Consider the following 72,089-nt stretch of genomic DNA (forward strand, 5'->3'; position numbering starts at 1 on the left):
TCGTGTGTTACCAGGCTATATCAGAGCTAGGGGTACATCTCGTTATTTTTCTCTTCACATATCTGTCTCGGCCTACCGGCCTCGACGATATGTGCAGAGAAAAATACCCTCGATGTACCCCTAGCTCTGATATATCCTGGTAACACACTCTCACACATACTATAACTATTACGTATTTTTGTACGTACAGGTATAAAATTTTAGATGAGTTTTATACTTCCTAAAGACAGTTTCCCTGTATTAAATTAGGGTTCTAATTTAATTTTCGACCCTTCCGTTTACAGTGCTGCACTCATTATCGCAACATTATATTATGTCTTTTTAAAACACGTCTAACAGAAAACAGTTTTTTGACATAATAATATTTCTAAGGTAAAAATACTGTCATGACGTCACTCCTTTGTACTTACAGTACTGTAATTTCAAAATTAGTCTGCTTTCAATGGGGCTCAGTATTGTATTTGTTTAATATTGGACTATTATTTCAATATCAGACTGCACGAGGAAAATTCCACATGGAAAATACATTACTTTAATCCACTGAAAGAAGTCCAATATTAAGAACACATTATTGAAAGTGCAAAAGAAGTCCAATATTAAGAACACATTATTGAAAGTACAAAAGAAGTCCAATATTAAGAACACATTATTGAAAGTGCAAAAGAAGTCCAATATTAAGAACACATTATTGAAAGTGCAAAAGAAGTCCAATATTAAGAACACATTATTGAAAGTGCAAAAGAAGTCCAATATTAAGAACACATTATTGAAAGTACAAAAGAAGTCCAATATTAAGAACACATTATGGAAAGTGCAAAAGAAGTCCAATATTAAGAACACATTATTGAAAGTGCAAAAGAAGTCCAATATTAAGAACACATTATTGAAAGTGCAAAAGAAGTCCAATATTAAGAACACATTATTGAAAGTGCAAAAGAAGTCCAATATTAAGAACACATTATTGAAAGTGCAAAAGAAGTCCAATATTAAGAACACATTATGGAAAGTACAAAAGAAGTCCAATATTAAGAACACATTATTGAAAGTACAAAAGAGTGATCATTATCAGCAGTTTTACTGTTAATCGGTACTAAAGTAATCACCGAAAAGAAGATTTACTTGAAATTTTACATTTTTTTAACAAACGTCGACGCAGCCTAATACTCTAATCGATACCTTCCAAGAATGGAGGGCCTACTGGGCATACATTCCCAATCCCATGTCCCATTTTGAACGAACCAATTACCTACTGCTTACATTGCCTTTGAAACACGGTGAGGATGCGTACACCGGATATTGCCATTAAGTGATAAGGTATTTTCCGAAAACGTGATTATTTTTCGTCAACAAGGTAAGTAAAACCCCGATTTACTATTGTATTATACTACTACAGAAGAAAAGAGCATTACTTTTCATAACTAGATACTGTGTATATACTCTTACAAGCGTAAAATGAATCAATCATAAGTAGAAATGCTAAAATTTGTGATTAAATGACAAGTTTATCATTTGAAAAATGCATGCCGTAAACACATTTGTCCCGATACCATAACCTATTTGCACTGTGGGTAAAATCTGAATCGTACGATTTATTTAGTTACATACAAAGAAAAAATGTGCAAAATTTCAGCTTTGTACATGTTCAAATCACGGAAAATTCGGTGATAAATGATCGTCGATGGTGTACTGTGTATTGAGTTTTCAAAGTAATATTTGTACTGTGTATTGCAGTTTGGTGTACTGAGTATTGATATTGAAAAACGTGCATATTTTCAGCATTTATGGTCAGGAGATAGCCAAAGCATGTAATTCCATTGGCCCAAATGATGGAATTTCTTTTTCTGTTTCTTTTTCTGTTTGCAGATGGGATTAGACTTCACAGCGAAAATAACAAGCACCAGTTTGAACATTGATATTACAACTTACAATTACAGCGGCATGCCAATAGTCACTCCGAGAAACTGTCTAAAGACTAGCCATTGCCGATAAAAGGCCCAGCCACAAGTTCAGCGGTGAAGTTTTATAATAATGTAACACAGGATATGATGACGATAAGAGTGGAAAAGGTCTCTCCTTATAAGAAGAGCAAACATGAAAATATGTTATCCTTTTGCCTTCATACTACAAAGAGACAAAAGCCTTGGTCAATAGAGGACCTTTATCGATTATGGTGTCAATAGTTCAAAGGTCAAGGTCGTAGGGGCTTTGAACTTTTAAAGTGGTTTCTTCTCAATAACCTTAGACTCATTTGACGTAGAACCCTCGAACTAGTTTCACTTGAAATTTTCTTAAAAAAATATAGTCAGAGATATTTTTATTGCTTTAAATGCATTGTTGTGAAAGGTAATTAGCTCACCACTTGCTTCATACGACACAAAATGGGTGCCATATGCACTGAGCAATTTGTTTTAGAAGTAGGAGGAAACAGTGCCATGTGTTATTCTTGCACACTTCATTTGCAAGATATATGTCATTTCTATGTAAACAGTTCGTTATCATTGTTATGTGATCAACTTCCCTGTTAACCAAAATAGTATATTTGTTGTCAAGGTCAACTTCGAACTATAACAAACGATCGGGAACTGACTTGAAGATCATTCCGATTTTTAGCTCGACTATTCATAGAATAGTGAGCTATTGCACTCGCCCATGCGTCGGCGTCGGCGTCGGCGTCCGCGTCCGCGTCCCGATTTTGGTTAAGGTTTTGTATGTAAGCTGGTATCTCAGTAACCACTTGTGGGAATGGATTGAAACTTCACACACTTATTCACTGTGACAAACTGACTTACATTGCACAGGTTCCATAACTCTATTTTGCTTTTTTACAAAATTATGCCCCTTTTTCGACTTAGAAATTTTTGGTTAAGGTTTTGTATGTAAGCTGGTAACTCAGTAACCACTTGTGGGAATGGATTGAAACTTCACACACTTATTCACTGTGATGAACTGATTTACACTGCACAGGTTCCATAACTCTATTTTGCTTTTTTACAAAATTATGCCCCTTTTTCGACTTAGAAATTTTTGGTTAAGGTTTTGTATGTAAGCTGGTATCTCAGTACTTACTAATGGGAATGGATTGAAACTTCACATACTTGTTCACTATCATGATCTGACATGCACTAAGCAAGTCCCATAACTCTACTCTCTTTTTTTTCAAAATTATGCCCCTTTTTCGACTTAGCAGTTTTTGGTTAAATTTTTGTACTTAATCTGATATCTCAGTATCCACTAATTAGAATGGATTGAAACTTCACACACTTGTTCACTGTCATGATCTAACACGCACTGTGAAGGTCCCATAACTCTACTTGACATTTTTACAAAATTATGCCCCTTTGACTTAGCAGTTTTTTGTTAAGTTTTTGTATGTAAGCTGGTATCTCAGTATCCACAGATTGGAAAGAATTGAAACTTCACACTCTTGTTCACTGTCATGATATGACATGCAGTACAGAGGTTCAATACCTCTACTTTGCATTTTACAAAATTATGCCCCTTTTTCAACTTTTGTATTCATTCAATTGGCAAGGCTGTTGAATAGTCGAGCGTTGCTGTCCTCCGACAGCTCTTGTTTTTCATGTATTCATACTGTTGAATGTAAAATGTTTATGATCTTTGGTTTAATCATATTTATTCCCAACAATATACATAACTATATTTATATACTAACATTACAAGTACAGTTGGTGGAAAGGATTAGAAAGAAAGTGTGTCTAGGTTTCAAGTTTGTTTAATAAATTTTTCAATGTACATGACTATTTGTTCTTTATCAAAGTAAAACATGGCTTTTACAATATTGCTTATCAAATAATGTTTGGTAAATAAATCTGTCACAACAGAACCTATTTCAGTATCAATGCCCAGTCTTATGTGGAAGTTATGTACACTCATCACATTTATGCAGTTACTAGCTACTTCTTTTAATGTCAATAAGTATTTGTCTGTTTGCTTTTCTGTTTCCTCTTAATTTAGCGGCAGAAATGCGGTCTCTGTTATGCAAGCAGTTGTATAATTGTAATTTCATTGGAAGAGTTATAAGCCTGTTCTTCAAAACAACTTGCAGTCTTCACTATACCTCATATTAACCAAGTTGTCGATGAAAACATTTTGCGACGTCAAAAAATATAGGAAACTATAAAATCAGTTAAAGGAAACGTTTCTTGGCAAACAAACTGATTAAATGCTATTTATTCATTCATCTATTTTGTCACATTCTTTCATAGACTGTGTAACAATACTGTCCGAAAACATTTTCTGTCCATGGAATTGCACTTTGTGTAACATTGAAAGTTCCATGTACACCGTCGTGTATGTGTCTCTAGATTATATTTTTGTACTGGTAGCATTGTGTAAATATTGAGCATACATTTCCACTACAGTCAGTGAACAGGTTCCTCACTATTTGCCCAAATGAAAGGTTTCTTTCTGTTGCAAATTGGTCCCTTTTGTAATCGGGTTCCTTTTTAAAACATGTATGTTAATATTTTCTGAATCAACAGTATTTTTTTCTGTTTTTTTTTTCTCTGCATATGTCTGGTGCTATCTTGTAATTTACTTTTTTTGCGGTTTTGGTCGTTAGCATAAGAATATATTCTCGTCATTTGGGTGGTGCTCAACAAAATGACATACATTGTCCTTAAATTCGTTCGTCGAGCCAGTCATAAACACATATACACAAGTTGAATCTGCAACGAAAAAAAAAATCACAGTATAGTATTTATTAGTAGGACCGGGCTTTCTGCAAGATATTGAGTGTAAGGCTAAGTGGCATACCAATGCAAAATTTTAAAAGATACCTTTAACTGTTTTTGAGATAATTCATTTAATATCAACTTAAACAATGCTCAATGGAAGAATAGAATATATCTATACATTTACAACTGGTAAGCATAACAAAAAATATTGTCCACTGTTTCACTACAGTAAGGTGTAGACTGTGAGTTACGTTTAGAGCTTATTACATTAATTACAACAGAGTACACGCTATAAATATCAATGTAAAACATCACGTATCTTCAGGGCTAAAGAAATTACTGTTTTGTACTTTGAAAAGGAAATGATAATGTACATTTTGTAAGGTTCATTCTATAAAACTCAGCGATAATGTAAACAATGCACAGTACAGTAAAATGTGATACAGGTCAATACACAGTACATATATTTGCAATACACAGTACACCAACGACGCTCATTTATCATTGATTTCTCTGTCATTTGAACATTTACAAAGCTGAAATTTTGCACATGTTTTCTTTTTATGTAACTAAATAAATCTTACGATTCAGAATTTTTATCACAAGACAATAAGTGACGATATCGGGAGAAATGTGTCCCCGACCTGCATTTATCAGATGATAAAGTTGCCATTTTATCACAAATTTTAGCGTTCCTTCATAAGATTGGCTCATTTTACGCTTGTGAGAGCATATACACGGAATCTAGTTATTAAAAGTAATGCTCTTTTCTTCCATAACAGTATAATACAATATTAAATAGGTGTTTTACTTACCTTGTTGACGAAAAATAAACACGTTTTCGAAAAATATCTTATCACTAAATGGCAATATCCGGTGTACGCATCCTCACCGTGTGAAAGTAAATGATAAACTATGGAACCGCCGTTAACTGCAGATCAAATCAACCATTCATGTGCATGTTTTACGACCAACACCCTTTTTAACAGCATTTCAGTCACATAGTAACATCGTCACAGCATTAATTGTAATACGTTACGAAAGCCGAGTGGACAGTTGCATCTTCATACATAGTCCATTTAGCATATAAGCAGATTTTCTATTGAATGTCAGGCAAATTTCTAATTACCCCTTTCAATTGTAAAATCTTAAAATTAATGACTGTTATAGGGTCTCTTAACCCATTTTACCCGACAGTAGCTGCTGTAATTCCCTCACTGCCCCATCGAAAGTCTTGGCGACATCCGTATCGCAAAACGGAATTTTCTTTTTAAGAGCATCACAATAGATACTGAGTCCGAATGAACTAGCATAAATATATCTTAAGCCTTTTATGCCCGAAACAGCAACCTATTCAATTATGCATTAGTGAAATGCCTGACATTCCGTATTAATGAAAAGTGTCCATGTTCGTTTTAAAACACAATCGTTGATATCAACAAAATGCCTTTATTTCTTGGGTCTGAAACATTTGCTAACATTTGTTCAGACTGTCTGTTTGAAAAAGAAAAGATTTGCAAACAAAGTGCACAAGTTTCTTTATAACCAACTGCACTTAATACACAATGTTTTGGAATTTGTACTCAATGCCATATGCTCTGTCTTCCGCACATAAGATACATTATAGCAACAGGAGAACCACAGACGTACGAGTGTCCAATAGCCAAAACACGAAAACAGCGCAATCGTACATTAGGGGAAAAGTGTGCGTATAAATTGTCACGAGGATATACGAGTGCTTCATAATCACACTTTTTTATAACGTGCGTGCGTGTATATGATAGAACAATACGTTATTGTTATAACTAAACTACAAGGTTCTTATTGAAGTATATTGCTTACGGTTTGGATTATTCATTTTCTTTGATTGCCACCTACAATTTACTATCCCTTGTTACATACACTCTATCTCTACACAAGTACACCGCAAAAGAACACTTTTACCACCATTAAAATATCAGTATACATTATGACAGAAATAGTAATACGACATTTTTAAACATTTTTCTTATCTTTAGTTTTAAATTGATAGACATATCAAACACGCGAAATCTGAAAATGTATATAACAGTACAAGAGAGCGAGTAAGGGATGTCACTTTATGAGCCAAGGCAGAATGTGTTTCTCTCTATAAAGATAAGTCATTTGAATGAATTGAGTATCGATGTAAAAACTACAGACAAAGATATTTTGTTGAGAGTTGGATTATAATTAATATGTGCAATTGATCAAAATATGCAAAGGGAAAAAGTCAGGGTCATGAACCAGAACAAAATAGCGGTAAAATAAATGGTATTACAAGTGTACCTTTAGTATTTTTGCGAAGAGAAGCGTATTTGGATTTCCTAAAACGACCAATACTGACTATATAAAACACGGGGAGATGTAAATGGCAGCGGGGGGCGTTATAGATCCCTCGCACACAACAAGTCTCAAAAGAGTGAACGGCTTTTGGAGAATTTATGTAAATAATCTAACTGATAAAGCCGCTCTTATGGTCAATGTGGTGACACTAAGGGGAAATTATTCCCGTCCTTCAGACTAACACATTTATCATGGACTATGAGTAACTTACAAGGGTTCGCATTCAAAACATACCGCTTTCTGCGGACGATAATATCATACAAAGGGTTTTGGTTCTAAAAGGACTTGACGCACGATCATGCATATGCGAGAAATTGCGGATATATGGCAAATTCACTGTCAACCTGGAGACCGCCTTGTGAACGTGAAATCGCCGACCTTTATGGCTCTCAGATTTATGCAGTTTGGTAGCTTCAAGGCAAAAGTCATACACAAAGGCGGATGAATCTGTCGCTGAATGCACGGAATGTCTTTAAGTAGGTCACACAATACTGTAGAACTAATTGGAAATGCACGGATTTTTTGAAAGTGGGGCACAAGAAGGGGTAGTGTGACATTTCTTGTCACGATTCAGACTCTATATCAACCCAGAAACCCAGCAGGTCAACACTAAGTATGACCCCCAGTCTGACCCAGGAGTGACCCAAAATGTCTTCAAAACAAGATTCCCAAGTCAAACCTGACAAAAATACGCCCCTCGAGTCGCCCAAGTCAGAGTATGTGAAACGCAAAAAGAAAAAAGCAAAATCAAAAAGTACGATAGACGAATATCGTGCACAGGCACATCAACAAAATAGCACATATCTAAAACCAAATACGAACGAGACAACTAACAAAAATAAACAAGTATCAGTAACGAGGTCACCCCCTACACCAGTGGAGGATCTTCATGACAACACGAAAAAAGGCGTGCAAGTAACTTGTTAGTGTTAATTTCAGTATGGCATTTAACAGTCAACCAGATACCAAGCAAGCAAATACGGACACACGGCAAGGAACAATTCATACAGATAAATGGTCTTTACAAAACGCTGATTTCTTTTGATAAGTTATTCCAGAGTATATTTAATACAATCAAACGCTTGTGTTTATGAACAGAATGATATATACAATATTCTAACATGACCCAATTCATTTTCCTATTAAACAAAGAAGACTGTAAACAGTGATTTATTATACAACAATTCACTGTTCTGACGTCACAATTATTACGTATTAGCGTCAAACGACTTAGCGGCGCTCTGGAAAAGAAACCAATTGAAAACGGGCACATATTTAATGAATGCCGTCAAGGATGTACTTTAAAGCCCTCAGAGACGTGTTAAAATCGAAATAATATATCTCATGTAGTGATTTGTTCTTGAATAAAATCATTGTTTGTCGTTCAGATGCGCATTATTATATCTCTCGGGCTGCGCCCTCGTGATATAATTCCTTCGCATCTGAACTCTAAACAACGATTTATTCAGCGACAAATCACTACATGAGATATATTATTTCTTAAACAAATATTGGTGTTATGACATCACACTGTTTAATGGTGAAACTGAATATATCATATGATTTCATATATAACAAATTAAGCTCAGCATTATGTAAAATCAATTGATAAGACAACTGTATGTAAAAAAAATATGGCCAGATTGGAACGAAATGGAGCAATGTCATCGGCAGAGCAACTTGGGCGAACTGTAAATTAGTTATTAAATCAAACTGAAATTAAATAAAAACAAGAGGGTCATGGTGACCCTGGATCGCTCACCTGAGTAATATGAGCTACATGTTTCAAATGTCAAAATGATGATAAAATATTAAGAAAGTCAGTAGGTCACATTCATGGTCAATGAAATTCAGTTTTACGATTTGTGTACAAAACTGTGTATGTCATCAAAATTTCAAGGCTGTATCTTAAAAAACAAGAAAGTAGGTCAGCAGGTCAAGGTCACAGTCAAGTGACATCATATTACTTGGGGTCATCAGGTAATTATAATTAAACAGTCTTGGAAATAGGATCAGATGATTGTTTAAGTATTTTCCTATATAACTCACATAATAAGTAAGTGACCCCCGGGCGGGGCATCTTTTAACCCCAGTGGCATAATCTGAATCATTTTGGTAGAGGACTACTGGACAATGCATCAAACCAAATATCAAAAGCCTAGGTCATATGGTTTCAGACAAGAAGATTTTCAAAGCTTTTTCCTATGTATGTCTATATAAAACTTGGGACCCCAAGGGCAGGGCCTCTTTTCACCCAAGGGGTACAATTTGAACAATTTTGGTTGAGGACCATAGGACAATGCTACAAACCAAATATCAAAGGTCTAAGTGTTGTGGTTTCAGACAAGAAGATTTTAAAAAAAAAATTCCTATATAAGTCTATGTAAAACTTGGGACCCCTGCGGCGGGGCCATATTTGACCCTAGGGGGATAATTTGAATACTCTTGGTAGAGGACCACTAGATAATGCTTCATACCAAATATCAAAGCCTTAGGCCATGTGTTTTTGTACAAGAAGATTTTCAAAGTTTTCCCTATATAAGTCTATATAAACCATGTGACCCCCGGGGCGGGGCCATATTTGATCCTAGGGGGATAATTTGAACAATTTTGGTCGCCCATGTGAGTTTAGAGTTTATTATCCAAAGGGAAAGAATGTCAAAATGTAATGTAACACTACCTGTTGAATTTGTCTACCTTGTCAAATCTATATTGAGAACAATGAGTACTTATTTCTTCGAGCTCTCTGTTATAAGAATTGTCTCTACATACTCTTGGTCGCTTTAATATTGAAAGTCATTTAAGAACATATGGAGATTGTCTATTGCATATTCAGTTAGATACAATATTTCTTGTTTCCTTGTGTTTTATTCGATAAAGGGTCAGTTCTTTGTATTCTACAAAGAAGATGTCGAACACTTTGTTTTTTATACATCTAGTAGCACACTATAGTTTTCAAATCTTGTTCACGATCCCTACGATTAATAATGAGTAAGTTTATTCTTTTCTTATCCTTGAATGTTCGAGGCATTCGTGGTAAAAGCAAGCGGGGTAGGCTGCTGGAATACATTATATCGCAAAATGTGCACATTGTATTACTGCTAGAGACACACTTCACGAATTACATAGCCGATTTGATTTCACAAGAAATTAAAGACCAGACTTTGTCCCATTCATTTGGTACTTCTGCAAGCAGAGGATGTTCTATCACGGTGGTTAATCAAAACAGCTTCTATGAGATTTTTTAGCGTACGAAAATGCACCAGTTTCTATACGCATATGAACACCTGTGGAAAACGGAAGACACGGGGAGAGTTGTGGAGGAGAGTCAGAAAAACATGTAAGTTGCTAAATATTTTGTGAATTTCTTTTTCAAATAGCACATAAATAACTATAAAATCTCAATAAAATACATTTAAAAAAAAAAGAATGATATATTTATTTTCACTTCCGGCAGGCGTCCGTTCGAATAGGATTTTATTCCAAGCTTTTCTAAAGCTTCTCGGAAGCTATTCTCTTGGGCTAAAACGAACGGGACTGTTGACAAACAAGCTTGTCAAGTGAGGTTCTCGCAAAAATTGTAAGATGTCGATATGGCAGCTTTCACTAGGGCCAAGTTTGGACAAGAAAATGTAATGCCTCTGATTTTAGGTGCAGATATAAGACCTGCGTGTATTAAATTTACAGTTCACCAGGCTATTTCATTAAATGTGACAAAACCAACAAAACGTGGTAAATGATTTTGGAAATTCATTAATAATAAAATGTATTTAAATGATACTAATTTTGAAACTTCAATAGAACGAGCAATTAAGAATGTTAAAAAACAAAGAAAATATCAAACAGGGAATGCCATGTTCCAAAAACGCAGCCTGCCCAAAACGAAACCCACAGCACGCAGACGTGCACACTACAAACACAAACACACACATACACACACAGGTTTGTATAGCAACAGTTGTGAGGACTTTGACATTTTGCCCCTTCATGAGGACTATAAGAAATAAAGGGTATACAGGGTCCAGCTGTTTAGCAGAAACACGGGACCTTGTAAAAGGAACCATGGGATACTTACACTCTCCTTAATTCACCGTAAAACGCTTCGAGGACATTTCATGTATTTGCATCATTCTGAGAACGTAGTCATGAGGACCTGAATTTGCATAAATTACACAAAATCAACACCAAATATATAGACGAGGACGTAATTTGCATACACACTTCCAACCCGAGAACGGTATGAGGACGCATGCGTATCAAAATTTAAGCACAACGCAAAAATATTTTATAGGATTTGACTTCAATTTCTAAATAATATTTCAATATATCACAATCTCTACCATAAATTGGTGTTAGTAACAGGTGTCAAATGGTCGATTAGATATATATATATATATATATTTTTTTATATATATAAGCGTCCAACAACAGTTCACAGTTCCATTAAGTAGAAATTGATAAATGGTTTGGCGACTAAGTGAATTTCGCCATTTCTTGTTATATTTAAACAGAAATTATTTGAAACCCGTTAATAAGATAACAACATGCTCAGCATCTTTAATTCCTAGTGACTGCGTACAAGTGTATGTCTGTTTTCCCACGACTTCGCCAAGTAAGATACGAACTGTTCTTCAAAATCGACATGACTGTCTACCTCTGCGCAGGTTTGTATAGCAACAGTTGTGAGGACTTTGACAGTTGGTACCTTTCTTAGGACTATAAGAAATAAAGGGTATACAGGGTCCACCTTTTTAGCAGAAACACGGGACCTTGTAAAAGGAACCAAGGGATACTTGTTTTTTCTTTACACTCTCCTTAATTCACCGTAAAACGCTTCGAGGACATTTCATGTATTTGCATCATTCTGAGAACGTAGTCATGAGGACCTGAATTTGCAGTAAATTACACAAAATCAACACCAAATATATAGACGAGGACGTTACTTGCATACACACTTCCAACCCGAGAACGGTATGAGGACGCATGCGTATCAAAATTTAAGCACAACGCATACATATTTTATAGGATTTGACTTCAATTTCTAAACAAAATTTCACTATATCACAATCTCTACCATAAATTGGTATTTGTAACAGGTGTCAAATAGTCGATTAGATATATATATATGTAAAAATGGATAAATGGTTTGGAGACTCAGTGAATTTCGCCATTTCTTATTATATTTAAACAGAAATTATTTGAAACCCGTTAATAAGATAACAACATGCTCAGCATCTTTAATTCCTAGTGACTGCGTACAAGTGTATGTCTGTTTTCCCACGACTTCGCCAAGTAAGATACGAACTGTTCTTCAAAATCGACATGACTGTCTACCTCTGCGCAGGTTTTGTATAGCAACAGTTGTGAGGACTTTGACAGTTGGTACCTTTCTTAGGACTATAAGAAATAAAGGGTATACAGGGTCCACCTTTTTAGCAGAAACACGGGACCTTGTAAAAGGAACCAAGGGATACTTGTTTTTTCTTTACACTCTCCTTAATTCACCGTAAAACGCTTCGAGGACATTTCATGTATTTGCATCATTCTGAGAACGTAGTCATGAGGACCTGAATTTGCAGTAAATTACACAAAATCAACACCAAATATATAGACGAGGACGTAACTTGCATACACACTTCCAACCCGAGAACGGTATGAGGACGCATGCGTATCAAAATTTAAGCACAACGCATACATATTTTATAGGATTTGACTTCAATTTCTAAACAAAATTTCACTATATCACAATCTCTACCATAAATTGGTATTTGTAACAGGTGTCAAATAGTCGATTAGATATATATATATATGTAAAAATGGATAAATGGTTTGGAGACTCAGTGAATGTCGCGATTTCTTATTATATTTAAACAGAAATTATTTGAAACCCGTTAATAAGATAACAACATGCCCAGCATCTTTAATTCCTAGTGACTGCGTACAAGTGTATGTCTGTTTTCCCACGACTTCGCCAAGTAAGATACGAACTGTTCTTCAAAATCGACATGACTGTCTACCTCTGCGCAGGTTTGTATAGCAACAGTTGTGAGGACTTTGACAGTTGGTACCTTTCTTAGGACTATAAGAAATAAGGGTATACAGGGTCCACCTTTTTAGCGAAAACGGACCTTGTAAAAGGAACCAAGGGATACTTGTTTTTTCTTTACACTCTCCTTAATTCACCGTAAAACGCTTCGAGGACATTTCATGTATTTGCATCATTCTGAGAACGTAGTCATGAGGACCTGAATTTGCAGTAAATTACACAAAATCAACACCAAATATATAGACGAGGACGTAATTTGCATACACACTTCCAACCCGAGAACGGTATGAGGACCCATGCGTATCAAAATTTAAGCACAACGCATAAATATTTTATACGATTTGACCTCAATTTCTAAACAAAATTTCAATATATCACAATCTCTACCATAAATTGATATTTGTAACAGGTGTAAAATGGTCGATTAGATATATATAAGCGTCCAACAACAGTTAACAGTTCCATTAAGTAAAAATGGATAGGTGGTTTGGCGACTCAGTGAATTTCGCCATTTCTTGTTATATTAAAACTGAAATTATCTGAAACCCGTTAATAAGATAACATGCTCAGCATCTTTAATTCCTAGTGACTGCGTTCAAGTGTATGTCTGTTTTCTCACGACTTCGCCAAGTAAAATACGAACTGTTCTTCAAAATCGACATGACTGTCTACCTCTGCGCATTTCTGTCTCTTTAGACGATGAAAAGAATGTACCTAAGCCCGATGCTTCTGCTTTTTCAAGTTATTCAGAATAGAAATTCAGCGAGATCGAGCGGCCCGCTGTTAAAGACGAAAATTATTGTAATATAAAAAAATCTCAACCTTCCTAGTAATCATACAAATCGTCCGGTAACCAAATCAGTTACCTGTATAATATAATGAATTGTTTTAGCGCCATCCCACATCCGTAAACCGGTTTTCAGCGGATCAATTGATCTAAATTGAAGCAGACACCTACATGTATACGCCATAAAAAGCATTATGTGTAATTTTCATAAAATTTTACGATATTAAACTGTATGCGACAAAAATCTGATGAATTTTACAATTTGTTTTTCAAAGAAGAGTACGAGAATTTAACTATGCTATTGTAGAGTTGCCTCATAATATGAATAAAGAAAGATAAAAAAGTCAAAGCTAAAATCACATGGGTGGACATTTTGTCAAATTCGTGAAAATAGTCTGAAACATTGTTGCCAGTTGCAATTCATTTTTACCAGTTTCACCGTTATATACCATGATGTACCTATAACAACAACCTGTTTACAAATATTGCAAAATTATTTGGTTTGGTTTAGCTGGAGTTTAACGCACCTTTTAAAAGTCAGAGTCATATGAGGCGGGCAGTTTACCTAACCATCGTTCCTGGGAAGGACCAGTACTTGACTCCCATCGTCCGTAAGAAACTACCAACTTTCTCATATAAAGAGACATGGTTGGTAGCGGGGGCTCGAACCCGCGACCCTCTATCAGTGAGAGGTTACAGTGATTTGAAGTCAGCGACATTCGACCACGGAGGCGAGTCTTTGCAAAATTAAGTGGCTTAGTGATCGATTCTTAAAAAGCCTCTCCGAGTCTACACAGTTAATGCGGTGCAACGTTTTAACGAGGACTCGAAAAACAGCTGGGGCCCTCACAACCCCAGCTTGTTAAGAAAATTTAGGCCTCACAACGTTACATATACAAACTCAATGCACGCTTAGTGCGAATAATCTTGAGAGCGCGTCTTTTTGAGGGCTCCATAAACTACAAGTCCTCGGATTGCATATGAAGAGAAATAATTTGAAAACTCGTGAACCGATAGGCCCTGATAATATGTTACACAGTCAATTTCTTCAGTAGCAATCTACCTGGGTCAAACTAAGTGGAATCTGTCTAATTCAAACAGCTTATACTGGAGAAATTATTCCGATTAGAGAGATGGGTTTCTATTGTGCCCTTATTGTATTGTAGGTCCCGACTGAAACGTTCATGTAAGACAGAATTCAAGATTAGAGAAGTTCGGATTACTTGCAACCAGGTTCCGTTAGTAAAGCGACGAGTTTTTCAAAATGTGTCAATACCTCCCAGCTAGCATTACATATGGGGCCCATATTTTTTCTTGGCAATCACTAGGCGTTCGGCTTGACCTAGGTATCACTTATTTGCAGCAAAGGTTTATGTTCAAAGGACAACAGTAAGAACAAACCCAAATGATTTTCAGTTTATGCATGCGAAAAATTTTGCAACTGGACTGCATGTAAAATTCTAGCAGCATTCGACTTGCATTATCATATTTGATGCAGTCTGCTGGAGTGTCCACAGTCCTCGTAACCATGTGGATTGTCGAGATAATTCTAATTTCATATGTAACTCTTAAATACGGAAGTGAAGTACTAACATGCCAAACACTGAACAAGAAGGTCATGATGGCCCCATATCGCTCACTTGATATCATTGCACTGAAGAGGAAAAATGGGCCAAAAGTTCAAAATCAAGGTCAGTCTTAAGAATTTTGGAAATTAGTAGGCTATGAACAAGAGGGCCATGATGGCCCTATATCGTTCACCCGAAATCATCATGGATCTATATTGCAAAAAAATCATATACAAGTCTATCTGAAACTTGTGACTCCCCCACCCCCCTCAGTTGGGGCCTCCTTTCATCCCAGGGCATACTTTGAACAATCTTGGTAGAGGACCAGTGGGCAGTGCTGCATACCAAATATCAAAGGCCTAGGCTTTGTGGTTTCAGATAAGAAGATTTTATAAAGTTTTTTTTCCTATATAAGTCTATGTGAAACTTGTGACCCCACGGTTGGGGCCTCATTTCAACCCAAGGGCATAATTTGAACACTCTTAGTAGAAGACTACTAGGCATTGCTACATACCAAATATAAAAGGCTTTGGCATAGTGGTTTCGGAGAAGAAGATTTTTACTGTTCTTTTCCTATATAAGGCTATGTAAAGCTTGTGCCCCCCGGGGTGTGGCCATTTTTGATCCCCAGGGACATAATTTGAACAATCTTGGTAGAGGACAAGGAGGCAATGCTGTATACTAAATATCAAAGTCCTAGGCCTTGTGGTTTCAGAGGAGAAGATTTTTAAAGTTTTTTTCCTATGTAAGTCTATGAAAACTTGTGAACTCCGGGACCCCAGGGGCATAATTTGAACATTCTTGGTAGAGGACAACTAGGCAATGCTGCATACCAAATATCAAAGGCCTAGGCCTTGTGGTTTTAAAGAAGATTTATAAAGTTTTTTCCTATATAAGTCTATGTAGAACTTGTGACCCCCAGGGCGGGGCCAGTTTTGACCCCAGGAGCATATAATTTGAACAATCTTGGTAGAGAACCACTAGGCAATGCTGCATATCAAATGTCAAAAGCCTAGGCCTTGTGGTTTCAGAGAAGAAGATTTTTAAAGTTTCTTCCTATATAAGTCTATGTAAAACTTGTGACCCCCAGGGCAGGGCCAGTTTTGACCCCAGGAGCATATAATTTGAACAATCTTGGTAGAGAACCACTAGGCAATGCTGCATATCAAATGTCAAAAGCATAGGCTTTGTGGTTTCAGATAAGAAGATTTTATAAAGTTTTTTTCCTATATACGTCTATGTGAAACTTGTGACCCCACGGTTGGGACCTCATTTCAACCAAAGGGCATAATTTGAACACTCTTAGTAGAAGACTACTAGGCAATGCTACATACCAAATATAAAAGGCCTTGGCATAGTGGTTTCGGAGAAGAAGATTTTTACTGTTCTTTTCCTATATAAGGCTATGTAAAGCTTGTGCCCCCCGGGGTGTGGCCATTTTTGATCCCCAGGGACATAATTTGAACAATCTTGGTAGAGGACAAGGAGGCAATGCTGTATACTAAATATCAAAGTCCTAGGCCTTGTGGTTTCAGAGGAGAAGATTTTTAAAGTTTTTTTCCTATGTAAGTCTATGAAAACTTGTGAACTCCGGGACCCCAGGGGCATAATTTGAACATTCTTGGTAGAGGACCACTAGGCAATGCTGCATATCAAATGTCAAAAGCCTAGGCCTTGTGGTTTCAGAGAAGAAGATTTTTAAAGTTTCTTCCTATATAAGTCTATGTAAAACTTGTGATCCCGGGGCGGGGTCATTTTTGACCCCAACGACATTATTTGAACAATCTTGGTAGAGGATCACTAGACAATGCTACATACCAAATATCAAAGGCCTAGGCCTTGTGGTTTCAGAGGAGGATTTTTAAAGTTTTTCCTATATAAGTCTATGTAAAACTTGTAAACCCCCGGGCGGGGGCCATTTTTTATCCCAGGGACATAATTTGAATAATCTTGGTAGAGGACCACTAGGCAATGCTTTATACCAAATATCAAAGGCCTAGGCCGTGTGGCTTCAGAGAAGATTTTTTAAGTTTTTCCTCTTGGTTGCCATGGCAACCAGAGTTCCACATGGAATTCAATTATTTGAACAACTTTAGTAGAGGTCCACCTAAGGATCTTTTCTGTGAAGTTTCTTTAAATTTGGCCCAGTGGTTTAGGAGGAGATGTCGTTTAAAGAACGACGGACATTGACCAATCACAAGCTTGAGCCTTCGGCTCAGGTGAACTAAAAACTGCACAGTTTCTGTTTTCCCTATATATGCCTATGTATATTCAAGTAAACCCTGGGGCTGGGCCAATTTTCACCAGCGAGCCATAATTTCAATAATCTTTGAACTGCTCTATTAGACAATGTTACATGCCAAACATCTAACACTAGGCCTAATGATTTCTAAGATTTTTTTAAAGCTTTTCCTATTGGAACCTATGTAAATTTAAGTAACTCCTGCGGCATGGTCTGTTGGCCCAGGTGGCATGACTTGGGACAATTTTGGTAGAGGTTCACTAAGCAACACTACATGCCAAGTATCTAAATTGTCAAATATATAAGCTCTGGGTCTTGTGGTTTTAGAGACTTTTAAAGATATTTCTTTGTTGCCATGACATGGAATGGAATTGTTTGAACAAACTTGGTAGAGTTCCATGCAAGAAATATCCCTGCCAAGTTTCATAACAACTGGCTAAGGTGGTTTTGAGATGCTGTTTAAACAAGAGCTGTCCGTAAAACAGCGCGCTCGACTTTTCTCAGTGCTTGACTCTGAATTAGAGCTTTGCCAGTAAAAAAAAAACTGGGACATTACTCTGTCAAAATTCAAACTAGAGTTATGGGATAGTAACAGAGATATTTGACTTTATCAAAAACTTTAACCAAAAATTCTAAGTTAAAAAGAGGCATAACTCTGTCAAAATTCAAACCAGAGTTATGGGTATTGTGTCTCCTGGTGTAGACTTTGATAGTAAATAACTATTTTGAGTTTCAAGTCAAAAGCTTTAAAAGTAACAGAGATATTTGACTTTATCAAAAATTTAAACAAAAAATTCTAAGTTAAAAAGGGGCATAATTCTGTCAAAATTCAAATCAGAGTTATGGGGATTGTTTCTCTTAGTGTAGACTTTGATGGTAAATAAGTATTTTAAGTTTCAAATAAAAAGCTTTGATAGTAACAGAGATATTTGACTTTATCAAAAACTTTAACCAAAAATTCTAAGTTAAAAAGGGGCATAACTCTGTCAAAATTCAAACCAGAGTTATGGGTATTGTGTCTCCTGGTGTAGACTTTGATAGTAAATAACTATTTTGAGTTTCAAGTCAAAAGCTTTAATAGTAACAGAGATATTTGGCTTTATCAAAAATTTTAACAAAAAAATCTAAGTTAAAAAGGGGCATAATTCTGTCAAAATTAAAAACAGAGTTATGGGGATAGTTTCTCCTGGTGTAGACTTTGATGGTAAATAACTATTTTGAGTTTCAAGTCAAAAGCTTTAATAGTAACAGAGATATTTGACTTTATCAAAAACTTTAACCAAAAATACTATGTTAAAAAGGGGCATAATTCTGTCAAAATTCAAACAGAGTTATGGGGATTGTTTCTCCTGGTGTAGACTTTGATAGTAAATAAATATTTTAAGTTTCAAGTCAATAGTTTCGATAGTAACAGATATATTTGACTTTATCAAAAACTTTAACCAACGGTGACGCCGACGCCGGGGCGAGTACAATAGCTCTACTTTTTCTTCGAAAAGTCGAGCTAAAAATGGTGATTTTATTTTGCACAATCACTGCAAGTAATTCATACCCTGCAAATGCACCTTGACTCAATGAATGAAATAAAATTATGAAAAAGAACATTGTCAGAAGAGTAATGCCTGTGACTCAATGAATAAAGTCAGATTTAAATTAAAGTGATTTCAACATCAACATGTTTCTCCCAACAATCAAAGATCCAACTACATCGATCTGGTAAGTAATTTAAATGTCTCGAGTAAAGATCAAGGCCATAACATGAAAAAGTATTTCATATTATGTGTATAAACTCCCCCAAACTCATCTGGTGTGGGTATAATTACAAACAACTATATTTTCAGTGTTTCAAGTTTTAATTACAGCAAGATTTACATCAAAATCTAAATCATTTTAGTGAATCTTCTTAGCTACAACTTTTAATTAAAAGACGTTCAAGTCGCTCATCTGTACAAGATGTGAGCCATGCCACTAGAAAACGTACATTGTGCATTTGCGACCAGCATGGATTCAGATGAGCCTGCACATCTGTGCAGTCTCATCAGGATCCATACTGTTCGCTGTCAAACCAGAAGCTTGAAGCGAACAGTATGGATCCTGACGAGACCGCGTGTTAGCGCAGGCTAATCTGGATTCATGCTGGTCGCAAACGCACAATGTACATTTTCTCGTGGCGCGGCTCATGTTTTTCTTCTGGCCACCATTTGTACCATTGGATAGTGCAGCAGTGGTACTGTGCTGTAATGTATTGCTTTGTACAGAATTGTCCTCTGCCCTAGTACTAAAATAGTTAAGTACTGTATTAACCACTAAGAAACAAGAATGTCACAAAATACGCCCATCAGAGTGCCAATCAAAGAAATGTAGACATTGACTGTAAGATAATATTTAAAGTTCAAAGTGAAATAAAAATAATTTAGACAAAATGAGGACTAATATGAAAACCTTAATCAAATTTTCTAAGTTAAAAAATGGCAAAATTCTGTCAAAATTCAAATCAGAGTTATGGGAATTGTTTTATCCAACACAGATGTTGATAATAAGTACATTTGTAACTGTTTTAAGTTTCACATGAATACCTTTGATAGTTTTCAAAATATATGGGTTAACCAAAATTTCGAAGTTAAAAAGGAGCTAATTGAGCATAATTCTGTTACAAGAGGGCCATGATGGCCCTATATCGCTCACCCGAGTATCACTCCAACTTTGCACAATTTACAGAAATAAATCGTACATAAGAACTAGCTCCCTACTTTCCTGTCGCTCAAATAAATTCATGATACAAGATATTCTCTGCATTTCTATTAACAAAAGGGCCAGGATAGCCCTTTATCTCTCACCTGAGACCACATTGCCACAAATGCACATACCCAGTTTTGAGCATGACCTAGATTTAATCATGACAAACATTTTCATAAAGATCAAGTCGAAAGAATGGCCACCAGAGTGTAAACATGGTTTTCCTATGATATACCCTGGTGACCTAGTTTTTGACCCAAAGTGACCCAGTTTCAAACTTGACCGAGATTTCATAAAGAAAAACATTCTAAGTTTCATAAAGCTTGATTCAAAAATGGGACCTCTAGAGTGTGAACAAGGTTTTTCTATGATTTGCCCTGATGACCTATTTTCAAACTTGACTGAGATTTTATCAATGCAAATATTCTGACCAAGTTTCATAAAGATTAAGTACAAAATGTGACCTCTAGTCGGTTAACAAGGTTTTTCGATGATTTGCCCTGGTGACTTAGTTTTTGACTCCACATGACCAATTATCGAACTTGACCTAGATTTTATCAAGGCAAACATTCTGACCAAGTTTCATAAAGACTGAATCAAAAATGTGACCTCTTGATTGTTAACAAGCCAAGTGTGAACAGACGACAAACCACAGACAAAGGACGATCACAACAGCTCACCTTGAGCACTTCATGCCCAGGTGAGCTAAAAATTCAAATCAGAGTTATGGGGATTGTGTCATCCAATGCAGATGTTGATACTAAGTACCTATTTTAAGTTTCAGGTCGAAATTTGTGGTAGTTTTCAAAATATATAGGGTGGTACAAAAACCATAACCAGACGCCGCCCACAGTTGTTCACAGAATATGCCCTGCCCTGTCTTTGAAAAGCATAAAAAACAAGCTGTTTTTAAGACTTTTTAGTTTAATATCATTGTCCATGAATACATTTCTACTTGATTGACAGTCATTGCAAGGTTGCATCAGAGCAAGTTTGGTATAAATCTGCCATTATAGTTTTGAAGAAGAAAATACTTAAAAAGAAATGAGCCGTGCCACGAGAAAACGTATAAAGTGCATTTGCAACCAGCATGGATCCAGACAGTCTCATCAGGATCAATACTGTTTGCTATCAGACACTATGAATATTGCAGACTTTAAGCGAACAGTACGGATCATGATGTGACTGCGCAGTTGCGCAGGTTCATCTGGATCCATGCTGGTCGCAAAAACGCACTATGTACTTCTTCTCGTGGGGCGGCTCAAATGATGATTCCAGTCACTCCAGACTCCACTTGTACTAATACCTCATAAAAATATACAGCTTGGAGGACCTAAAACGTTTAGTCACAAAAGCTGATGCTAAAACATGATAACAGTCTGACATGGACAAAATGCTGCAGGAACTACATGTTCTTGTTATCCTCAAAATTCTGGTACAGTAGAACCCCTCTAAACCAGAACCCCTGTAAACTAGAAACCCCTCTAAAATGGACAAATTGTCCGGTCCCACGTCTTTGTCTATATTTTATCCCTGTAATCCGGAAACCACTTCATTCTGGATACCGGAAGACTTTCTGGTGAAAAATGTTTGCATACCATATAAATTTACCCCATAAATGAACTGCAAATTTCTAATACATTACCATAGAACTGAAATGACATAAAAAAGAATTTATTTGAATTTAGAACTGATATGTCAGTGGTCGGGTGGGTAGATGCCGAGCGTCCATGTTTTTTTTATACACAGTGATGTTTTTCTTACGACTTAAACTTTCTTAAAACACAAGTGATATCAATTGTTTTTTAATTTAAAATGCTTTTTGTTTCATTTTAAAAAGATATTTAAATAAGAAAATATGGAAATCGTAAGAAGTTCAAAACTTTTTGAAATTTTAAAATCCATAAATTAGCGGAAAAAGTTATGAAAAATTAAAAATTCCGATCCCATACACAAAAGTTGAAAAGCATTTGTTTAGCCCACCACCAGATAAACAGGTGTTAATGCGTGACGTCACGGCGATCTCTCCTATAACATACAAAAATAACAAACTCAGCATTATCTGGTGTAGCCAAATATGAGCTAAAAATTGTTTTTTGTTTAAGGTTGATCCTACGAATCAAACTTTGCGAGAAATTCGATGCAACATATACATTTGGAAATAAGTTTGGAAGCCATTCTGTCCAAAGCAGGGCTCTTTTGCAGCTTGCAAAAGATCTAGAGTTAGCTGTGGTTGGTATAAGGTAAATGTACAATTATATCGACGAATATCACATAAATGTCTTCTTTATCGATTTTATATGATTATATTAAGTAAACTAGATCTAGTTTGCATTTTAATGTCTTGACAGATATAATGTTATCAAATGTGTGTGTGTGTTTTTTTTTTGTAATTACGTGACGTCACTTTGGATAAAAAAATGTGTGATATACGGTAACAACATGTTAGATCATATGACATAGACAAAATGGTAAAATATAGTTCTGTTTTGAATTTCTACACTTCTAAGGTATATCAGACTTTACGATATAGGTTACTGAAACTTAAAAGTGTTTCAGTTTTCATGTTGGTTCTGGAATAAAAGATCCTAGGGCATATATAGCTGCGATAAAACAAAGCAGGAGAGTTTTTGATATGGCTGCAGAAATAGGCTTCAACATGAACGTACTTGATATTGGAGGGGGTTTCCCAGGAGCGCAAAACGCATTTGATTTCTTTCATGAGGTAATAGTGTTTACGTGATATATAATATACAAATATGCTTAATTGTGATCAATTGAAAGTTTATATGCTGAAGTAAACGAATCCCCTCACACGCCGAGAAAATCTTTCATTGCAATATGCTTTAAGAGTGGCTGCCAACAAATCCAATCCTGCTCATGAAATTATGTTTAAACTAAAGTACTCCGATTCATACGAGAAAACCCCAAAACAAACCAAAACGTTTGGATTTTGCATAAAATCTTCTATAAATGAAACTGACTGTATTCGATGGTACTAAAGAAAATTCAATTCCAGATACACTACCATGGACTCTTCATACCCCTACAGTTCTTTTCGATTTGAAAACTGCCTTTAGAAAGTCTTAAACAAACCCTGAAATATTCAAGTCAAAATGTCATAAAATCAAATCAACTTACAAGGATTATTTTCAATTTACACAGACGGTTCAAAAGATTAACCAAAGGTTGGCTGTGCTTCTGTTAGCCTCATTCATCAATCAAACTTACGTTTGCCAAATAATACAACAATATTTTCAGCCGAGGCCAAAGTTATTGATTTAGCTTTAATTTTATATAAAAGGAATGAAGAAAAATTTATAATTTTTCCGACTCGATTTCTGTTTTACAGTCAATTCATAACTGAAATATGGAAAATCCATTCATTCAAAATATTCTTCTCAGGTTTCATGAACTATCTACGTCTTGCATATTTTGTTGGTTTCCAAGTCATGTTGGTATTCATGGAAACGAAGATGCTAATACTGCAGCAAAGAAATCCCTTTTGTTATCACAATCTTATTTGAAATTACCACATACCGATTTTAGTCCCAATATAAACAAATACAATTCATCTAACCGGCAATCGTCATGGAACAATGCTTCATTCAATAAACTTCATGATATCATACCTACTCTAGGGGAATGACACTGAGGGAACAGATCTGTTCGCAAGAATGAAGTTGTTCTTTCCCGCTATCGAATAGGTCATACCCGTTTGACTCATTCTTATCTTTCGAACAAAGATGATCAACACGACTGTGTACCATGTCAAATACCGCTAACAATTAAACACGTTTTCCAGATTTCATTTACTTCACAATAACGGATGTAAAGTGCTGTGTGGCGGCCGTAAAATGTCGCCCCGACTTTATCTCAGTGTTATTATATTTTCTGGTCCTTCGGGATCATTGATTTCAACTCATTTAGATTTGAAGATTGAATACTGCTTAAGCCGGTGCTAGTGGGCGTGGGCAGTGTTAAGTTTTTCATTACTGCTCATGAACAGACTCAATCAAACCGAGTCTGCATTTTCACTGTTTGCCTTGTTCTCGGTGCTTCCGAGGGATCTACTTTCCAGATTTTAATCGACTGTGTAGACGCAGTACATATTATGGCGTTCAATCTTTGAAATAGTTATCTGAAAACGTTTCAGTCGGAAATATTTTATGATTTTTAAAGAAGATTGGAATATATATAAAAATCTAACATTTCATATTTTTTTTACATCTTGCAATATTATTATGTTCGTAGCTGATATTTTAACACACACGTATATACATTTTTACATAACTGATTTTAGATATGCTTTACATTTTTACATGGATGGTTTTAGATATGTTTTACATTGTTCATAATGTTCTTTACATTTTTACATTGATGTTTTTAGGTATGTTTTATATTTCTACATCAGTGGATATGTTTTACAGCTGGCGTTTGCAATATGACTTCTTCTCGGCGATATATGACCACTTTGTGTCGATTCGCCGTAAAACACAACTCACTCACTCACTAATTGTGATCATTTTAAAGATTCTTAGAATTTCGGTAAGTTGCCCACTTTGCATATTATCAGAAGTTTTATTTAAAGTAACAACACTATCTAATTTTCATAGTACCTGTACTACTCTCTTAAAATTATAACTAATCTGGACAAAATGATGTCGTCCAACAGATTACTAACGTTGTGAATGAGTCACTGAAAGAATTTTTCCCACCAGAAGAAGGTGTGGACATCATTGCTAAATCTGGTCGCTATGTGGTAGCTTCAGCATACACGAGTGTGGTAAACATCACTGGAAAACGATGGTTTCCAAAGAAAATCTTAGATCGTGAAAGTGGTAAGATGCATATTTTAACATTGATTGTATCATGTACTATATGCAGAAATTTGATAATGTTGAGTAGAACTGTAGGTATTTTCCGTTCCATTACGTATAACCATGCATACTCTGTTATGGCCGAATAATGCCAAAGGATGCCAGCTGATACCGAAGATGCCGAAAGATGCCGAAGGATGTCGAATGATACCGAAATAGAATACTGTCATACGTAATCGCAATTACAATTACGAGTCATCTACGGATAACCTTAAATCTTAATCTGAAACGGCACGACCTAGTTTGTCTTTGAATGTAATTTTTTTTTCGAGAACTCATGTACTTATAATTACGATATGTGTATTTTTTAATCTAGAAATGGACCTTGATGAAGATAACAGAAATACCGTAATGTACGAAAGACCCGTGGTGACATTTCAACTTCATTATTTCACGATTTCTGCTTCCTATTTTCACGATTTCCACTTCATGAATTCACGAATTCACGATTTCTGCTTCCTGATTTCACGATTTTTTGACTTCATGAATTCACGATTTCACGATTTCCACTTCATGAATTCACGATTTCACGAATTCACGATTTCACGAAAAAACATTCACGATTTCTTGGATTTCACGATTTTCATGATTTCACGATTCTTGATTTCACGATTTCCACTTCATGAATTCACGATTTTCACGATTTCTGCTTCCTGAATTCACGATTTCCACTTCAGAATTCACGATTTCACGATTTCCACTTCATGAATTCACGATTTCCACTTCACGAATTCTCGATTTTCACAATTTCCACTTCATGAATTCACGATTTCCACTTCACGAATTCACGATTTCACAATGATGAAATCGTGAATTCATGAAGTTGAAATTGTGAAATCGTGAATTCGTGAAGTGGAAATCGTGAATTCGTGAAATTGAAATCGTGAATTCGTGAAGTGGAAATCGTGAATTCGTGAAGTAGAAATCGTGAAATCGTGAATTCATGAAGTGGAAATTGTGAAATCGAGAATTCGTGAAGTGGAAATCGTGAAATCAGGAAGCAGAAATCGTGAATTCGTGAATTCATGAAGTGGAAATCGTGAAATCATGAAGCAGAAATCGTGAAATAATGAAGTTGAAATGTCACCACGGGTCTTTCGTAGTAATGTATTATGTGAGTGACAGTATATTTGGTAACTTCTTAGCCGGAACGTTTGAACGACCCTTGGTGCAGCATGTTCCTAAGCTGATTGAGGTAAACTTGTATAAACATTAAATATTATAATTATGTCATAAGTTAACTTTGATAACGCGTTTCCAAGATGCGGCACTAATTCTCCGACAAATAATTGGTATACTGATGTGTTGTTGATCTAACAACGCATCGCATCTTAATAACTGATTTTAAATCATAATATTCATTAAAACATGTAATATTTCATATCTGTGCTGACGCTTTTAAGATAATGTTTTTGTTATGTATTTACAGTTAAATGTACTTATAGGTATAGATTTAAAACACTTTGTGAAAACTGTATGTTAGGAGGTTGTTTGCGGAAACCAGTTAATGCTAGAATAAAGTCCAATAATATAGGACATATTAATTGATTGCCGTTACATTCATTTCAAATAATGTCGATAATTGCATTACACACATGATTTTAATTGTATATATCTACATTCGTAGTAAAATAGAAGGCAGTAAACAACTTTTCCATATTGCTATTTTAAACACAACATGTGATTGTTTATACGGTCAGATTAACGAAATGTATATATTTGCCGGTCTGCAGATGATGGTGTCTTGTACGAAAGTATCATATGGGGATTTGCCTGTACTGACAAGGATTGCCTTAATCCATCTGTACAGTTGCCGGACCTTAATGTCGGTGATTGGCTATACTTTGAAGATATTGGTGCATACTCCAGTAGTCTTTCTACAAATATCAACGGACTGGAAACTCCTGAGATAAAATACTACTGCTTAGAACGTTTATGGTAAGAACAGAATAAATCTAGGAATGTATATGAACATATAACAACTAAAATTACGCCTTTGAATACTTTACTTAAGGAACGGAATAATTATTTGAATGCACATGAACATATAACAATTGAGATAACGACATTGCATATTTTACTCTAAAAGAACGTACTAATTCCTTGATTGCATATGGACATAAAACAACTGAACTTACGATTTTGCCTACTTTACTTCTATGGAATTAACAGGCCAACTTATATCTGAATACAACAACCAATTCGTTGTAAGGTGAAATTCAGTTATCATTTCAAGTCTCAAGTTCAGCTTGTATTTTGTATATTTATGGAAAATATGCCTGAAAGTATTTCAAGAAAATGAATTTTTAATTACACATTTATTTGATAAAAATGTAATATATAATGAATGTACGAGAATATCGAGAATATCAATACTACGTTTAATACAGATATTTTAAAGACACCAAATAAAACAGAAAGCAATGTCTGTGAACTATTTAAACAGATAAACCAATATACTTATAGTTTGGTGAAATATTTTGCCCCAATATAGCTTAGTAGCTATCACGATACTTAATATAATTATCTTTATAAAGCGAAGCCTTTAAATAGATTACTAGTATCTCGTCTCTGTTAAAACACTAAAACGCTAAAATAACGTCAAGTTAACGTGTGACGTCATCAGTGTTTTGTTGCGAACAAGAAAGAGTGCTACCGTATTTTATCTGCTGTTTTAGATTTAAGGTATATTAGTATAGAAATAATGTATGGCAAAATCGTGTTTTACCGAAATTAATACACTCGAAATCGGTTGACGTCCCCAGAATGATTCCGCGGACGTATAACCTCTTTTCATGTATTAATGACGTTAAAACATGGGGTATCTATAAAATATTTTTAAAAAAGTAAACGGTAGCTATCTTGATACTTTTAAAAAATCTCGCTATTTCGAACTTTTCGAAAATCATATCTTCCTGGAAGTAAAAAAGCATATCTAGAAAAAAAACATACTACGACAATATTTTCAGAAGGAAAATGCGCAATTTTGGTGGCAAGTTTAGAATATTATCGGGATAGCTACCAAGTATCTCGTAGCAGTTTTATTCATTGACTATAAAGTTTGTTCTAAAACATTTTCAGGAAAGAAATAAAATGTCTAGAAAACATTATTCAGTACCCAAATGTGAAAAAAGTGCACACATATCCTGAAATAATTTACATATTTATCGTAATAGCTACCTTGTCTTGTGGCAGAAATATGCCACCATATTATACTTCATAAATTCGACATGGAATTCAGATCAACTGCTTCTTTTATTTCTTTTTTTTTTCAGATCAAATAATTTATTCATGAACAACGCAGTTAAACGCCTTTCCTTATTTACAAATGCATATAAATAAACGTTATAAAATCACTGGGTTACTTTATTTGTTCTGTTTTATTTACAGTATTAACTGACTAAAGTGTTTTGAATCTGTAACAAAACATTTTATTAATATGCACTACTGTTTTATATTTTAGGCTACAAGTTTATCCGTATAATAATCAGGATAGGAGGAAAAATCAGCAGTAAATGATAGATAATTGATTTTATTGTGTCTGACAAAGTTTCTTGAAGACTCAACGATACAAATATAGACAGTTTTTAGTCCACTGTCTTGTTTTATCTACTGATGCTCTGCCTTCCTTAAATTCATTTAGTTCATGCTTCTTTAGAGTAGTTACATACTTCAACGTACAGTTGTTCATCAAATTCACTTAACTTGTAACATGGCGAGGGCTAACCATGTAAATTTGTAAACACAAAATTTATAATAAAGAAATGTATAGAAACTCCAAAGGTGTGTTTTTGTCACTGGCAGTTCCAATGTGTTGCCCCGCGTGTCTCTTGGTTTGTTTGAGTTATCCTTTACTTTGTCTTAAGACTGTTTTGTTTATTTGTTTTGGGTTTAACGCCGTTTTTCAACAGTATTTCAGTCACGTAACGGCGGGCAGTTAACCTAACCAATGTCCCTGAATTCTATACCAGAAAAAAATCTGTTCTCCGCAAGTAACTGCCAACTTCCCTATATGAATCAGAGGTGAAGGACTAACAATTTCAGACACAATGTCGTTTATGAAATAGTCACGGAGAACATACACCACGTCCGAGGATTGAACTCATGGCCACGCGATCCGTAGACCAACGTTGTACGTACCTTAATTTGTAAACACATACATACGTGAAATATCAGTTATGTATTGTTGTATAGTTTCGTTTTGAGAATGAAGCGATCCTGGAGCATGTCAGTTCCTATTGCAATTTTGTCATTGTAACAGTTTTGATTAAAATAGTTATGATATCAACACGGAAATTTATCATGATACCTTCATTTAATTATATTACTTTCGAACAGTCAAATATTACATTCTGATACTGTTGACGCATGTTCTTGCTTTACTTTTGTAGATAGATACTTGTATTATACCTGGTTGTAACTTCATTGAAGACGAATGTTTATCTGGTAAATTTAACTTATCTCATAACAAAGTACATTCTGCAGATGGTACAATAATATTTTTTGTCGGGTGGTGCTCAAGTTAATAACTTGTCTACTGTTAAATGTGCTATAATAAAATGGTAGATTTGTGTTTGACGAATGTCATATTGACTATTGATTTATTTAAGCGGGATAATTTCTATTAGCACCACTTATTTCTCAGACGCAGCCGTTATGATAAACTGACACTGAGCAATAGCAAAAACGAAAATACCTGTATTTATGGGTCATTCATGATAAATCTTCCATTGCAATTTATAAACCACAAACGCCATAATGTAACCGAACTAATAATACATCTTCAATTTCGTTATTCTACACCATCTTACTTGAACTGTATGGAACTGTATGGAAAAAAGTTTTAATAAAATCGCATTCTAATATATAAGACTGCAAACCGAAAATTATAGTATTTCTGTATGAATTTAGAAGGAACATTTTTACCTCTAAATATGTTTTATAATCACATTGCATGATTGTGATGCGAGATATAAAAAGAAGATATCTGATACAGTTTACCTTTCCAGTTTGTGATGAATAACCGGGTATCTTGAACTGCCCTGTCACGAATATCAATTTTAACATGCAAAATAATCAACATTTAATGTCAATTTTGTTCAAGATATAACGTTCATATACTAGTCTGGTCCATAGTAGCAGATATATGCAGGTTCAAGAAGTTAAAGCATTTTGTTAGAATTTGACTCAACATACTTTTAAAGCATATTTTGGGAATGCTGAATCCAAACAATATGTTGACCATCTGAAAAATGCCTCTGAAAGGAGCAACAAATGGGACAAACATTACTACTATTTTTCAGATATTTTATTTCCATAAAACATGTATATCTTTTGATATGTTCTAATAAAATCATTTCATAGTATTAGCATATCTTACTAAATATCTATCAATTAAATTTACTTTTAGTTAAAATGTGTATTTTCCAAGGTTCAAAATGGGGAACTTGAAGACAACCTTAAAAAGTGATGTAAAAAATATCGAACGTCATTCATAAAATGGAGAATGGGACTTAATATTAGATATAAAATTTCTATTGAAATTTTATTGTCAGAATTTTTTTCTTGTAAAATGCTTTTGCATTCTTAAAATAATCATTTAAGACAAAAACAATGGGGAAATTAAAGCTTAATTAAAATTATTTAATCATCAACGTTATTGCTGGAAATTGAGCATGACAGGAATTAAGATTAAGGCAAATGTGAACTTAATTAGTATAAATAATCTGGATCTCTTTTACATAAACAATGATAGTGTTATCATATTATTGTAAAAGTCCTAAATACAGAATGTTGATGCTTGGAGTGCTGCAGCATTTAATTAATGTATATTTTGCTGGCTGACATTAGTAAATGGGAACGTACTCCAGTGTTTCGTAATAATTGAATTAAAATTTTTTTTATTAAAACAGTCTGAAGTAAAATGTGAAAAACAAGCAAAAGCTCTCAATAAGACATTTCATCTCTTTCAGAATAATGCAGATATTCGTCGAACCTGGTCAGCTTTCAACCTGTAATTCTGTGAAACGGACCCAAATATCATTACAGTTGGGTACATCACCAGCCCATGATACAGACACATTAAAAACACTGTTGTGCAAAAGTGCATGCATACATCTGAAAGACTAGGACAGTCATATATAGTAAATTTGTAGGCTGTTTACTTTAAAGTTACGAATTTGAAATGGGCAATGCCTGTATACAGGGATAATCTTTTACCTAGAATGGGTGGTTTGCATATATCTATGAATTACTTGAAAATAATAGGTGATCATATGCAAGGGTCTGGTTTACACAAAATATAGGTTGAATCAAATCGTCTTGGTCCTATAGCCGCTGATCTTGTCGTGGCTGGAATGCACTACAGTTGCATGAGGGCTCAAAAGATAACAACATAGGCACTCCGGACATTTTGTTTTCCACAATTACTAAATTATATTGATTAGAAAGACATTAGATTACATGGGACAGTATTGGAAATGAAGTACTTTGAGAGCATAGAAAAATCGTTGCAGAATTGCAAGAAGCCTTGCAAGAGTTCAGAAGTGGCAACTTTGTGGTAAAGCGGTCAAAATCGTATTCAATAAGATCAATCCTGATCAAAGCCAAGTATGGCTGAATTTAACTTGGAAGAAATGTGGAGGAATATGGTATAAACAAAACCCCTACAGCTTTGACTAGACGATCTTAATCACAAAACCTGAGATCTTACATAAGTCTTCTAACCAAATGTATGTAGAAAGTCAATCACGAACACATACTACTTGTGCATAAGGAAACATCGAAATGCAGACAGGCTGTGGACAAACTAGCTAAAGAGTCAATTCTATTTATTGTTCATATGTTACAAAGATATAATATGGCTGATTCACATTTTCGATGTGAAAATTTGCTGAAGCCATTGCCATTGTCACCATAGTAAAATTTGAATTAAGAATTAAGCCAGGAACCAGTTGATAATTTTGCCAGAGAGAAACTCAGTGAGAACGTATTAAAAGTTCAGCTATATGATACAGTAAAAAAACCCACTCCATCTACAGTTGCTTCATTGTATCTCACTGATAAAGTATCACGGTCAACAGTTGAAAAAATTCGCCATATGACCTATCATGTGTCAGTGCGACGTTAAATAATAATAATAGAAAAACAGTTTAAAAGGCAAACTATAATTATGTTGATGCAGTTTTGAAGAAAGGAAAAACAATATAAAAGAACTGATGTAGTGTTTGACCGGTATAGGCATCACTCATTTAAACAAATCCAGGGACATATTTTAAAATAGGAATGCAGCATTACCAAACATTTGGTGGAACTTTTTCGCACTTCCTGCAAATAAGATTGACTTGGCTAGTTTTTTAACAGAAGAGCTGATCATGCAAGCTCCCACAGAAACGACATTGGTTGTTGGTGGTTGCTTTCAGGAAGAAGAAGCCATTGAAAATACAGTAGAATCTGGTAAATAAGCGCATATTCGAATATAAGCGCATATCAAAAGTAAGCGCATACGGCCTTACCGTTATTCCGTATGGGATAATAAGCGCATGTCATGCCCTAACCATAATTTTGTCTCAATTGTAGGCGCATCTGATTACTGGTAAAAAAACAACAGATGCAACAAAAATACGTTATTAACGATATTATACCGTGATAATTGTTTATGATTAATACAGGAGACATGTGCTCTCACCTGTTGAATAGCCGATGGGTGTTAAAAGATATTAACGTCTATTGTCTGATAAAACAATAATTGTTTACGATAATCATGCTTTTTGAATAGAAAATGTTTTCTTTTTATTTATTTATTTTTTTTTATCATTTTATTATTCAACCACACTTACAATATACAAACAAGCTTTCCAGCCTTTTATCAACGGGACAAGTCCCTTAACATTTTTCTTTTTAATTAGAAAATACCTGTAAATTTACATAAGTAAGAAAAATATATATATAGCACTGTATATACTTGTGAGCAAGAAATTTCGATCGTACTATTCAATATAAAAAGGTTGGAATAAACCAAACCTTTTTTGCGACTTTAACAAAAACAGTAAATAAATGAACAAGCTAAGAATAATAACGAGGATATCTTGCATTTATATCCATTTTACAAATCCATTTTCATACTTCTGTCCGATACTTCTCTGAATATAGATATAGGATAGTCTTAGGAATCTTAATCTTAATTTCAGGATAGGTAAATAATTGTGTGTCTTGCACGAAGTTCGAAACGGCAAGACTCCACAATTTAGAAAGTTGAAAATGAGACACAAGATCACATCATACAAACAAGGGAGTTAACTTATAGGCATTTTCAATAATGTATTTAAAGGGTTTCTCTCCCTTGCACTGATACTTTATATCATAAGAAAACAAAACTAATATATTCAGGCTCCTTCCAATGTTCTAAGTAAATTGTATATGTGTTGTTTTTTTTTTTTGGCAAGTATAGTAATAAGTCACTATTATCTAAAATGTATGTTAAATTATAATATATAGAGGTACAAAGGTAGTCTTTGGTTAGTGTTTCAAAGACCAACATTACAATAGGGGAAATGGTGTATAATAGTAGGATTTATTTTACAACAAGGTTATTAATAATATGCCTTTTATGTTAGTTGTCTTCTCCAAATAATACTGCATGACCGCCCCATATTTTATTAAATTTAGTCATTGACATTGATTGCATTGCTTGAAACTTTTCCATGTTAAAAAGCAGTGTAATCTGTTTTATAAAAACCTGAATATTTGGGTCAGAAAAAATCATTTTACTTTGATAAATATGATATTTAGCTGTCATTATTATTTCATTTAAGGCAGTTTGGATTATTATATTTCCTAACATGACACTTGTTTTTGACCAGTCTGATTCTATAATCTTATATTTTCTTCTTATCCAATTTTTGACACTTTGCCAAAACAATTGTGTTGTGTTACAGTCCCAAAATAAATGAGCTAGAGTTTCTGGCTGTTGTTTACAGAACGAACATTAATCATCTGGTTTGAGTCCCATTTTTTTAAATAAATAGTTTGTCCTCAGAATTCTATGGCTGATTCTGAATTGAAACCACTGGAGTTTTGAATCCTTAGTTATTTTAAATGGCAGTTTATAAGTATTTTTCCTGCCAAAATTATTATTCAAGTTCAGATCTGCAATCCATTTACTTTTGGAAGTTGGTGCTGTTTCATTTTTAATATTGTGTCATATATTTTACGACAACCCTTTTCACTACTATTTATTAGCCTTAATAATAGTGGCTGGATTGGGTTAGTATCTTTAACTGCTAGGTGTGTAAAATGCAATCTGTCCAGCTCAGCTCTCAATGAATGTAGTATAATCTGATATTGTAGGAAATTGGTTTGAATATCATACATGTCTAACAAATTATCATATGTGTAAAAGTTACCATTCTTATTCATAAGGTCATTTACAAATAGTATTCCTGCATTAACATAAAGTCTGTAACAGAAACTGGTCCCCCCTATTCTAAATCTATTGTTGTACCATATAGGCATGGAGAGAAATTCTTCCCATTTGTCAGGATCCTTTTTATTTGAAAGGAGAATAAAACTACTAAACACATCTTTCCAAAAAAGATTGTCTACTGTGGTTAGCCTCTGTTTTATATAATCACTACCATAAATTGTAAAATAAGATATCATTGGACACATCTCTTTAACCAATGTAAAATATTTTGTGTTCTTCTTTTGAAATCTTCTTAACCATGTTATTTTCAATGAATTCATAAACTTTTCCACATCAATCATTCTTAAACCACCTTTACTATAATCTTGTGTTATAATATTTCTTTTAATTTTGTCTGGAGCGCCATTCCATAAAAACTTGTAAAAAAGGTTTTGTATTTGTTTAATGGTGTTTAAGTTAGGATTTGGTAGACTTACAGCTAAATGGTTGATCTTTGATAATGCCAGAGTTTTTATCACTACTATTTTTCCAATCGGAGTAATAATTCTTTTTGTCCATTGCGTCAATAGGTTTTTAATTTCTTCAATTTTGGGGGCATAGTTTATTTCTACAATTTCATTTAAATTTGTAGTAAAGGTCACACCTAATAGTTTAAAATTATTACTTTCCCACTTGATACCTAAATCTGGACATAAAGTAGTATTACTGTTTTCCATAGATCCAATCCAAACTGCCTTTGTTTTATCAATGTTTATATTTAGCCCAGAAATATTTGAATAAAATTTTAAAACTTTCATTGTATTTCTTAATGCTTTTTCCGAACCATCTAGTAACAATGTTGTATCATCTGCATACTGAGAAACTAAAAATTCTGTATCATTTACTTTAATACCACCTATTTTCTTGTTCTGTTTGATAAGTATCGACAGTATTTCTGCGCATATTATAAAGATATAAAGAGACAAAGGGTCTCTTTGACGACAACCTCGATGTATGTTAAACCAGTCAGAAAGGTGACCATTAACAATAACACATGATTTAATATCTTTATAAAATAACTTTATCCATTTGATGAAATTTTCCCCGAAGTTGAAGTATTTAAAAACTTTATACATGAATGACCATGACAAAGAATCGAAAGCTGTGGCAAAATCTATTAGCAAATGCATTCCTGGAAGCTGGTGTTTTTCAGCATAGAATATTATGTCATAAATAAGTCTAATATTATCCCCTATAAACCGGCCTGATAGAAAACCACTTTGGTCTTCGCTGATCAAATTGGTTAACACTGATTTAAGCCGAGAAGCTATGGACGCCGAAGCTATTTTGTAAGAAACATTTAAAAGTGATATTGGGCGCCAATTTTTAAGAAACAATTTGTCTTTATCACCTTTCGGAATGCAAGTAATCACCCCTTCCTTTTGTGTAACTGACAATTCCCCTGATTAAAGGCTTGATTAACGGAACGTACTAAAAATATCCAATATCTATCCAAAAGAATTTGTAGAATGCTACTGTAAAGCCGCTACTACCTGGTGAGGAGAAATTAGACATTGTCTTTAAACTACCAAGCATTTCTTCAATTGTAAGTTCACCTTCCATGTTTAATTTCTCATTTTCTGATAGTTTATATACATTGTTATTGACTATAATGGAGTTCAAATTAACTTCACTGCTTTCTCTGTGTGAGTATAAAGTCTTATAATGGTTTTTAGTTTCATTTATTATTTCATTCTGATTGTTTAATAGTTCCCCTGTGTTCGAATATAATTTATTCATCATTTTTGAGGTAAAATTTCTATTTTCTAAGTTACAAAAATAATTGGAAGGTTTTTCTCCTTCAAATACCCACTTAGCTCTTGATCGAATAAGTTTACCTTCTAGTTTTTTGTTTCTTATTTCTCTTAACTCATTGTTTTTAACTTCCAATAATGTGATATCTATGTTACCTTGTAATTCAATGTTTTCTATTTCTTTAATAAGCTCTCTTCCTTTCTGTTAACTTTCTGTTTTTTTTTTATAAGTAGCATATGCAATAGTTTTACCCCTAATCTCCATCAACAATGTTTCGAAAAAATGTTGGTCACTTATATCTAAACGTATATCTTTATTTTCAATATTTTCCAGTGGTAAATTAATATCTTGATTTTCTGAGGCATACTGAATTTTAACCCGCTTAATCAATTGTTTAATTTGATTTACATATGCTGTGTCTTTTAGCAAAGAATTATTAAATTTCCAGTATGACTTGCCTTTGTGGAATTTACCTATTTCTATGGTTAAGGTAATCATCGAATGATCTGTCCTATAACCGGGAATAATTGATGAATTTTCTATGTCTGTGAACAAGGAACTAGAAATTAAAAAAAGTCAAGTCTGGCCTGTTTAACAGGATTTTTTTTCAACCAAGTGTATCTTTTGTCTTCAATATGTTTTTCACGCCAACAGTCAACTAAGTCTGCTTCTAAAATTATTTGTTGTACAACTTCTCTAGCATTTGGATTATTTATACTTACATAATTGTAGTAATCCATTTCTGGATTTAAAACTAAATTAAAGTCGCCCACAAGAATACAGGCGTTTTCTTGTTTTAAAAGCTTATCTTTTATGTTATGATAAAATTGTGGGTTGTCCCTATTTGGTCCATATATGCAAAATATTGTAAGGTCTTTATTTTGTATGCTAGCTTGTAAAATTATTAAGTTCCCTTGATCATCCTTTTCGATATTTTCAAATTTATACTCAAAATTATTATTTAAAAGGATGGCATCTCCTCTTGATTGGCTGTTAAAATTACTAAAGTAACACTCATATCCCCATTGACTCCTTATAAATTTAATTTCTTTATCAGTAAAATGCGTATCCTGTAAACAGTATATATTATAGTTTTTACTTTTAATAAAGTTAAGGACATCTTTACGTATTGACTTGTCACCTAGACCTTGCACATTCATGGAGGCTATTTTTAATTTTTCAGTCATCATTTTAAAGTTACTATGGGACTAAAAAATATGGCTATCCCATGCAGCACTGGAGACACAACCACTCCTAGGCATTCCCATGTAAACAATGCATCTCTTAAAATTTTACCATACACCATTATTTAGAATAAAAAAAGGGGGGCGGGGAGGGGGACAGAGAAAAGAAAAAGAAATCTGTTCAAGAAAAAGAACAACTAAAACTAATAAATGTATCAAGCACACCGTCGTGGCCATGAGCTGTTTAGAGGTTTTAAGAATGTAGAAACCTTCATGTCCTTTGTCTCCGAATTTTAAACTAAGGTTAGGTATTTTTGAAAATAGTGCAACTGCATGTGTACTGCATGTATTTAAAAAACATAAACATAGTGTTACCCGAAAACCAGATAACTTGGGTGTAAGAACTCATTTAAATAACTGAGTCTTGTCTCAGCCGTTACAAAGTATATACGCTCTATAACTCGTATAAAAGACTACATAAACTATCATTTGTACTAGCAAGATGTTTTCTAACCACACAACTTTCAAATAAGTCAAAATAAAAAAAATTACAGTAAACTGTTGTTACTTCCGGGTTTCTAATTAAAAGCCGCTTACAACCGAACGAAAAATCGCTTAAATCGTTTAACAATCAAAAATACGTCACGCTCCACTCAGATACGTACAGCCAATGAGCGTTGCGATATCGGGCATGACCTGAAAACTAACCAGATTTGCATATATAAATAAACATAAACACGTGTTTTCTTAGCCGCTGTCAACACCTTATATACATGTTTTCAAATACTTGTTGAACTATTAACTTAAATTCAAGAGACATTAATTGTTTGAAAAAGCGCAGTAATTACATATCAACATAAAGGATCAATAAAAAGAGTCTGGTTTTGCGTTTTGGCAATTAATGTTGTTTTGCTAATTCACGCTGTAACAGTTCCATTTCATTTGGCGATACCAGGGGTTTTGATAAGTCCGTGTTGAGGTCGACCCTGATTTTTTTCCCATTACACAGTAACGCTATTATTTTCGCTTCATCAGACCATACGTTCTTGACTTCAACCTTATTTGACACTTTTTCTAAGAGTTTAGCATTTTTGGTGGATAAGTCTTCACGAATTACCACTGCCTTTCCCTTTAACTTTTTCCTTTGCCAAAGAATCTTTGATTTTAGCTCGCGCGAAACAAACTTGCAAATTATTGGGCGGTTTCCCTCAAAACTGAAGGTGCCCACTCTATGAGCAATGTCTATATCTCTCGTTTGCACGTCTATGTAGATGGTCCGACAGCGTCTTAATAACAGCTTTCCCCGTATCCTCTGATGATTCATGTTTGTTTCTGTCGTCGATCCCATAGATTCTTATATTGTTTCTCCTGCTAAATTGATTTTAATCGTTAATTTGCTGTTCTTAGTATTTAATTTGAGCGTCTTTATCCATAATCATGGTTTTGAGATCTTTGTTCCTGTCTTTCAGTCTAACATTTTTCTTCCATAACCTTTTCCAATTTTATTTCCATATCACTTTGGCGGTTTTTAAGGTCTGTGATTTCTGGATCATATGCTTTTAATTTCTCCCTTGTGGACCTCAATTTTTCATGAACTATATCCAACTCTTCCTTCGTTTCCTGCTGTAATTCCCCCTTTAAGTCATACAGCTTCGAGTTAACACATTCTTCTGTTACTAGTTTTTAAGACATTGGTCAATGTACTCTTTAAAAGCTAGATTTCCAAATTTGATGTCTAACGCACCAATGAGTGTAACTAAATCTGATATTGTCGATTCTTTGTCCTCTCTATTTATATGTGTAAGCGAAGTATGAATTTTTGTTTGTTTGTCTGGTTTATCTTTCTTTTTCTCTTTACCGTCTTTTGAATCTTTTTGGTCATAATTGTCATCTTTTGAGTCCTTGCTTTTGCATTTTTCTCTAGCGCTCTCTCTTCTCGACATTTCTGAATTCTTACTATTCAGCTCAAATTGAAACAAATTTACTATATATAATGTATATGCTCAAGTTGCCTATTTACCCAAAACCGCTGTATAGTTGACCTCCGCTGACCTCCGCTGTATAGTTGACCACACGCCAAAACCGGTTTTTACCACGTCAGATATGTATATTTGTCTATAACCTCTAAAGACACTCCAGCCACTTATAAATCCTTTTTTCACATAACACCGTATAGTATATCCATTTTTTTGTTTAAGATAGTTAGAAAATTAATTCAGATTCTGTTCTTAAAGCGTTTATTTTTCCAAAATTGAGAGCGAACTTCAAAACACGTCTTTCCCCACAAACTAACCTTTGACCTCCCTAGAAAATGTTTTCAGTAAATGAAAGTAGAAGTTTGAATACCAGAAAAGTTTTCTGCGTTGTCATAACAATTTGTCATTCGTTTGTAAATCTGTTAAAAGAATACGGATAAAATGCTACAATCTTCGTGTTGAACAATTATTGAATGGTCCGAGAGATTGAACATTATTTGCAAATTATGTAACTCATTATGTATAAATACTGTAGGCCTATGCAATAAAATGAAGTAGTTCACTGCGCACGTCCATGGCCATGTTTTACTTTCGTTTTCTCAACCAAGGTAAGCACTGTTAATATTCCTAATATATTAAAAATAGGCGCACATGGCGTGTCTATAAGCGCATACGTGTGAACATTATTTGGATTCATTAGAGGCTAAACACGAGGAAACTGATACAGGGATAATTCTTTATGCTGTTCACTACAGTAAACGATCAAATTGTAACACTTGTTGTGTCTGCCAGAGATATTGACGTGTTTGTGCAACTGTCCCCATTCCAGACCTACACCTACCGACATGGAATCGAATGTAACAGATGACACAGTTTAGCCAGTTCTTATTACCCGTAATCCCATTTCTCAACATTTTTATAACGCGTTTATTGCTTTCATGTGTACATTTGGATGTAAAAATTTTGACTTGGCCCTTGTTCAAAGATACATGTAAATGCGATAAAAGCTTTATAGTGCATATTTTCTCACCTGGCGGAGATATTTATAGAAAGGTCATCAATGGGCCATCATTTAGTTTAGGGTAATCGGCTACATCGTTAGATTTGGTTTCATTCCCTACGAATAAATCCGATCTGCACAAGTTACCTTTTGTTTTTAATCGTAAAGTATGTACTAAAAATATCTTCGCCAGGTCAGAAAATATGCACTATACCAGCTGTATATTTACCCAAGGCATTAAAAAGGAGATGAAATGGGATTATGAAAGCATACCTTACGGTTCAAATATATCAATCAATATTATTTTGAAATGATTTATATGATAAGCTGTTTACAGATTTAGCTTGGTAGCTGTAAACTGATTCCAACCCTTAACCTGCTAATTTTCTGTAAATAAATGAACTTGTTCATTTTTCAATTTGGACAGTACCAGTAACTGTTAAAAGCGGTGTTTATCGAAAAACTACTGACTGAATGGCGAACAGTGCAGATCTTGACCAGACTGCACGGATATGCAGGCTGATCATGATCTACACTGGTCGCAAAGGCAGAACCAGTCGTGTCCAGCATGATTAGGGTTAAATCAAAAGCTATAAAGCTCTTTGAAAACGTTGTTAATTTAATTTATTACTATGTTAAACTTTACGTTGATAAAGAAACCCACATATTTTTGGTAATCGGTATATGATTACATATTTTGTATTAAAATATCTTAGTTTGCAGCCAATTTGTTTTTCGCCAATGGCGTTTTGAACTATGCAAAATTATTTGTCAGATTTTTCAGATGACCAAAATATATTTTTGAACCCAGCATAGCGAAATTATGCTAACACGTATATGGAATCAACTATTAAAACTGCCTGTACGTCTCACATTTATCAAAATCTAGTCTAGACTTTCTGATGGGCAAAATTTAACCCTTGTAAATTAAAACCGGACACTATCAAAAAAGTCATAAATGGTTTTTAGACGAAAACGTGACTCGTACATGCTAAGCGGCGAGAAATATAACAACATCGATCCTTCAACACAGTTCAACATCAAAGACAGAAAAGAACAGAATGAAACAGAAAAGATAACAATCGAACAGAACAACATATATTACTATAGAAAATAATTGGATAGAGTAGAATATAATAGCACAGAACAAAACATATTTTCTTTCTAAACGTCATTTCCTGCATCCTGCATCTTCCAAATGGAATTTATCCTAAATATAGTAAAAGTGTCAATATTTATATTTTCGAAATAGAAAAATATTATTTGACACGCTTTCGTTCTCCTGTCAGCTGTGAATAGGGTATGAGGTCTTACTCTCCAAGAAAACTTTGCATCTTTAAACTCTGGGGCGTTCCTGACAACCAATAAGAAGGCATTTTCCAAAAGTGTGATTGCATACAATCAGAGTAAGCGTCAGTATTTGGAATGGGTTCTGTCGACAACAACAATAATGCATAGCCCCTGATTGTTTCACGTACAGTCCTAAGACCGATCGTGGTGCAAAAGGACTATTCATCAGGTTATCGGAAGTGCATTCAGTCCGCATCCCAAATTCTAGATGTTTCATAGTTGATGCTGAGAATATTTAGATATGTTATCAACTTATTGCCAAAGTTCAGGGTAAGAATCCTCCATCAAGCTTCAACAACGATTTTTCAAAAATTAAAAGGTAAATCAAATCCTAGGATTCCTTCGCAGACTGTAGCCGTACTTCCAGTGTTGTTAAACAATCTGAAATGGTTAGATCTTTGGCGCACTGACTCCCAACTCTATCTTTGTACAAAATTAAAAATCATCTGGTTGCAAACTATTATATTATCCCTACAAATACTTATCTCATTACTGTAACAAGGATATCGAGTCATTATCTCAACCACTGACTATTACAAATACACCTTTCCCCCCAGAACTATTGTCTTAGAGAATAATCTCCCATCTTACATTCCCTTCCTTTCAACCTTTGGCCAGCGCAACGTTGCTATTAGCAACAATTAACATTCTTCACCATAACACTGCTTTTCAGAACTGTTTTTTTTTATCTTTTAAATCATTAACACATTTTCGTTTCCCTTTTATTCAACCCGATTTCATGTCATTTCTGACGCGCACAAATGTGTTTATGTCCCTGTACAGGGTTAGTCAGTAAAGTAAGATAGATAGAAGGAATAGTGTAATTATTAATATTTGATATGAACTGTTTTCAATCGTTCATATATATAATACTTATATAATACGTTAATATGATGAGCAAGTGAGTGCCGACAGTGAGGAAACAGAAATCAAAATATAGAATTTATTGACTATATGAGAACGTACCTAAACTCGGGCTTTACCTATTCTGTACTAACATAAGGTGGCAGTCCTCTTCGCCGACCCTATGACCTGAAAAATGGTTAATATTGTAGTGCGCCGGTAAATCAACCCTACTTCCGTTTTCATAATACATGTGCTCTTCGGTGTTTTACGATACATATGGTATATTTTAGTGTCTAATATTTAGTAACTCATCGGCTTATGTATTTTTCTATAAATTATTCACTTACTGACTACAAAATCCATATTTTAAGCCTTAATTATCCATTTTTCCATGTTAAAACACTTCAGTTTGTTGTGTCGTCCGCCATTTTGTATGCTGTTTCGCGAACGACAAGAAGAAGAAGAAGTATGCTGTTTAGGCGTGAAGTCATACATGTGCAGGTAGTTATTATTTGCGACATCAATTTTCTTAGATCTAGTAGATTTTCTAGTAGGGTGTTCCTGTCTATACTGTTTGACGAAAACTTTTATTATTTATTCGTTTAGTTTAGCGCACTTTCAATTACCACTCCTTGTATTTTACTTCATCAATTTTCTTAGATCTAGTACATTTTCTAGTAGGGTGTTCCTGTCTATACTGTTTGACGAAAACTTTTATTATTTATTCGTATAGTTTAGCGCACTTTCAGTTACCACTCGTTATATTGTACTTTTATATTTATATGATAATTGTTCGCAGAAATATTATCTTTTTACTGCTATTAAGCCGTGCACATGTACGTCTTTTCTATTTCTGTTTGAGGTGTCAGAACTGTTTGAAATACTTCTGCGCCCCTTTGTTAGGTTTTCTTGATCTATCTCAAACACTGTTGATTTTGTTTGAAGTACCCGTATATAAGGCGGTGTTTACTGTTTGACGGCACTCCGCAGCCAGTAAAATCTTGGACATAGTCTTCTGTAGTAATTCGTTTCAGTACTATAAATCCATTATAAAATACCTTAGCACTTATTTAGTAATAATACGTTATATTTAACATAATTATTTTAAAGCAGTAATAGAAATACTTTATTAATTCTTAAGGTTCAGCTTTCTGGATCTCATTTGGCAATTTTTCGAAAACTATCTGCAGTTTTTCTTATTTTTATCTTAGATAAAATTCCACTGATTGACTGTGATTCTTAATTCTTGTATTGAGTGAGCCACCGACACCTCACTTGATATTTGAATAATGTTATTGTTGCTTTGAACCGTTGTTTGTTGCCGGCATTGTTAAATTACGGTATTTTATTAGTCAAGTATCTTTCCGTTAAGGTATTGGACCCGTAATAGAGTACCTCCGTTTTGAAGCGTATTCAACGCCTACCATAAACCTACTTTGACTGCAATTTTCAGGGGGGGGGGGGGGGGGGGTGGGGGGGGGGGGGGGAGGAGGCGCGTAGGTTCAAACCCCACTGGGACCAACATATTTTCTCTGTATTTTCCATTTTTTTCTAATAAGATTTTACTTCTTTCAAGACTTATTACAGATGTACAAGCGTATTGTACAAAAGTGGAACATTTTCATTTTATAAGCGATTTCTTGCTTTCAAAGTGAATTTAACTCTGAATCAAGAGGGGTAGAGTTAGACATTTTTAAAGATACTGAGTAACGTGCGGTAAAAGTTCTCTATTTTGCCTTTATTCTTTAGATTACATATTGTGGAAGAAATGCAGGTAGGTTTTACATCTGCCCCAAGGTTAGTTTTGAATGAATTGAGCAAAATTCAAAATGGACCTACACGATTTGATCTTAATTTTTCAATGTTGGAGTTAGAATTCTGTCTCATTAATTCTGTTCACCCTAGAAAAATAATATTTACGGTTTTATGCTGTGTTTTATAATTGTTTAACAATAGTTTGATGTTTCTTTTATCAAAATTAATGCTGTAGTGAATTCTCTGCAAAGTTTCAGATAGTGGCCATCTCATTATAATTTGTCTCTACTTGAGCTTGAGGAAAGGAAATACCATAAATTATACAAAATTTACAAACAACTGCACGGTAAATGTTGTTTACAATTTGCAACACAGTGTTAAATATGGTCAACTTTAAGAATATACCAAGCAAATGCTATTTTTTTAAACATTACTATTACGGGTCCAATTTCTTAATAAATTTCATAAACCGTTACAGCCCTTACTTATTTTCTTGACCTTATATTTATTTTCACCCATTGCTGAGGAGTCATTTGTGGTGTTCTGTGTCCGTCCGTGTGTCCGTTTTTCATTTGACGCTCTGTCTAAGTTTTAGCCAGTTTTAGCGTTGTCCGTCTGTCTGACTGTCTGATGTTTTGACAGTAACTTGTCCGACTGTCTGATTAAGTAGAACCACACATCCGTCACTGCCAGCGTTATTAGCTGGCAACATTTTTGGTATGCAGCGGTGGGATCCGTTTTTCAAGCCTGAGCCAGTGATATGAACTCTAGACTCAATAAACTTGTCGAAAACGGCTACCATGAACAATCTTGAAGCTGTTGATAGCGAGCAGACGATATTTTTCAATCAGAAAAATAAAGAGTTGCAGACAGAAAGTCAGTGCAGACAGTCCGGTGAAGACGATATCATGTCCATTGATTCTTATAGGTCCGCCAACAGAGAGGAGACAGGTGTTAATACATCTTTTGTATGTAGACATCATCCCGATGACAATAATGTTGAAATGTGTAGCATGTTAAAAGATATAACAGGTTGTTTTAAAGATATGGCTCAAGAACTCAAGTCCTTCAAGCAAACTCAGGGATCAAGTGATAAACGTATTACTTGTCCTAATCCTAAAGGTCACGATCTAATGAACACACGTTTTGACTCGAATCAAAATGGTCAAGCCGACGAACCTCCTGAGGGAAATTTTCATGAATACCGCACCAACCAAGCCAGATTTTCGTCCCAGAGATATAGTCGCCCCCTCCTCATGAAAGCTTTATAAATAATGTAAATTCGCAGTATCCGGCAGGTAGTATCTGACCACGTGTTGACGATTTTACACGTGATAACGGGGGCGGTTTTGAGCAACTAACAATGCATGATGATTTTGCGGAAAATCCGAGATACCGGTATGGAAGGCCACGTCAGCACGATCTGAATAGTTTCAAAATGTCTCCTTTCACGGGAAAAGAAGACTGGGCCGTATGGTAAGCTAGGTTTGAAGCTTTAGCATATAGATATAATTGGTCCGAGGATGACAAACTCTACCAGTTACTGCCGTGTATTGAGGGTCATGCAGCACGATTTGTATTTTCGCAGCTACATCCGGGTGTTTTATCCAACTATAAAAAGTTAGTAAGCGAAATGAATAGACGGTACCGGGTGATCGAGAGTCCCCACTGTGTTCCTTTGTTTATTCGTTCTGTCCTAATGTGTTGGCTTTGTGTGTGAGCGCGCGCGCGCGCGCGCGCGCGTGTGTGTGTGTGTGTGTGTGGTGTGCGCGTCTGCGTGCTGTGGGTTTCGTTTTGGGGAGGCTGCGGTTTTGGTACGTGGCATTCCCTGTTTGATAATTGTCTTTGTTTTTCTTTCAAGGTCGTTTGCTGCAAAATTTAGTAGGCTGGTGCAGAGACTAAATGAGACTGTGGAAGAGTTCGCGGTCGATCTTAAGTTTTTGCATAAGGCACACGGCTACCGAGACCGTAAAACACGTGATGAAGATTTGGTACGTAAATTTTTAGACGGGCTTAGGGATGATGAAGTTAGATTTGAGGTTGAGTTCATAAGGAACCAAAGACTATAGATGACGTCATGTTTCTTGTTGTGAATATGATACAGACCCGGAGTACACGACGAAATCGCGACAGCACGAGAATGGCATGTGATGAAGGCTGCATACAGCAAGTTTATGAACAAACCACAAAGAATAAAGGCAATGTAAATGGTGAGACATCAACCTCCCGAAATGTTGACAGGCAAAGTAATGGTTCTAAGAAGCAGGACAGTTCAATTAAAATTGAAGGCAATCAATGTGAAATTCTTCTAAAGAGTTTAGAGAGACTTGATAAATTAGAAGGTAACCAGCAAGTTTTTGAAAAGCGGCAAAGTAAAGCACCGTCAAGCAGATATGTTGAATGTTTCAATGGTAATCAAGTAGGTCATTATGTACGTGATTGTCCAGGCAAAACTTGCTCTCCAGATTTTATTTTAAACGTGCATCCTAATACGAGCTCGAAAAACAATGTTAAAGTGAGTCCTTTAAACTGCCAAGGACCAGCCCTTGCGGCCAGAGGGTGTCCCGCTAGAGAAAATAGGCAAAGAAAAATTGATACAAATTCTAAGCATGAGTGTAACGAGGCCCCAACAGCTAAGAATATCGGAACAGGGAAGGATCTTTATGACGGGATATATATTAAGAGGTATATAGAGAATGTCCCAGTGGTGTTTACAGCCGACACTGGAGTGTCACGCACGGTCATCTCATCAAGGGTTTGCGTGAAAATCAATGAGAACGTCAGGCCAAACCTACAGAAAACTGCAATATTGAAGAGAGCTGGGGGAGCGCCCATCAAAAAGTGGGGAAAAGCTGAATTCATCATGAAACTAGGTACACTCGAGCTCATCAAAGAGGCTAGGGTAGCCGAAATAGAAGATGATGTGCTGCTTGGGTACGATGTTTTGATAGGTGGTGAAAAGGGGGCGTCCGATATTTGTTAAGCAAGAACAAAATCATTTTAGATGGGGTTGACATACCATGTTTTCAGGTAGGAAAGTATAACGTGATGAGAAAAGTAGTAGTGGCTAAGGACGTTCGATTCCTGGTTTAAGAGAGACGTTAGTCGACGTCTACGTATCGCGTTTTGAAGAATATTATGATCAGAAAGCTGAGTATATTGTCGAGTCGACAGATAACTTCAAAGATACTTATCGACTGATGATGGCCTCCACCATAGTTAACATAAACAATGGCACAACGTGTAAAGTCCGTGTACTGAACCAATTTTCTAAGGTAGCAACTCAAAATGTCCAAATCGGGAAAGCTGAAAAAAATGAAAGAATTGTAAATGTTGTAGCTGAACAGGAACATAAAGATGAGATTGGCAATGTATATAGTGTACACCGAATAAATCTTAGTTCCACAGAAAACATCAAAGCAAAGAATTTGCCATGTACAGAGGCTTTAGTTGAGGACATACCCGAACAATTGAAATCACTTCACGAAAGGTCTTCAAAAGATATGACTGAACATTTGGGCAGGACTGCTACTCAAGTACAAAGATACCTTCTGCAAGGAGGAATGGGACCTGGGAGTGACCCATTTAGCTGAACGCAGCATAAATACAGGTACGGCGGTGCCAATCAAGCAAAGACCAAGGAGAGTCCCACTAGCACATGCAGAAGCTAAAATGTCTGCCATTGCAGATCTTCTGAAGAAGGGTGTCATATTCAAATCCTTCTCAAAGAAAGAACATCCCTAAAAGCGCCTTTTGTTGTAAATTTGGTCATTACGAAATGACCAGAATGCCATTTGGATTAAATAATGCTGCGAGCACTTTCCAACGAACCATGGAAGTTGCATTACAGGGTTTACAATTGGTCACTTGTCTCGTGTACACTGATGATATTATTGTGTATGGTGAAGACTTCACACAACATATTCAAATGGTAGATGATGTATTTTGTAGATTAACAGCGGCTGGCCTGAAATTAAAACCAGACAAATGCAATATGTTTCAACATGAAGTAGTCCTTTCTGGCCATGTCGTATCAAAAGGCGGCGTAAAGCCTGATCCTGCAAACATAGCTGTGATTGTGTTCATGACATCTTTGTCTAAACAGAACAATTCAATACAACACAGTGGTAGGTCGTTTGGGATGTGTTGTAGCATACATTTGGGAATATGAAAATAACCACTTTTCTTTAACCCTATATATGTCTGAAGGAAATATACCGAGTCCGCCACTACAAATTTGAGCGTTTACACTCGGATCTTTAGCTTGTGTCTCATTGTGAAGAACATTTCAAAATCCACTGAAACACAATGAAGTTACAAAAAGTCGGACACAGTCAAAAGAACGGAACAAACGGACGGATTAACACACATTCGAACACAAACGGGATTGTAAAAGGTCTTAGCTAAAAGCTTAAGACAGAAGTACTTGAGTCATGATGGTCCTCAATCGCTTACATGAACTTAAAGGATTTGTTCCCGCGTGTGATGTGGTATTATATCGACGTGCCAAGCTTTGTTCTGTTAAAATTAGGATTATTATTTAAAAACAAAAGTCACAGTAATTCAGTAACGGTAAGTGGCTTTCTGCCGTCCTTAGCAATGCCACTTTACACTTCTATTCGCGTTTATGAACTCATCAAACGTTTAACTCTACCAGATTAAATATGGCACTTGCCAAATCTGGCGTTTCTTCTCACCCGTAATCAATCTTGAATGAGGTGATATAAACATACATATTTTTATTTGCAAATATTGTTAAGATCGGTTCTAAAATGAATCGCAAGAGTGTTTACAATGTTAAAATACGGAATCCCAATGGTGCCCTCGATGTTTTAACAAATTAAAATAGAGAAATGATAATAATTAGAGTTACTACACCGATTTGACTGAAAATCAAACTCGGTCTAAACGTTCATCCTATACGAACTGGACATTTATTAAACTATGTCGAAAGTAATCGTTTGGTTTTATATGTATTTTTTGCAGGCTGACGGAGATTGCTTGAAACAGTGGCGGCTAGAATGGACAAGATGTATAAAATAAGTCACACGCGTGTTATGTAATCAGGTTGTTAAAATACTTCTGGACGGAGTGGTGAAAAAATGTCAGATGTATTTACATTTCCAGCCGTACTGGAAACAAATGTGTGCCAAATTCGATTTTCTGAAATTCACGGTTTAAAAAGCCTTTTATCAACAAAGGTTTAGTTCATATGACCATTTTAGCTCTTTTTGTTTCATTTTTCAATTTCTAAGTAAAAGCAAAGCTTTTGCTGTTCTTACTACATTTTTATATAAAACACTTTAAATTTTTCAGCAGTTATAATGAATTTGAAAAGTAAAACAAATCTCAATCATTACTAAAAAAAATGAAGAAGCGTTTATATAAAAGAAAAACACAGTAAAAATGGTGACAGTCTTGCTATTACGGCTCATATACACATATTTGACTTTTGACCTATCGACTATATGTATCGCCTTTTGACAGCGACACAGCGGTCAATCGGCTAAGCCGCTCTTTCCTATGGAAATAAAGGCCCTTGTTTTGAATCTTGTCCACTCCCATTTCGGTGCATCCCTGGTTAAGACACTTTATTGCGATTGCTTTAGTCGGTCCAGCTACATTGTATAAATATGTACCAGATAATTGCTTATGTAAAGTTTAAATGGTTTTAACTTTCTTAAATAGGACTGCTTAAAAACAACAGATTTAACAAAGCCACGGTAAATAAAAGTTGCCATTTTACCCTTTGAGAACCCCTAAAACATCCCTGGCATTTTCTCAACTTTCTAAAGTTATCACTGGACATTGCCTCCAAGCATTGATAAAGAGTGCCATCAATGGCCATATCTATGAATGGCAGATCATTGCGGATTTTCCCCGTCTACAAAGTATTTTACATATTTAACGACTTTCTGATATATATTGTATGTTACTAGCATTAGCTTTATTACCACCGAAGACTGTTTTTCATACATTATTGGTCACTAAGTATATCAATTCTGTATTTCTTTGTACATTTAATCAAACTTATTCAGAATTATAGCAAAAAACATAATTTAAAATATTTCATTTTAAAATAGACTTTTATTATTCAGTCACTTTATGGAATTCATTTCGTCTAAGTCAGGATTAGAGGAAATACAAAACACATCAAGTTATGGCCCGTGTCATCTCTGACTTCCCATTGTCCAGCCAAACGCATCTGGAATTAATGAAAGGTGAATTCAAAACGTTTCCTTTTTCATTTCTGTGTCATAAAATAAGATAAATTAACATGTTTTTCTGTAATGACAGATTCGTGTATATTTCCAATTTCACTTCTCTAAATTTTCTACATATACAGATAGACACACGTCCAATAATTTGGCTTCCATATAAAATATTTGTATTTATTATATATGTAAAACAGATATAAAATAATTGCAACATATAAATATAACTGTTAGTAGTTTAATGCAGCTTTATTATAAAATACTTACTGTAAAGGAAATGGAATATGGTGGAATTGTTATACTGGCAACATAAACATGTGATTCCCTCGGTTTAAGAAGTGGTAGTTTAATGCATCTTTATATATTAAAATACTTACCCCAACGGAAGTGGCATATGCTGGAATTGTTACATTTGCGACATAAACATGTGATTCCCCCGGTATAAGAGGACAGTGTATGCCGCTATCCGTGCACGCGTCTTTCGGATTTACTTCGAATGGTACTTGGACACCAGCGAAAAATCCATGGTAGATGTTTTCAAGCGTCATACTATGTTCGTCTGACGAAGCAGAGTAAAATATATTACTTTAATAATATTCCTATATGTAAAAGTCTGAAAATGTTACCGCAGCATTAAAAAGGAACAATAGATAAGTAGCTAATGGATTCAGTCTGTGCTGTATTTATATTAAATGAGTTACAAGTCTCTGAAATTGTTACATCCTTTATCATTTATAGTAATGTTTACGCTGAAGAAGTATTCGAGGTGTTGAAAATTATTTTCTGTAACAATTATCAATAAATACTGTTTTGCTTAAATGGGTGACCTTTATTTCCGGCGCAGGCTTGTAACTGGTAGAACCTCCGATCGTATGTGTCTGCATTGACAAAGATTGTGCTCCATGTCTGTAAACGGAATAATTACCCAGCCAGTACCTTGTATTGACACAGGCGGTTATAATCTATAACTGTTTACTGGACGACCAGTTAAGTTTAAACGTCTGTAAATTTAGTTTAGACAGATAAGGACCTTTGCAGCAGGTAAAATCCGTTTTCGAAATTAAGTATTACAATTTCCAAAATGACAACTGGACTAAATTTGCCTTTTCACTGAGACAAAGTTTAAGTTGTCTTTTATCAATACATAGATCAACAGATAATAAATAAGTACAAAATTATTCAAGTAGAACCTATAAGAATCACGCAATTTATATAATAGTTTCAGTTTCAGTCTTTTGCTGGTTTACGGTTGTTTTATTGTTTATGCAAAAACTGATGCATCTGCCCAATAAATCTAGACCGTTTGTATTAAAAACAATAATCAAAAATTATGTTGGCTAATTTCTGCCATTTCGTGTTGGCGAGGTGATAACAGGACAGCACGAAAAGACGAAAACACGACAAATTTTACACGAAAGCACAACATTTAGCGGGCGCCGACACGACATATTTATTTGTCGGGTTTTCGTGTTGGCGGGTATGAATATGTTGTTCTGGTGCCCTTTATTTTGCCGTGCTGTCGTGTTTTCGCCCCACCGATACGAAAACACGAAAATACCTCAGTTGTTGAGTTTTCGTGTTTTAGCCCCGCCAACACGAGAGTACGACAAATAAATTATTTGTTTAGTTTTTGTGTTTTCATCCCGCCGACACGAAAACACGACAAATATATGTCGAGTTTTCGTGTTTTCGTTTTGGCGTCATCCGGTAAACATGCACACAACAATTACTGAAATGAACACAACATAACTGCATGCAACACTATGCCAAAACGACTAGAGAATATAAGTTTAAGAATAAAAATTGACTTATATTCTATGTACATGTATGCTCACCTACCCTTCACCTTAAAGGTACCACTTCACTGTAAAAGAATATTTATTGGTTTAACAGATACAAGGATTAATTTGTCTTATTAATTAATACATAACAAGCCTAAGTTAACTGACTTCAGTTGAATTCCTCCCCGCACCGAGTGCGCATATACACAATTCAACATCCGCATGAAGAAACACCTCCGCGGCGCCCGAACTAGTACAAAACGCGCTACGGTCCGAGTGGTGGAATTCCATCGCGGCGCCCGAACTAGTACAAAACGCGCTACGGTCCGAGTGGAGGAATGTCCCTTGCCGCACCGTAATGCGCACAGACCGCATGAAGGGATTCCTCCGCGGCGCCCGAACTAGTACAAAACGCGCTACGGTCCGACTGATGGAGTTCCACCGCGGCGCCCGAACTAGTACAAAACGCGCTACGGTCCGAGTGGAGGTGTTCCTTGCCGCACCGAAGTGGAAGGAATTCTGAAGTCATAGCTAAAAATTGATCACCTACACCTTAAAGGTACCACTTCACTGTAAAAGAATATCTATTAATTTAATACATGTTGTAACAGCAGTAACTGTTCACTTACAAAATTGTCAAGGGTTCATTTCTCTTGTTAATATATTTCAAGCCTCAGTTAACTAACTTCAGTTGAATTCCTAGTAAAATATGCTCACCTACCCTACAACTTAAAGGTACCACTTCACTGTAAAAGAATATTTATTGGTTTAACAGATACAAGGATTCATTTGTCTTATTAATACATCACAAGCCTAAGTTAGCTGACTCCAGTTTAATTCCTAAGAACTGCTCACCTACACCTTAAAGGTACCACTTCACTGTAAAAGAATATTTATTGGTTCAACAAATACAAGAATTAATTTGTCTTATTAATTAATACATAATAAGCCTCATTAACTAACTTCAGTTGAATTCTTAGTAAGATACATGTATATTTCGGCCGAATACCATTTATGTTACATAAAATGTCTGTGTTTTTGCCAGCTTTTTATTGTTTTAATTTTTATAACTCTTCTCAGTATTACAGCGAAGATATTGCGAGTACGAAAGTGGCGGGTTAGGTGTAAGCTTACGTATACACATATGGAGGATATCACCATTATTATGATAAATATTCGGTATACATGATAATAATGCCATGACGAAAATACAGAATTACAATCAATTTATTGTATGTGTGCCCAGCGAAGAAGTATCTATAATAAGGTTGTGCTCTGCCATACGTTTAATGTTTTATAAGAACAATTTCATAATAATAAAATTAAAGCCCTAATTAACGAGGTAATTTTATCTTTATTGAGGCCAAAGCGTATGCGTAATTATTTACGTAATTGTACAGGCTCGGATTCAGGGCCGTGCCCGCGGGGACTTGCCCTGCCCCCTAATCATCGGAAGGCTGAGAAGTAACCTGTACTCATCAAAGTTGTTTTGGCAAAGGAATAATATTTTCGCACAATTTAGACATAAAAATGCAACAGAGGCTACCATTTCATACCTATATTTTAATATTTCCATTGGGATACACCCTCTTGGACTCAAAAAGTGCATCAGGGGCAACCATTTTGTACATATATTTTTCAACACGCCCTGACCCACCTAACAGGAGGGGTTACCCCCTTCCGTACCTAACCCCTCTCGGCTCATCGATGCCGCCTTTATTCTAAACTGGTGCCGCCCCCACCCCCAACTCCGACGAAATCTTTCTGGAACCGGGTCTGTTATACATGCATTTCAGATTCTTAATATTCTTGGTGGGACAAAAACTGAACAAATAAAATATTTGCCGTGTTTTAGTGTTTTGGTGTCGGCGGGGCAAATAAAGGGCGCAAACGCGAAAACTCGACAGATAAATTTGACGTGTCAGTGCCCTCTAAACGTCGAGTTTTCGCGTACAATGTTTTGTGTTTTCGTATTTTGCCCCGCCAACACACCAACACGAAATGGCAGAAATCAGCCAACGTAACAAATCCCTATGAACCTTACAATACTGGTAGTTAAACTTTAAATAAATGGCCCCAAAGTACAATTAATTTCCCATAGGGTTACATACAAATATATCAATGCAAGGCTTTGACACAATGTTCTGAAGACAAATGCAAATACCTTCTCTTTAGAAATCTATCCGAGAGAAACATAAAAATCACTTTGAAGTGACCTGTTGACCTGCTACTTTTCTCCTCACATCTGTCAGAATGAATAGTGTATTGCATTTTTACAAAGTGAAGCGGTCCAGACTACTTTTTGTACAAATCCGCAGACAGTCATTTGCAAAAGAAACCATGATTTGCCAGCAATTTTTTACCCCTTTCTCTTCATTTACATCAGATCTATAAAATTTGGCTACTTTCAGAAGCTCAGAATATATCTATTTACAATCAAATCCATCATGAAATGAGGGACCTCTTTTCTCTCGGATACACTTCCTTTAGTTGGGTAACGAAGGGCAGGTAACTGTACCTTGTTACCAAATACAATAATGTTATGCGCTTTTGGTGCGTGGCATTCCCTGTTTGATATTTGTCTTTGTTCTAATATAAAGATATAAACATAAGAATAAAATTAATACTAACGTGCTGTAAAGTTGACTTGTGCTGTATAATTTTGACTTCCCTGTACATGGCATGGCTCCTTCTGGCATGGCTCGAAAAGTATTGAATTAATTGTACCATGACTTTCTATAATAGAAGTATACAATTTGAAGTTTGAAGTATAAAAACTTGATTGTATTTTAAACAGTCGGATACGACCTCGGAACTGTCAGCGGCAAAACAAAACTAAGGAGCATAAAACGGTAAATTGCATACGAACCATCAATCTTTAATCCATTTATTTCCGAAATGATTCAAGAATGACGTTTTACAGCAAAAATATTCTGTCTGTACCTAGAGTGTCCTTATAAGCTCTATCTGTTGCAACTGACGAAAATCACATACCAGATGACTTATTTTTTGGAGGGAGTGCAAATAATATATTACTGATTCTTTGAATAATTTAAAATTGATACGTTTTAAAATACATTAAATTATAATTTCGAAATGTAACTGCCTGAAGAATGTGTAACATCGAAAGCGCTGGCAGATAAAAATACAAATTACAGTACAAACCTCAGAAGTTTACTGCTGTTGTATCATAATGAATGCACTTTTTGAACTATTCAAATAATCAATAATATATCTATTTGAAAATATAGATGTGTCTCACTGCAAAGAAAAAAATAAACACTATAAAAATATACAATTTATTTCATCAAGATTTCTTGAAATTTAATCAGAAAGTATATTTCCTAACATGAAAAATCCGTGCACATTTCCGTAAAAACACTACAATATTGACGTAACGTCGACATATTAAAAATATATATATAGCAAAAGAGTGTTTTAACACTATTTATGAACGGTGGGCGGTTATGCGTCGGGCGTAGTAATTTTTTGTACGACGTATTACCGCCCGAGTGTATAAATAGTGTTAAAACACGACTTGGGTATAAATTATTTCGATTCTAATATGCTCTTAATCTAAAACAGTAGGCAAAATATAGTAGCGCTCTTTCTTTGTCGCAACATAAAACAATGACGTCACTGCAGGTTACGTGACGTCATTTTACAGTAAGAGTGTTTTTACAAAGAAGAGCATACAAAGAAATAACTAATAGCAAAACGGTGCTTTAATAATACGATGGGCGTTATACGTTTGGCGTGATAATGTTTCGTATGACGCATAACTGCCCGAGTGTATGACTAGTGTTCAAGCACCGTTTTGCTATAAATTATTTTGATTCTAATACATCCTTTGTTTATACATGCCAAGATCGGAAATGGTAATACGTTGTGCGGAAGAGTATCATTAGGGCGCAAATGATGGCGAACTCTTCTGACATCAAGGAAAATGGTGAACGTTTTGCAGACTTTTGCACACAAAATGACCTAGTCATTGGAGGCACAACATTCCCTCACAAAGACATCCATAAAACAACATGGTTATCCCCGGATTTGAGAACGAAAAACCAGATCGATCATGTAACAATAGCCAGGACATGGAGAAAAAGCATGATCGACGTAATATACAGAGGTGCTGATATAGCATCCGGCCACCAACATCTTGAGGCTAAATTCAAGATAAAGATAGCCAAGGCAACTAAACAAGACAATGTTATGAACAGGAAATACAACATAGGGAAACTCAAAGAACCAAATGCAAACCGAGAATTTAGCATCGAGTTGAGCAACAAGTTCAAAGCTCAAGCAGAGCTGCACGATTGCTCACTAGAACAAAAGTGGGAGAGAGTAAAAACTATGTTTACCACCAAAAGCAAAGAAGTGCTAGGTTTTTCTAAGAAAGAGCATAAAATCTGGTTATCAGAGGAAACAATCGTGTCAATAGAAAAACGCAGAACTGCCAAAATACAGCTAGAACAGGCAAAGACAAGAGTACAAAATGATAGATTGACGAAAGAACATACCGATTTACATAGAGAAGTTAAGAATAATGCAAGACAAGATAAGAAACTATATCAATCAGTTAGCTTCACAAGCGGAGCAAGCCACGGCCAGAAATGACACCAAGACAGTATGTAACATCACACGACAACTGGCAGGCAGAAAAACAAACACATCAAAACCAGTGGGAAGCAAAGATGGCAATGTTATAACAAGTCTGGAAAAACAATGGGAAGATGGAAGAACACTTTTCGGACCGCTAAAATGGAGATAAAATACCAAATACTCCTAACATACGACCTTGATGTTGAAACTGGCCCTATCACAAAAAATGAGATCATAAAAGCTTTGCACAAAATTAGAAAAAGCTCCAGGACCAGACCACATTCCTCCAGAGGTCTTGAAGATTAACTGGCAATTCACAGTTGATATCCTACAAGATCTGCTGGAAAAAATCTGGGAATCAGAGCAGATACCAGAAAAAGTGACATTGACTTTGCAGATGATGAGAGCTTACTATATCACCAATTCCAGCACATACAACAGAAAACGGTAGCCTTGCACGAAACATCAAAATTAACTGGCCTTGAAATCAACACCAGCAAAACCAAATCATTCAGACTCAATGCACAGAACAACTCTGACAAAATCCTTGATGGCAAATCCATCGAAGATGTCATTAGCTTCACCTACATAGGTAGTATTGTCTCTAGGAGCGGGGGCGCTGATAAGGATATCAAGACGAGATTAGGGAAGGCCCAGACATGCTTTTGTGACTCTAAGACCTATCTGGAGGAGTAGAAACATCAGCCTCAAAACAAAACTAAGAATATTAGAAACCGATGTAAAATCAGTCCTTCTTTATGAATAGGAGACCTGGAAACAGACGAAGAAAACAGAACACGATCTACAGGTCTTCAATAACAAATGCCTACGTCAATTTCTTCATACCAGATGGCCAGAAAAAGTCTCAAACATAGAACTATGGGAGCGTACTGGCCAGACTGCAAAAGCTGACACCATCAAAAAGCGAAAATGGCGGTGGATTGGGCACACCAAACGACGACCAACTAAAAACATCTCAAAACAAGCAATGGACTGGAATCCGTAAGGTAAGAGGGAAAGGGGGCGGCCGACAAACTCTAGATGCTAAGTTGAGGTCGTGCCAAATAACACGGGGAGAGGCGAAGAGACCAGCCCAGAATACAGAGAGATGGAGGACTGTTGTGGAGGTCCTATGCCCCTCCATTGGAAAACAGGAATAGGAAGGATATGTTCGCACTTACTGAGAAAGTTTGTACTTACCACACCGTGTGTAGTCTGTCAATATTACTGCAGGGCATGAAGATATAACAGCGAAAAGCACTACAATTCCCAAGAACCTCATCGCTCTCTTTAGACAGTGTGTGTCTTACATAAACCACCTAAATCTGGTCTTTTATGGTTTATCTATGCCAAAAACATAAAGTTTAAAGAGTGCAAGATAAGATATAAAATTGGAAACATGTGAATGTCAACAGATGAACATTGATCATAATTGAATGATCTTCCTTGTTGCACGTTATTTGACATGTAATAAATTATTTTACTACTTTAATTTTACCATATTATTGTGATATATATCATGAAAGACCAAAATAATACTTGTCTACGACTTTCTTTAGATTGGACAAGAAAATTTCTTTCACCTTTGGTGACTACAATACTTTTATTTAATATCTACCCGGTATTGTCCCTATGTTACGAGCAGCAAAGTCATTATAGAGAAAATATTTAAGCAACAATATGTGCCTCAGAAAGTGCTCGCAGTCACTTTAAAGGGTTTTAAGATTTTGTAAGAAATGCATACGGAAAATCCCTTAAACAATTTTGATCCGTATTTCACTGCCTACTATGTCCCGCTGACATACTTCAATTTGGTTCCAAGTGTTTTTTTTTCAATTAATACTAATACACTCCTTAAAAATGCATTTTTATTTGAAGACGGAATTTGTATTTACTAAGGAGCAATTCTTAAATCCGACGAAAAGGCAACAAATGTGTGTTTTGTTTTGTTCTATATTTCTTATTCTATTTAATGTTTCTCCCTTTTCTTCCTATAATAATGAATACGCAAAACAACTTAAAAGGTAAATACATAATTGAATTAGTATTGCTAGACATTAGCGTATTATATCATCTTTGAATTAGATTAAGCTTTAAAATGCTTAATTATTGATTGGAAAATGTGTGATTACTGTTCCCGCATCCGCGTTGATTCATTTCCACCTTTTGTTTCATATATATTATCTGTATACTTTTCCACATTATAAAGTAATGTATTTATAACTATAAAAGATATGTTCTGTTTTGTCCGGTTTATCTAATTGATTTTTGTGGATTACCTGTAGCTATTGAATTAAATATCCAATATCTTGAGCAGATATCACATATATAATTCACATTGAACAGTTGAAATTGCAGGCGGAAAAAGATTTATTTTGAAAGAATGTATCCATCATTAGATTTGGTAAATTTCGGCCATTTAGTCAACATAGAAGTAAACAAACAAATATATTTACAAGCAAAAGGCAATGTTGTGTTTATCTTCTTTTTTGTGAATTACGTCTTCATAAATCATTCAGGGCATAAAGAATTTTCATCTTTAAAAAAATGAGAGAAGGTTACAAACATTTCAATATTTGATTACAAAAATGGAATCCATTTTGTTTCCATGGCAACCAAAATCGCGGATTTAATGTTAGACATTTGTTGTTACTGTATTTTCTAAAATCTTTTTAAAAAAACTCTATTTTTTCCGACTAGAACAAAAGAAATTATCAAGTTTTGTATCTTAAACAAAAGATACTGTTAAAACAATATATTTGAAAGGGTATGTAATCAGTTAATGTTAGCCATTTTCTTTTAATTTCAACCTGTCTTATCTTTCTTAATAGTTGTCCAATTTTAAAAATTCTTTTGCGTCATGAAAGGCTGGATCATTTCTTTTATGTCTAAAACAACTTTTAGTTAGGCACTCCTTCCGCTTTATGACACTATTAATACTTATCTTTCTTTTAAATATAACTCTCTTACAACATAGCTTAAAACGTTCCATCTTTCAAACACTTATTTTCTTTTGAAGCTTAGTACATAGATGTTTTGTTACAATTTACATTCGTTTCTCTCTGGTTAAAGTAGTACTGAAATAGTTAGACAAGCATTTGCTAGACATTTCTTGCTGAATTATAAAATAGTTTTGGATAAAAATCCGTAAGATTTTTGTCTCCTTTAGCAGATAGATTTGCAAATATATGACATTATACAATTATTGCCTTTTGCCTAATTGTAAAGCTGTATATAACAAAAATCGTTTACTACGAATCCTACGTTGTATATTGTTCAATATGGTAGGATTTTTTTATTGCCGACAATAACCGGGTTCGATTCCAGACTGATTTAGCATTTTTGTAATACTTTGCATTTTGTTTAAAGAAAGATCATTTTAGCTAAAATCATGAGTTCAGTCCTTTACTTAAATTGTACATTACTTCATCAAAACCTGCAGTTGACACATGATGAATATATCTTTATTTTAGAGTAGAGAATAGAAGAGGATATAGCATATTCATAGATTACAAATGATTTATAAAACACTTGCCTGAAAATCTGACAGCTGTTAACTAAATATTGCAAAATATACGAATGAGTGCAATATTGTTTAAGATTTTGTTGAAGGGATATAGAGTGCATCGCGCTTTCAAAAACATATGAACATATGAAAATAGAAAAGCTTTCCGTGTTTAATTAAAATTTTACAGTTGCGTTTCATTATATGAAACCCCAGTAATATATCGAAATTGATTTGCACATAGTAACCTTCTTGGCAGAAAAAGAACTTAATGCCGATAGAGTTTTATGTTTTTGGCACCGACACAGTAATAGGTTATATGGCGACTTTCCAGCTTTGATGGTGGAAGATGACCCCAAGTGCCCCCTCCATGCATGTTCATTACGAGCGGGCACCTGGGTAGAACCATCAACTTCCCGTAAGCCAGCTTGATGGCTTCCTCACATGAAGAATTCAACGTCCGAGTGAGACTCGAACCCACTTCGACAAAGACTTAATCTTAAAGGCTCCAATGCCTTTTAATCTGGCTGATACATTTTTGTAACGTGCATAAATTCAACAATTTTTGTTAATTGTTATTTCGATAATCGTTTTCTCATACATTTTTCAAATGTTTGAATCTTTGGTACAGTTAGTTATCAGCATTGTTGAACATATTGTTATAGGCTACCTCCCTTTATGATAACAATCGTAGAAGATCAGGTTTAGTATTGAAAGAAGTGCTTTTCTAACCATGTCATTATGCAAACTCCCTATTACGACAGCTGTGTTAACCGGGTTTTAACAAGAAATCAAAAGCATTATGGAAATTTGAAGATAATTGTTATTATTCTATACCTATTTTATCTATCCAATCGCGAACGTTCATTTGCAACACGTGACCGTACAATATATTACGGTATTTGGATGCACGTGCGTACAAAAAATCCTGTATTTTCTGTATTTGGACGGTTCAACAGTGCCATGTTAAAGCCCGAAACGCGTGAAAATGTTCCGAATGTAAATCGGATGAAGTAGGCGCTCTGTGTACAGAGTTTGATTATGCGTCTTGAAATCTGGATTTAATTTGAGGTTTTTTTTTTGTTTACAAAACACAACTAGATTTATTTTCACTTTAAATGCCAATCTATAAATATACATATATAAGAAACAAATACTAATGTGCCTCATATCTAAGATAAACTCTGACCTTAGATGAACAGCTGGAAGTCAGTGATGTAACCACGGGCTGGAATACCTAATCATTGACAGATCTTATGTAATCTAAATGGCCAATGTGCATGGATAGAGGATGAATAAGAACTGCTTGATCATTGATAATTCATCCGCATTGTTCATGAATGGGACTACTTTGTGTAGCACATGAACATCCTTTGGATGTGATTTGGAATCAAATAAAGATGCTACATGATTGTCAGAAATACACTTAACTTTGGTAGCGGGATAAACCCGCAACCAAAAACGATTCAAGGGATAACAATGCTATCTGATTTAGATATTAAAACGTTCGTTAATAATCAAAAACTTAAAGATACAGTAAAAAGGATCATCAGATATTGAAATATTTGAAAAGTCGCTAAAAGAAGCCGTTCCGGACGAAACTTAGAAATTGGTATCAGCCCTGACTGTCTGAATAGCTACCTCAGCAGTTTTTATTTAACGATTAAGAAACAAAATGGATAAGATTATGAGTGGCAGCGGACGGGCGGTCAGCATCCAAAACATGTCTGCTCTATAATTCAGTTTTCGTCGGATCTTCACCAAACTTGCTGACAATGTTTGTGGGCATTACATCCCGGCCAATTTCGATAACCAGCCAAATTGTACCAGGCACTCTTTGATTATAGTCCTTGAATTACTCGAAAAACGGGGAATTTAGCCTTGTCCGCTCTTTTAAGTCAGTTTTCATCCGATTTTCACCAAACTTGCTGACAAAGTTTGTGGGCATAATATCTCAGCCAAGTATTATTACCACCCAAATCACCAAATGGTTGTTGTAGGAAGGTTGCATATACCCTTTTTAATGATGATACGCAGAAAAAACAACATTCAATGAATTACGTATAATTATTATGTATGAAGTGAAATAAATATAAAATAAAAAGGTTATTTAATGTCTAACATTGTTCCGTATAATATATATTTGCACTCATACCAAGCTGGGAAAAACTAGAAAAGGTAGGAATACAATATTCAGCGAAACATTTTTAATTTAAACTATTATTATAGTAAGATAAAATAGATATAGAATAAAAAGGTTATTTAACATTGTACTGTACAATACGAGATATATTTGGACTCGTACCCAGCTGAGAAAACCATATTGAACTCGTCTAGCGGCTCGTCCAATATGGTTTTCTCAGCGGCTCGTCCAATATGGTTTTCTCAGCTGGGTACTCGTCCAAATATATCTCCGTATTTTACAGAACAATGTTAAAAAACCTAATAGTATTCTTACGAGACACAATATAATTGTATCTATCATACTTCAATCATAAAATTAATGTATGTATATCCAATAAGAAGAAAAACCAAAGTTTAAAGAACGCAGACACCCTATATTAGTATATTGATTGATGTGTTCATGAATGATGTATTTACGAAACGAACTAGTAAAGGAACACAGCATGGCACCGCCTCGGACCAGTTAATGACAAAAAAACACCACTGGAATTTTGAAAATTAACTTGATGCTGAGGCTATTCAATAAACTTAATGTGGTGAGCAGAAATGTCGGCACAGTGAAGAAAATTGTATATAAGATTTGTATTCCAAATTCCCGACAAGCCTTAATGATAGTATCTAATACAAATATGCATTTTCATAAACAGTACTGTATGTTGAAACTTTGTTTTATAAATAATACAATATTAATGTCTCTTTGCAGTTACAGTATAAGACGTGATGTGAATGTTACAGGGGAATATCGATTATGAAAGGTATCTGTATAACTCTATTTAACGAAGTACATATTGTCGTTAACATAAAATTGTTTGTTTCCTGTCCGGTCCTTTTTTTTAAATTGATTCGATAATTACTTTTACGTGACGGTCTACAATCATGGAAAAGCTTATTCGTACAAAATGTCCTATGTCCGTACTTAATGCAATAAACACGTAATTATTTCGAAAATTGAAGACAAAGTTAAATACGAAAAACATATTTTAGCTCTACAGACAAAAGGATAATTCTTTACAATGCCATCCACTGTTTAAGATTAGGAATATGACCTAAGTTTCAAATTTATCAGACTTTGCATTTGGTGTAGCGACATTTGTCAACAGTATTTCAGTTAGGTAACCTGAGCAGTGCTCCTAGATAAGAACTAACTCGTTCATCACAAGTAGCTGCAAACTTCTCTATAGGAATCAAGTGAGGATGACAAATGATTTTAGACAAAATGTGTTTTATCAAATTATCAGAGAGAATATGCATAACGCCCGGGAATCAAACTCACAGTCCAGCGACCCGTAGATCTTAGGGCTTCATCAGAAAGAGACTTGTCTTTAATATAAAAGGAATTCTCCAAACGCTGTGATTTTAAGTAAGAAATAGTACGTTATTAAAGGAGAAAATAACAACAGATGTTCCCTGAATAACTTTACGTTCCTTCTATTTTAATAGACAAAACGTTGGTTAAAGTGATTGTTACTATATAGTGGTTCAATTTATCATAGTTTATTTAAGTACGTAACCTTTGTTTCGGTTGGAGAAATATAGGTTATAGCAGTGAATGATATTTGTCACGGCCTTTGTATTTAAACTCATTCAGTTAATTTCAGATTCTCATGCTCATCAACTATTATCATAATGTTTTTATTTAGTTTTTCTGTCTAATTTTCGCTCATACAGAATGCTGTATGATTACCAAAGGTAATACAGTTTTAGAAGATTGAAACAGCAAACTTTATATTGTTGCCTCACTGCGCAAGTCTCCTCCGTACGTATTTCTAATGTAAGGCAGTCATCCTACTGGCTTAAGGAAGCCGCTTGTTCTACCCAGGTATCTGCCCATGATAAAGTTATGCACGAAGGGGCATCTATGGTTTTCCTCCACAACCAAAAGCTGGGCATTCACAATATCACTTATACTTGTATGGATTGAATGTTAAACCAAACCCAAAGGTTAATATCATGTAATAAAGTCTTTAAGGGAATCCATCGAAAAAATAGGACACCAAACCAAGCAAAGACTTACTCGGTTGGACTGTTATAACAGTTATCGAAGTGTGCAACACCTATCTAGATTCGTAACAGAGTCCTAAGTTCAGAAACCTGAATTGACCTCGTGATCAGAGGATAAAAAGTGTGTAAGAAATCAGAAAATGGGGAGATTTCTAAAAATCATGACATCGAACGACATCGGACGACACGTAAAGCATACTGTTTTGGTGGTTAAAAACTACTCTTGGCATTCTACAAAACAGCGTGATAGTTTTATACACGATCGATCAACCGTGTTTAAAGTGTCTTAAATCGACGATGCCATGAACCTCATTTCAACGTAGAAAGTAGACATTAGAGAGTTTGAGATTTCAACCTTCGCCTTCCCCTTCAACGTCTCTTGCGAAGTTAACGTATGAAGTTGAAGTTCGATTAAAATTCCTTGAGATTTCAAACTTTAGAATGAACCTTACTTCATTTAATCCGCCCTTTCAATTTATCCGTAATTATGATCGTTTTTTTTCGTGCATTGTGATATACTTTTCAATTGTCCAACAGGACAGGGCTTTTACAAGAGGTTTTAAAAATGAAAATTAAATGAAAACATTTCAATTAATATAATTATCGCATGGATATTAGTGCGATTACGATAAAAAAGCGAAACACTGTGAACAATGTAAAAACTCGTTGGTGTTGCTCCAAACATTTAGATTTTATATGAAATTATGTCAGTATACAATGTACGATTGTAAATCATACATGAGAGGAAATAAAAATGATAATCATATCAACGTATTTTATTGTTGATGGTGTTCTTGAAAGATGATGCAGTTAATATTTTTCAAACAAAAACATGAAACACCAACTATTACAAATGCATTTGTCGAAATACTTTGAAATTAAGTTAAATATATGCGATAAAGCAAACACAAACGGCATGACCATAAAACATAATGGACAGATTCATCCGTCATGCTGTTGACTAGTATTTCATAGGTTTTCCTAAAGGTTTTTTTCACTTTGAATTGGTACTTTGTACATCGAATTCCTTGAAAGACGCATTTTACTTGTAGACACTCATAAACAATGTACCTGGTGAAAATTTAACCTTTTATAAGATATGTTGATAACATGAGCCAATATACACCAGTTATGAATACTTTTAACAAGCGAATTGAAACAAATGTAAGATACTCTCGTGATATCATACGTTTTGGCATCATGACACTCTGCATGACTCTGTATAATGCCATACTCTCAGACAGCATAATATAATCGTGCAAAGTCACCATGTGTCTAGCGAAACAGTCAAGAACAGTTAGGTGGCGACGGAAATTGTCGCACAAAATAACATGTGGGCATATACATGTATTTGATTGAATATACTATTTTATAAGTAAAGCATGTGCAGATCCGGGAATTTCGGTTAGGGGGACACCAACTTTAAAGAGGGGGTCACCCCATTTCGGGGGGTAGGGGGTGGGGGTCACACCGAGTTTCAAGACCGAGTTTCTTTGTAAAATGTAAGAATCAAAGGGGGGATTGACCCACAATGCCCCTCTGCCAGGCTCTGGGTCCGTGCATGTAAAGAATGGAGTTATCCCATCCGGCTAACAGGAAACTTCTCGCATCATGATAGATCTGAAATTGTCTGACACTTCAGAAGAACTTTCCGTCTTAATAAAATGTTCCACCAAATGATAATCGCGCGTAATTATTTATTTTTCAAGTAAAATGACTGTCCTGCCGTGTGCCTCCATCCAGATTTCAGTCTTTGTTGCCGAGTATGTGGACAGAGTAGATGAAAAAAGACTGAAGTTTTGACTTTCGTGATATCACATCTTCGGACGTTCAAAACTTCACTTCATACGACAAAAAGGCCCATCTAGTATAATCGATACCGCCTGGGGACACAATTATGCCGTAAAAGTTAAAGTTTGAACAAACATGGTCAGCTTTTAACGAGAATTTGCAAGAATTATCTCCCTTAATTATTGACCGCGTTAAAGCAATTCCCTTCAAATTGGCTTGCCTCCCTTACATTAGCTAAAGTCGTGTCATTCATATTCTTTGTCATGGATTTTGCATTCATCCAAATTTTTGCTTTAGGTAATACATGGAAATTAAGCTCGCAAGTTACTCCACAGAAAGCAACAGGTAGCCAGTTTTTGATATAAATCATGTTATTTTATAGATTCATATAGAAATATTATTCTTGTAAAGATATGTAACATTTCTCTAAAAAGCATTATGTTAGCTTATGATATTGCGAAATTCGTGTGGTAATGTAACAGAAAATGAATACATTTGAATAAATTTCTTTTCTTTTGAAAATTTGAATCCCGTTAACATTGAAATCCGATAATTTTTTCATAAGCTTTCCCACAAAACATGCATAATAGTTTTCCTCGAGAAAAACGAACTTTGTGTGAAGATACATCTATTCCCATTTTGCCTGGTTGTTCTTGTCCATATAACGGTACTTTTATTTAACTATCATGCCTAGAAGTTTACCTTAAAACATGATAAAATAAAGTAATAAACACGCACACACATGTTTTATTAACTGGCCTTGATACAAGGTTTTCCATAGAAATCAAAGAAAGAAAGAATCTATATAATTATAATGAATCAAATTTCTGATTTTTCTTATCAGCAATTTTTTGTACCAAAGAGATCCGAACTCATTTTTTTATAAAACAATTAGCTCTGATTCACCCTGTCTACTTCTTTATAGTGTCTAATGGCCAGTTTTTCAACTATTAAATAATGACTTAAGCTCTGACTTAAGCCGTGTCGGATATATTTACAACGATTTAGTCAGCACGTGAATAACGGGGCTCGACAAAAGTTAAACCTTCAGTTGGATTTTTCTACTTTGAGTAGGCATAGGAAATAGAGATCAATATAATTCACCTTTACTAATCCTACCAGGTGTTCTGTATTACAAAAGTGGATCTATTGTGACATTTTGATACAAGCAAAACTGTATTATCTGCACTATTATTTACCTACTGGTACTTCGTTTTATCATTGGCTTGTTAAAAGTTAATTTTTTACCATATGTAAGTTGACAGAATCATAGGAACCATGTCTTGAGGGGTAAATCAAACACAAATTAATAAATCCTTAATGATTTTGTTGTGCAAAAAGTATGATATTGTGTCTTAAACAGTTTTCATTTTCCACTCAATTGTGTAATTGCAAGGGAAGTAAACTAATAGATCTCTACTTATAAGTACTAGCCTAAGGCAAGAGTTGTCATTCTTTGCGGATCACAACTTTAAATTAAAAATTAAAACTTCTGTTATTGATATTAGCAAAACTATCATAAACTTCACATTTGTGAAATCATTTTTGGTTATTTCAAGGACTTGGAAATTAATTTCTAGACTTTATTTAATGTAATTCTATCATTGAAAATTTTAGGGCCTATCTCTACTTTGAGCGGTGTCAGCAATGGCTTATCTGTCTATTGTTATTTTAAACCGGGGGCATAGGTGGTTTAAGAAAAGATGGAGGCGGAATATTTAGACCTGGATTTAAATTTCCAGTATGAAGTTAAAGCAGAAATGTTGAGGAGGGAGGGAATGATACGGGACTGAGCAAACCCTTTCGTTATGTACGACGATTTGGACTTTTGGATAGATTTCGTCTCAGTAAAGCTAGTATTACAGATGTTTTACTTTGCAAAAAAAACTTAAACCAACAGCGACGCCGACGCCGACTCTGGAGCGAGTGCAAAAGCTCTTCCTTTTATTCGAAAAGTCGAGCTTAAAATGTAACAGATTCAACTCTTCAATTTTGGCTACGTTTGTACACGTTTCAAAATATACGTGCAAGCATAAATATATAAGTGCATGTAATTAATTATAAGTACATGTAACGCACAAATATGTAGGTGAACATATATGGATACACACGTCTGTATATATACGTCTCCTTTCAATGACGTGTGGATTTTGAAATTCATGCATTTGCAAGTGCAATTTGAGTATCTGTACTATTGATTTAAATTTACAAACGCATTCATAATTACAAGTGCATATTGCACGTGTTTTGTACATGAAAGGTGGAACATTTAGGAATAATGAAAACAATAAGACAATGAGCAAACAAAGGAATGCTTGTAGTCTTACCTTGAAATAAATTCACCTTTTTTCCCAGCAATTTTTTTTTTCATTCATTGGACGGGCGCTAATGCTTTTATGTTTTAATGTGTCTTTGTATTTTTCTATGATTTCTATGAGAATTTATTTTTCGAAAGCAGTAAATCACCAAAGTAACACGTTTTATATATGAAAAAATACAGCGAAACGGTCCGATGACTGTATCTACATGTTCATAGTGTGTGACCAAGGCTTAGGGCTATATTCATAGACAATACTCCAACACCACTCATTGAGTACACTCAAATAAATTGCCTAACGGTCACGTCTTCACTCAGGAAAGATTCCATTTGTATTCATAAAGGTGAGTGACAGTCGAGTCAACTCCTAAGAGTGAGTGACTGTTGAGGGAGGTCCTGGGGACCCTTGAGTGTTTCTCAAGGTCTCATAATCTAAGTTTAGATGATAAATTTACAATATTTAATTAATTTGAAGGTAAGATAACAGTATCATGTTAAAGCGGAAGTTTATATTTGTGTAATGTATTTAATACATGTTGTTGAGGACGACGAAAACGCAAAAAAGACCCGACAAATTAAAAGGCTGTTTTATTAATAAAAACGGTTTAAAAGACATAGGAAATCAAATATACATCTACGAAACCTAGCCTAACGGGGCTCATCAGTCACTTCCAGAAACACACGACGTAGTAACAAATATTTACATTTCACAAGCCAAGATATACGTTAATTCATACTGAAATATATACAATCCGTCAAATTAAATGTCATGTAGAACCTATCATTATTAAATCTCATTGTTTAAATGACAACGGAAACATTTATTTTTAAAAAAAAGATATGAGACGCGCCATGAGAAAACCAACATAGTGCGTTTGCAGTTTGGTCAGGATTCATGCTGTTCGCTTTCAAAGCCTATTGCAATTAGAGAAACGATTAGCGAACAGAATCCCAGATTGATAATATAAATAATGAGTACTTGAAAAGTACACGAACGGTCATGGTCCCTTTTTATGTTTTTCTTTTTAATACTATTCTGGATTCGGGTGTCCTACCAGACTCTTGGTTAATTGGATGTATTAAGCCTATTTTTAAAAATAAAGGGTCCCCGCTAAACCCCACGAATTATAGGCCTATCACAATACTTAATTGTCTCGAAAAGTTTTTACAGCGGTACTTAACAACCGTATAAATGAATTTCTTAATGATAACCATCTTTTAAATGAAAATCAGGCCGGATTTAGATCCGGGTACTCTACTAGTGACCATATATTCACCCTTTATTTCCTTATTGAAAAATTAAGGTCAGAGAAGAAAAAGTTGATGTGCTCCTTTATAGATTTTTCAGTTAAAAATTAATTTCTCTAAAACAAAAGTTGTCGTCTTTTGTACTAATAAACCCAGCAAGTACATTTTCAATATTAATGGTCAATCTATTGAAACTGTTAAAGAATATAAATATTTAGGTGTAATTTTCTCAAGCTCTGGATCTTTTCTATCTTGTAGAAAACACGTAGTTTCACAGGCAAATAAAGCCATGAACTTGTTATATATGAGGATCAATAACCTTGACATTCCTATCGATTTACAATTGAAGTTATTCGACCACACAGTCCTCCCTATTCTAACGTACGGGAGTGATATATGGGGTTTTGAAAATTTGGATATGGTAGAGCAAGTCCACACCAATTTTCTACGCAAAATTACTAAGACCAGAAAAAGTACCCATAGATATATGTTGTATGCTGAACTTGGACGCTACCCTATCGAAATAATCATTAAATCCCGAATGGTCAACTTCTGGAACAAGTTAATTCTGTCCCAAAACACTAAATATTCCTATAATTGTTATCTATATATGATACAGTCAACTCATACCTTTAAATGGGCTGCTTTCATTAAACAAATCCTTGACTCAACTGGAAATTCTCACTTATGGTTGAACCAGCACTCACTAAGTTGTAAAACTATACATAAACAGGTTAAACGTACTTTGATTGATCAATACATACAGGCCTGGTCTTCGAAACTTGAAACTTCAAATAAGGGGAAAATGTATAGTTGTTTTAAAGATAGCATATCCTTTGAGGAATATTTTACTTTACTTCCGAATTCCCTTAGACGCCCAATTATGCATTTCCGTACAGGCAACCATAGATTCCCAATAGAAACAGGCCGGTGGAGCCAGTCATTTATTCCACACGTGGAGCGTATATGTGTTCTGTGCCCTTTAAATGACTTGGGAGACGAATTTCATTACTTACTTGTATGCCCATTCTTTAAAGAAAAGCGAACTAAACTAATCCCTAGAAAATTCTATACAAGACCTAATATCCCGAAATTCAAGGAACTACTTGCCACTAGAAATCCGAAACAGCTGACGAATCTTGCTAAATACGTTCGGTTTATCATGAATGCCTTTAGCCGTCAACAAGTTTGAATTTATCATGACAGTATTCATTTAATATGCCCGTTCACTAATTTACTTTATATATATATATATATTTTTTTTTTCAAGCTGAAGTATTAATCTATGCCCGTTTTTATAGTTACAGTATTTATCTATGTCTGTTCATACGTTTGAATTTATAATTACAGTATTCAACTATGTCCGTTCACAGCTTTTTTCTTTGTTTCAGTATTTATCTATGTCCTTCTTATTACAGTATTCATCTAGGTCTGTTCATAAGTTTAAATATATAGTTACAGTATTGATCTATGTCCGCTCACAACTTTATTATTTTTTCTTTGTTTCAGTATTCATCTATGTTCGTTTTATACTTACAGTATTCATCTAGGTCCGTTCACAAGTATAAATTTACAGTTATAGTATTAATCTATGCCCGTTCACAATTTTAAATTTAGAGTTACAGTATAACTTTAATGTTTTTAATTTCAGAATTCATCTTTGTTAGGTTTATAGATACAGTACTCATCTATGTCCGTTCACGTGTTTTAATTTATAGCTTCAGTATTCAAGTATGCCCGTTTACATGTTTAATTCTATATTTACAGCTATTTATCTACGCCTTTTCACAACTTTA

At 34.9% G+C, this 72,089-nt stretch overlaps 2 protein-coding genes across 2 annotated transcripts; one reads left to right on the top strand and one right to left on the bottom strand.

Moving 5' to 3' along the window:
• Positions 1-7,709: 7,709 nt before the first annotated feature.
• On the top strand, positions 7,710-25,417 carry LOC123523817 (ornithine decarboxylase 1-like). Its single transcript, XM_053538352.1, has 5 exons — positions 7,710-7,976; positions 15,061-15,080; positions 22,546-22,683; positions 23,000-23,165; positions 25,116-25,417. Exons 1-5 carry the CDS (start codon positions 7,710-7,712, stop codon positions 25,407-25,409), a joined length of 885 nt encoding a protein of 294 aa, XP_053394327.1. The 3' UTR covers positions 25,410-25,417.
• Positions 25,418-50,716: 25,299 nt separating this feature from the next.
• On the bottom strand, positions 50,717-58,585 carry LOC128556975 (NPC intracellular cholesterol transporter 2-like). Its single transcript, XM_053543233.1, has 4 exons — positions 58,448-58,585; positions 55,277-55,381; positions 51,242-51,423; positions 50,717-50,854 (listed from the first exon to the last, which is right to left on the bottom strand). The coding sequence occupies exons 1-4, from the start codon at positions 58,527-58,529 to the stop codon at positions 50,771-50,773; spliced, it is 453 nt and encodes a 150-aa protein (XP_053399208.1). The 5' UTR covers positions 58,530-58,585; the 3' UTR covers positions 50,717-50,770.
• Positions 58,586-72,089: the final 13,504 nt, after the last annotated feature.

The sequence above is a fragment of the Mercenaria mercenaria genome, chromosome 1 (genome assembly GCF_021730395.1).
Source record: "Mercenaria mercenaria strain notata chromosome 1, MADL_Memer_1, whole genome shotgun sequence".
NCBI classification, from domain to species: Eukaryota; Metazoa; Mollusca; class Bivalvia; order Venerida; family Veneridae; genus Mercenaria; species Mercenaria mercenaria.

Coding starts and splice junctions, on each gene's coding strand:
- LOC123523817 (XM_053538352.1), top strand. CDS start 7,710: ATGTCTTCAAAACAAGATTCCCAAGTCAAACCTGACAAAAATACGCCC. Junction 7,977..15,060: donor ACACGAAAAAAGGCGTGCAA/GTAACTTGTTAG, acceptor ATTGTATTGTAG/GTCCCGACTGAAACGTTCAT. Junction 23,166..25,115: donor CATTTGATTTCTTTCATGAG/GTAATAGTGTTT, acceptor GTCGTCCAACAG/ATTACTAACGTTGTGAATGA.
- LOC128556975 (XM_053543233.1), bottom strand. CDS start 58,529: ATGAGGTTCTTGGGAATTGTAGTGCTTTTCGCTGTTATATCTTCATGC. Junction 55,382..58,447: donor GACAGACTACACACGGTGTG/GTAAGTACAAAC, acceptor CTTCTATTATAG/AAAGTCATGGTACAATTAAT. Junction 51,424..55,276: donor ACAAGTCAACTTTACAGCAC/GTTAGTATTAAT, acceptor CTGCTTCGTCAG/ACGAACATAGTATGACGCTT.